The sequence below is a fragment of the Lissotriton vulgaris genome, chromosome 7 (genome assembly GCF_964263255.1).
Source record: "Lissotriton vulgaris chromosome 7, aLisVul1.2, whole genome shotgun sequence".
NCBI lineage: Eukaryota > Metazoa > Chordata > Amphibia > Caudata > Salamandridae > Lissotriton > Lissotriton vulgaris.
In genome coordinates this window covers 1,558,029,118-1,558,101,206 of record NC_141695.1, presented here as the reverse complement: position 1 = coordinate 1,558,101,206, position 72,089 = coordinate 1,558,029,118, and the positions used below count along the sequence as shown (strand labels likewise).

At 44.3% G+C, this 72,089-nt stretch overlaps 1 protein-coding gene across 2 annotated transcripts; it reads right to left on the bottom strand.

The window, feature by feature from the left end:
• Positions 1–42,402: 42,402 nt before the first annotated feature.
• SALL4 (spalt like transcription factor 4) lies at positions 42,403–67,322 on the bottom strand. 2 transcript variants are annotated; one of them, XM_086932450.1, is made up of 4 exons: positions 67,112–67,322; positions 52,896–55,748; positions 51,810–52,126; positions 42,403–44,461 (listed from the first exon to the last, which is right to left on the bottom strand). In XM_086932450.1, exons 2-4 carry the CDS (start codon positions 55,708–55,710, stop codon positions 44,012–44,014), a joined length of 3,582 nt encoding a protein of 1,193 aa, XP_086788576.1. In that variant the 5' UTR covers positions 55,711–55,748; positions 67,112–67,322; the 3' UTR covers positions 42,403–44,011. The 2 variants fall into 2 exon arrangements, with proteins under 2 accessions (XP_086788576.1, XP_086788575.1); XM_086932449.1 differs by lacking the exon at positions 67,112–67,322 and adding an exon at positions 65,993–66,167.
• Positions 67,323–72,089: the final 4,767 nt, after the last annotated feature.

Genomic DNA, 72,089 nt, shown 5'->3' with positions numbered 1-72,089 from the left:
ACATAAAAAATAACTCGGACAATCATAAGAGTGACCCTAAAACCAGAAGACCGACACGGATAAGAAATGCGGATTTACCTCCAGCAGCCTCACAAAATGTCACTGTTTTAACTGGGGTTCCTCCATTACCAACTACAGGAGTGTATGAAAATCACGCCAGTCTTAAAAACAAGGTGATATACTGGCTCAAAAATAACAGGCCTCTTCCACCTCATCTCAATGGAGATATTATTATGGTGAGAAGAACGAACTGGGTGGGTATACGCCCCAAAGATATAGAAGGTGACGTTATCATTATTACATTCAAAGATCCCAGAGTCACGTCACACATCAGGGATTGGTACTCAGACTTCCATAGTGGCCCGATTACACCAAAATCCCTCTCTTATTTCTACCCTGAAGCCCTAATGCGTCCGAAACCACACCAACCCAAGCCCTATTTTGGTAATTTTTCCTTCCAAGAGCATAGAAGATCTACTTATCATAACTATCCATCAAGATATGAAACTAGGGAAAATACTCTGCCACTTCAAAATCCCTACCATAACAGAGATAATCCATGGGATATTAAATATCCCTCGACCCCTAGATATGTTTCTGCGGGATATGGTCAATGCTTTCCACCTCAAACTCCTTCTTGGAATTTCCCCTGTTATAACCATTATGAGCCACTCTATGGTCTGGATGACATAGAATGACTCACCCCTAAGAAAGCGGACTATCAAACCAGAGAGAAAACACCTGCCATTCTACCCAAGGAATCCTTGACAAAGGCCTCTCTGGCTCATGGTTCCCCAGATACACGAATGGATAATATGATAGAAAAAGGGGATACAGCAATAACAACGAGACAGATAGCCCGGAAAAACATTCCAAACATGCGGTCTATTAATGGGGGGAATAGTAAACCTTCTGCTACTTTAGAGATGCTCTGTTGGAATCTGGCAGGTATTAACTCAAAAATTATACAACCTGCCTGGTTGGATGTGGTAAATTTATACTTAGTATTGTGTTTTCAAGAGACCTGGGCGCTTACCCCGACCCATTTACTAGGTTATCAGACTTTCCATTCACCTGCAATCGCAAGTAAGCAGATTAGACATAGTGGGGGTCTGTGTACATATATTAGTGTCACAGTAGGTCATAAGATCGTGAAAAAGGTATTAAGGGCATCCTATCAAATAATTGTCTTGGACGTTGGTTCTTCCATGACATTGTTGATAATTAACTTCTATAATAATATGCCCCCAGAGCTATTGGAAAAAATACTAGAAGAGTTACACCGCGCAGTTGTCACAATTAAAGAAATACGTGGCGGCGAGTGCATGACAGTCTTCATGGGTGACTTCAATTGCTACATATGCCCAAATGCTTTGAAGGGGATGTGTGACATCTCCATAGAAATGGATACTGATATTAATAATGATGTTCCTAATCATCATTTTATACACTCTAAGACAGGGGAATTACTAAATAATTTTCTGGCCTCTTTTAATTTAGAATTTGCAAACAATTTAACCCTCCCTCGTAGACCGTTCAAACCTAGTTTTCACGGTAGAGACATTAATTCGACTATTGACTTTATTCTTTTTTCATAGATGTATGCCCCTCTAATATCTTCTTGGAACACATTAGACCACTTATATGGGGACCATTATCCCCTAGCTTTATCTATCGTGTTGCCCTCTCCAATTTCTATGCACAATAACACCAAAACCAATTATGAGCAACCAATTGTTTTGGGGGCTCACAATGGGTATACTATCAAATGGGATAAAATCAACCCTGCTAGACTGCTGAAGGACTTATTGGCGATGAGGTGGGAGGAGATACATACTTGCCTCTCCTTAAATGAACAGCCCCACTCCATCCGAGAAGCTTTCTTGAAAATACAGATCAGTCTCAGAAAATTACTCACACGACAGTTCAAGACAGGGGCTATCACCTCTAAAGTATGGTTTGATAAAGATTGTTCCATAGCTTTAAAGACATTAAAGAACCTATTGCATATAACTCCAAAGCCAACTACGGAGATCCGACAAGCCAGACATACTTATCGCCTGGCTATTAAAAATAGAAAAAAAGCTTTGAAGGAAGAAGCATGGCAAAAATTGCTGTCAACAAGTGAAAATCGAGATCTCTCGGCCTTCTGGAAATTTATAAATACCCCGCTCCCATGGGTAAAGATGCCGGAGAGGAATATGGACCTTGCGATTGATGGTGAGACGTGGGCTGTTTACTTCCAAAAACTATATAGTAAACCCACATCGACGACATCAGAACCAAAGACTTCATCAAGCATTGACCCTCTTGATGAAACTCATTCCAATATTGTCTTTAGGTGGGAAGAGGTGGAGATGGCGATAAGGGAGAGTCCAGATGGTAAGGCACCAGGCCCAGATGCCATTCCAACAGATGTTTTTAAAGCAGAAATCTCTTTTTGGGCACCAATATTGGCCTCTGCCTTGAACTCTGCGAATATTTTGGGCCACTTCCCATCATGGGATGAGGCCGTAGTGATACCCATCTTCAAAAAGGGAGATAGGCATTCTCCATCTTGCTATAGGTCTATCTCCCTACTTGATTCCTTAATGAAGATTGCGGGCCGCATCATACTGAAACGTCTCGAAGCATGGGCAGTGGAGAAGAACATCCTTTCCACACTCCAGTACGGCTTCAGATCAGGGAGAGGTACAGTGGTACAAACTCTGAACCTACATCTTATTATGTCCAAATATGTTATCTGTATGTTACCTATGTAGACTTAAGCTCTGCTTTTGATTGTGTACATCATGAACAACTTTGGGATATACTGGAACTTTTAGGAGTAGACTCATCGATACTCATCTTCATTAAGGAATTGTATAGAAACGCGGGGGCTAGAGTAAGATATGGCCCAAAAGGAGAGTGCTCGCCAAGATTTTCCATAAATAGAGGGGTTAGGCAGGGGTGCATATTGGCCCCAATGCTCTTCTCCCTCTATATTAATGCAATAGGGGATCATCTAAAACACATTGAATGTGATTATCCAAAAGTGGCAGGGCAATCAATTCCTATCTTGCTCTATGCCGATGACGCGGCAATACTTTCGCAAACTAGAGTGGGGCTACAAAGGGCAGTTACGGCATTCAGAGACTTCATGCACGACAAAGGCCTGAGAGTCAACATTGGGAAAACTTACTCAATGGTCTGTAATAAGAAGATAATTAAAAGATCATGTCCCATTTATATTGAAGAGCAAAGACTAGAGACAGTGGACAACTTCACGTACTTGGGCATTTCTGTGAACCGACACCTTTCTTGGCAGTCGGCAGTCAAAATGAGGAAACTTGCCCTTGTTAGAGCCATTGGTGGGCTCAGAGACTTTGCTGGAAGAATAGGAGGGAGGCCTGTTAAACAGCTAATTGTTCTCTATAAAGCAAAATGCGTTGCAACAGCAATTTACGGGGCCGGCCTTTGGGGTATCGAAAAAAACATTGCCTCTATTCAAATAGAGGAAAATAACTTCCTAGGGTACTTGCTGGCAACACCTAAATCTACTTCCGTATATATGATGCATATTGAGTTAGATTTACTTTTTATTTCAGACGTAATTAAAGTGGTGCCCCACTGTTGTGGCATAAAATCTGGACCACTATTGAAACAAATCTGAATCGAGAAGTAATACTGGATATTCTCAAACAGGAGGGAGCAAGACATACGAAATGGCTGGCTTACATTAAAAACTTTTTTGTGGACATTGGTCACCCAGAGTACTTTTCTGATCCTTTGACCTTGGATTCTATTTCAAGAAAAAATTTGAGAAAAACACTATTGGATCACTTGGAGACTAAAAGATGGAACCATCAAAAACTAAACCCAACACTCCAAGTGTACCAAAGGGTGACGCAGCACAAGGGGCTTCAAGCATACCTGTCCACTGACTTTTCCTGCTATGCCAGAATGCTGCTTGCCAGATTTAGACTGGGGTCATTTTTCCGTCTTATAACTTTCCCAGCAGGAAATGACTGGTCCCGGAATCTGAGTCTTTGTCCGTGTGATGACACTTCTGTGCAATCAAATATCCATACCATTTTATTTTGTACTTACTATGCGATCCTCAGGAAAACATTATTGAAACCCCTATTAAAGAGATGGGGTCTGAGGTCCTGCAAGGACGCCTATGAGCGCTTTCAGATGTTAGAGGATAGAGAAGTCATATGTATCATGGAACAGTATTTAAAATTGTTGATCAAATTTAGGAAATCTCTGCAAGGCCCATTGTAAATATGCTGTTTTTTAGATTCTTTTATAATAATTTTTAACCATGTAATGTTTGGTTCCCCTGATCTTTCTATTTTAATGCATTGATTAAATGTACTGTCGTATATTCTTATTTTTATATGTATGCTTGTATGATATTCTTTGAAATATCGAATAAAGCTTATTTGATTTGATTTGATTTGATTTGGTATCATCTATAGAGAAATGCTGGGTCTCTTCCAGCTTAAAATTAGTGAGGTTTCGGGCTTCAAACTGATGGGGTTCTCTATTAAAGATCTGGAGAGAACACTGCTCACAGGTGTGCTATGTTATCGTCCACCGGGCTCTGTACCCTCCCTATCAGACTTCCTTGACCTGATATATGACCTATCTAACACTCACTCTAAGCTGTTGGTCCTGGGGGACTTCAACTTATGGCAGGGTGGTCCACTGGATGGGGCGTTTACGACACTCTGCCAAGCTTTTGGCGACATTCAGTTGCAGCAACTGGTCCACTCAGCGACTCACAGGGGAGGTCATGTCTTGGATCTGATTTTCGCTGACGCTCAATCAGTAGTGGTCAACGATATCCTATGCCAATGCTGGACCGACCACGCACTGGTGGCTTTCTCCCTTTGTATAGGGGACTATCCCTCTGAAGCAGCCGGTGTAGGACTGTCGAAACTGGGTAGACCTTGGTCCCGACTACTCAGCTCATTTCACTGCCTTCTCTACTACCAGACAACTTCTGTCTAAGTAACTCGGTGGAGGAAAGTTATCTTACTCTGTGCCGGTCCATTACCGACACGCTAGACAAGGTTGTGCCCCTTCGTAAGTCTCGAGGGAGAGTGAACCGGGCTTTTCCCTGGTACACGGAAGAGCTACGACAGTTGAAGTTGAGCTGCAAACGCGCTGAGAGAGCTTGGAGGAAGCAGTATTTAACCTCAGCAAAGGCCTCGTTCAGGCTCGCGCTGCAGGGCTACAAGGCGCAGAATAAGCTGGCCAAGGCGGCTTTTCTGGAATCCACCTTGAACCAGGCGCCTAATAAATCTCAAGCCCTGTTTAAAATTGTCAGGGATTTGTCCCACCCTGTGTGTGTGGCTAACACGGTCCTTGCGTCGCAAGCCCTGTGCGACTCCCTGGCGGGTGCTTTTGAGGAGAAGACTGCAAAGATCTTAGAGGGCTTAAAAAACCCTTTGCCCGCTGCTCTCGGCTTGGGAGCTCCGGTTAGCCCGTTCAGTCGACCCCGGCCAGTTGTTTCTAGCCTTGGCTTGGGAGCTCCGAACGGGTTACCCAGTCGACCCCAGCCGACTGACTCAGCTCTCATACTGGGAGCTCTCGGCTCGGGAGCTCCGGTTGGCCCGCCCAGTCGACCCCAGACGGGTGCCCCTGGCCCTAGTCTGGGAGCTCCGGACGGATCACCCAGTCGACCCCAGCCGAGCGACCCAGTTCTTTGCTTGGGAGCTCCGGACACTTCTTCCAGTCGACCCCAACTAAGACTCTTTCCCTGTCCCTCCTTTGAGGAATTCTGCAGCCTGGCACATACGGTGTCCTCGGGCTCTCCGCTCGACCCACTGCCTCCCAAATTCTGGAAGGTTTTCCACGCTGAACTCTTTCAGCCTTTGTATTCCATCTGTCTCCACTCTTTGGAGTTGGCATCTGTTCCCGAGTGCTGGAAGCTAGCAGTAGTGTCACCTCTGCTCAAGAAACCAACGTTGGACCCTGCCTGTCTTTCCAACTATAGGCCAATCTCCTTGCTCCCTTTTCCTATTAAGATCATGGAAAAATGGGTGACCCGCTCACTCTCAGGCTTCCTGGAGAATATCGGATGGTTTGATGAGGCACAGTTTGGCTTCCGCCCCGGTCACGGGACGGAGTCCGCACTGGTAACCGTATTGGACAATCTTCGTTCGCTTGTCAACAGTGGTCGGGCAGCCTTTTTAGTGCTGCTCGACATGTCGGGCGCGTTTGATACGGTCTGCCATCGGACCCTTATCAGGAGACTAGAGGAGTGTCGGGTCACAGAGGGTGCAAGAGACTGGCTGATATCCTATCTTGGCAGCCGGCAACAGTTGGTTTCGCTCCCTCCATTTCGCTCTGAGCCAAGGAAAGTAGGGCAGGGGGTCCCACAGGGCTCGCCATCAGCCCCATACTTTTTAATCTGTACCTCCGCCCCCTGGTCCAGCTTATAAAATCTTTTGGTGTCTCGGCTTTTAATTACGCCGACGACACCCAGCTGATCTTTTCTCTGGAAGGAAACAATGCGGTCCCGCTGGAGACATTTCAGCGCTGTATGGCAGCCACAGCGGACTAGCTACGGGTCAACTCCTTACAATTTAACAGCTCAAAGACGGAGGTGCTCTACTGTTCCATAGATCGGATCCCGCGGGTACTTCCAGAGAATTTTTGGCCTGCCACCTTTCTCAAGCCAGTGTCGGCGGCGGAATCAGCTCGTAACTTGGGGGTGATCTTCGGCCCAAACTTACAGCTTGACATGCACGTCAATAAAACCATTTCTACGTGCATGATGCTGCTACGCATGTTGTGTAAAGTTCTGCCCCTTCTCCCCGCCCAGGCCAGGCCGGAAGTAGTTCGCGGTACCATACTAAGTCAACTAGACTACAGTAATGCGCTACTTCTGGAGGCCCCAAAAAATCTGTTGGGGAAGTTACAACGGGTGCAGAATATGGCCACCAAGTTGGCTCTTTCCCGCCCTAGGTCTAGCTCTTCTACTCTAGCTTTAAGAGATCTACATTGGCTCCCGGTACACCTGCGAGTGTTGTATAAAGCCGCGTGTCTGGTGTTTAAGGCAGTAAATCAACAGGGCCCAGTACCTCTGCAGAATATGCTTGCCTGGTACTCCGCCTCGCGGCCCCTCCACTCTTCTTCGGCACAACTGCTTGTAGTCCCGAGGTTTCAGAGAGTTAGGATGGGCGGCCGCTCATTTAGTGTTGCAGCGGCCAAACTTTGGAACTCCCTGCCACTCTCTCTGAGAAGCCACAGGGACTACTTTCCGTTCAGGAAAGCTTTAAAAATGCATTTTTTTCCTAAAATTTTTGAGCAGGGAAAAGTGCAACCGCTCGAAGTTCAAAGCGCCAGGATGCCCTTTGGGTGACAGGACTGCGCTCTATAAGTACACAAAATAAATAAATAAATACAGAAATATTCTATGGGAAAGTCGCAGTTGAAGTTTTAGAGTTTAAGAACCCTTCCAGTGGACTTCGAAGAAACCCTGTGGAAGTTAGGAGGTTGGAGAGCCACCCCACCCGTGGATAGTGAGGTACCCGAGTTACCTATCCCAGGGAAGCCTGGTGCATAGGTCTGAAGTGGTGTCAGAAACCGCCGTCAAACCCAAATGGAGGACTTCGAAGAAGAGCTGCTGCTGAAAGGAAGAAAAGTGTCCGTTGGAATACAAAGGTGTATTCTTGTTGAAGAGTACCTGAAAGCAGAGGGGACAGAGTCTGTGTGACTCAGGAGTGACCAGGGGCTCGGTAGACGAATGCCCACTGATGTTGGGCGCTTCAGGTACGTTGAGGGAGTTCTTGACTCTCTAGCTACGGTGGCCAGGAGACATCAAGGAAGACCTGGAGCTGCATACTATCTGTCCTACAAAGATTGTCGAGTACTGTGGGGTCGGTGTCTGGTTGGAGCACCAACAAGCCTTGGCAACGGCAACCCAACGGCAACCCAAGCAGAAGGTCAAGGATGTGTACGGTTCGGACCAGCAAGGTCCAGGAGACTCACCACAGCAAGGGGAGTCAGGGCATGCTTAGACCAACCAGGCGAGCTCAAGAAAAACAAGTTTTACCCTCAAATGGACCCAGAGGCCGGAGGCACAGGAGTCGCGATATGACCTCAAGTAATTTTACCAAACAGCAGCCCACGGAGCACTTGGTGTGAGGAGGCCGGAATTCTTGGTAGGAAATGGTGCCAGAGGTTGGGGCTACTCGGAGCCCAATGCACATGTTTGGGAAATGCCAACAAGTAAATGCAATTGCAAATGCATGCGGTGCACAGGGGTTCGGGTATTGCAGCCCCCACAAGGGATTCTGGCCTCAAACTTGGTGAGAGGGCAGCTCATACCTGGAGGGATGTAGAAACCCACCTCCTGTGTTGCTGCAGCTTTTGGAGTCAGTAGGAGCTCAGGGTCAGTAGACCAGACAGCAGTGTTGCAGTGCTTGCGAACTCAAGGGAGTGACTCCTTCTCTCCAAGGGAGATATCTTCAGCTGTCCTTGATGCTCCACAGGTTCTGTAAGGATTTTGTATGGTGCACATGCACAGACAATACTTCAGACTGAGAGGGAGATGAAGCCGGGCCCAAACGAAGTCCAGCGAAGTCCAGAGTGTCCAGACAGTCGAAGGTCAGTGGTTTCTGGTTCAGAATCTTGTCCACATCGAATCTAGGGTCCTACAGCCAGGTAAGCCCTTAAGAACCCACCGGAGAGGGTTGGACAGATTCAGGGGACCGTCCAGGGGAGGGTCTGGACAGTGGGGAGGTTACTTCCATGTCCTTTGTCCAGTTTCGCACCAGAGCAGGAACCAACAGCTCCCAGGGTTGGTTTGAACTGGACTATGCACAGGGACACCAAATGTGCCCCTCATGCAGACTTTCGGTCGCTGGCAAGCGCACCCACTCAGTCCTAATACACTAAATCCTGTCTGGGAGGTGGTCACACCTCCCTGTGACAGGATTCATATTGTTCTGCCTTCCCCTTCCACTGCTTGAGCTTGGCTCCGCAGCAGGAGGTCCGAAATGTGTCTCTGGTCAGCAGGAACAATTTTGTGCTGTCCAGGACTAGAAAGCTCGTACCGGACCCAATAAAGTTCACTTCTGAGGAGTGGAATCATACCTCCCACACCGATTACCAATGTGGGGGTATGATTCCAACATGTTTGACACCAAACACAATAGGGTTAGTTTGAGCCGTTTTAGAGTTGGTCATTACGCAGTTGCATAATGCCACTCTATATGTCGTAAATGGCTGTCCCACTAACAACCCGAGAGAATGGACTCCATAAGCTGCAGGGGTGTCCTGCTCATGCAGTGGCACCCTCTCACTTAGAACCAAGCACCCTGCCCTCAGGATTGTACAGGCCTGCTAGAGGGGTGACTTATAGGTTTTAAGTGCAGTGACCCTTAGATATAGTAAACCTATATCTTAAGTAAGTGGCGCATGCCCCCCCAACTTTCACAGGCTGCAATGGCAGGTCTGTAGATCCATTTTACATGGCCTCTTGTGGAAGGCATAATACATGTGTCAGTGCATGTGAGTACTCTGAGGTGCCTATGCCCTGGGTACATGGGTAACATATACTAGGGACTGACAAGGGTACCCCAGTATCCAATATGGAGTGGCCTAAGTACATATCATAACAGTTTAGGGAGAAAGCAGATAGACTGGGGTCTTGATTAGCAGGATCCCAGTCAGACTAGTCAAAAACATATATCACATTTATCAAAAAGTGGGGGTAACCATAAGAAGCAGATCGTACTTTCCTACAGTAGTCCAGTATCTGCACCTGCAAGAATGGAGTTTGAGCTGGCCAGAATTCAGAGTTACACTGTGGCTCAGCTCAAGGAGTTCTGAAAAGATGTTGAACTTCCTGTAAAGAGCACCACCAGGACGGTAGAGCTGCAAAACTCATTGAGAGCCTGGTCTGAAGTCCATGCTGTGTTAGATGGAACACAAGAGGAGTGTGAGCCTGTGGAAGAGCTGGATGAGGTGGGTGATTTGGGCCAGGGTAAAAGAGGAGGGCAACTTACTTCCAGGAATTAGGGCACCTTCTAGGGCTGGAAGCAGTGTGCCATCTATAGGTCTGTCTGTCGTCAGATAAGCTGGAGGACAGGCGGGAGGACAGAAAGTTCAAATTGGACTTGGCTTAGCTCAAATTGGTGAGAGAAAAAACCTTTTTTGTAAAATAATATTTATTTTCATTTTCAACACATTTGGCTGTGATACATGATGCTCAGTAGGCGATGAATAGTTAGGACATCCAAGGGTAGAGGGTGTGTATAGAAAGTAATATATAGCACAATACCAGCCTGGTAGGAGAGCTTTGAATTGCCATTGCAATCTGACATTACCACAGCTAAGCACAGTGTCAACCTCTCAGATCCGTCCCACTCATTCTTCCTCATCCTCTTACACACTTCCTTCTGAACTACTATCCTCAACAGAGTCGGTGAAAGAATCCAGAGCTATAACTAAACTACTGAGCTCTCTCCATGTCCCCAGAGAATCAGCCAATTTGTCATCTCTCCTGTTTAGTTTCATGTGGGACTCTTCTGCTAAGGCCCGTTCCAGTTTGTCCCATCTCCAAGAGTCCATTGTGGGGCATCGCTGTTCCAGCCACGTGATATCCACCCTATGTCTAGCTAATACTAAGGCCAGGTTCAATAAGTTATAAGACAATTAATGCATTTTCGGTCTTGCAAAATGACCCAATAAGCAAGTTAGAGGAGTATTGTCAATACGGATGTGTGTAATCCTTTGCAGTTTCGACACCACCTGCGTCCAGTAGTCCTTAACCTCAGGACATCCCTATGGTAGGTGTATAAAGCCAGCACTGTTAGCTCCACGTCATGGGCATTCATCAGGTCTGAGTGGGTGAATGCGGTGTAGTGTATGTAGAGTCACATATGTCCTATGAAGTAAATTACAATGAAACAATTTAAACTGTGCATTACATGAAACTATACGTGTGAGCTCATTTACAGCGGTGTACTCACCATCTGTCAAAGGGATTTCAAGATCCGCATCCCATGCTGCTCGGGCTTTGGGCCAAGGGCTGGTCGAGCCATGGCTCATAGCCCTATAGAAGTGAGTTATCAAGTGGCGACTTGCATTACAAGTCATCCAGTGTATGTGTTGACTGTGGGGCAGCCAAGTATGTGGGCCAAATCATCTTGTCGATGTCAGCCTTCCCCGCATAATGTAAATATTGTCCCTGTCCCAATGCCACACCATTGCAGGCCTGTTCATATATGAGGAAGAACATGTCCGGGTACAAGTCTCCCAAGGTCTCACATCCACCCTCCCGCCATGTGCGAAAGGACATCCGCTCCATCATTTGATGAACAGTAGCCATTATCCAAATGGGGAGTTCCCGATAAAAAAGGGGTCTGCCTCAGGATTTTCTCAAGGTATTTTTGTCATATACAATCTATGTGATGAAAGGTTGGTCTTTACTTAATCCTGATCCCTCCAATAAGGCTACAGGCAGATGCTCCACCGGCACAATTCCCGCCAGTAAGTGTTGTTCTCAATTGTCGCCTTCATCGAACCACTTGGCTGCATGCTGCAGATGTGCGGCATAATAAGACAAGTCAAGCTTGGGCACATCGGGACCCCCCTCTTCTTAACGCAAAGAGAGTGTACGTATCGCCACTCTACTGCGCTGGCAAGCCCATAGCAAAGATGTGAGTGCTGACCGCAGTCATTTGAAATATGCCTTAGGTATTGGACATGGTAAGTTCTTTGACATATATTGGCATCTAGGTAGAGCTACCATCATGGAAAACTGGCATTCTACCTATTAAAGACAGAGACAGGGTGTTCCAAAAGTTAACCGCGTTCCCCAATGTTGTAAGAATGCGATCCATATTTAGAGGTAGCACCTGTGCATCAGTCGAGACACTTGTATGCCCAGGTAACGGAAGCGGGCAAGCTCCCATGGCAACCCAAGACTGGGGAGATTGTCCAGTGATGAGGCAGTCATCCTCGCCAGAGGAAACACCAACGACTTAGCTAGATTGAGTCGGCGGCCCAACAGGACTCTGAATTTATCCAGCAATCCCAACAGCTTGGGTAAAGTATCCCTAGGAGAGAAGACTGAAAAAAGGACGTTGTCCGCATATAAAGAAATCACATGACAAGTGTTCCGCAATCCAGTGCCACTGTCCCCAACTCTCTCCACATCCAGATCGCTAAAGGTTCTACCGGTGAAGTGAACAACAGTGGCGATAGGGGGCAGCTATGCCGTGTCCCTCGCCCCATCTGCGAGGAGTCAGAATGGTTGCGCCCAAACCGTGTCCTGGTGCATGGTTCTGCCTAAAGCAGCTGAACCCCTCTACGTAATCGGGGACTTATCCCTACTTCTTTCAACACTGCTAACAGATAGCCTCAGTCTACCGTATCGAACGCCTTTCCCAGGTCTAACAATACCAACGCTAGTTCTTCATCCCTATGTTTTACTTTGTGCAGAACATGAGTCAGTCATTGCAGATTCATGCCAGTGTGATGGCCGGGAATAAAGCCACACTGATCCTCATGAATCAGGTGGGGCATGTGAGGTGCCAATCGATTGGCCAATAGCTTACACAATATCTTGATATTCAAGTTGCTCATTGTAAGTGGCCTATGAGCAGCAGGGTTTCATTTATTGCCACCTGGTTTTAGTAGCATGCAGATCTCCCCTTCCCTCAATAATGTAGGCAGGACACCTGTCAGCTGAACATCCGTCAGAACCTGTAAGATACTCCACGTCACAGTTGCAGGAAAAGTCTGATAAAACTCTAAGGGAAACCCGTCCCCTACCTGCACCTCTGCCATTGGGAAAGCCCTCAATGACTCCCGTAGCTCCTCCTGGGTCAATCGAACATCCAAAGCAGCAGCGCTCTGCAGGTCCAGTCTCGGAAGGGGCAAGCCCTCCAGGAACGCAGAAATCTACCCAGGACAATGGTGGGATCGGCCATGTACACCCTCTGTAAATGCTGCTGGAAAACATGAAGAACACTGGACCTCGTGGTGACCTTAGTGCCATCTGCAGACATCAAGTATGTGGTCATGGGTATGGAGTATCCTCTCCGGAGTATCCAGGCCAATAACGGGCCTGTTTTGTCCCTTTCTCTATGCAATCATTGTCTATATTCTTTGAGGGTATATTTATCTAGGTGGTCCCAAGTTTTCCCTGTTTGTCTTTGCAGCGCTTGTTCTTGGGGCCATCCTCGGAGCCAAGGGTCCCGTCGCCCGCAGTGCAGCAAATTCCTTCTCCCGGTTAGTGAGTTCCCTCTGGAGCTGCTTATGCACACTGCAGATCAAACCTAGGCAAGATCCCCTCATTACAACCTTCATCGCCTCCTATTCATTCGTCCTGCTAGATGTGGTGCCCCAGTTAATCGTCATATAATCTGAAAGTGCCCGCGACAAAGTCTCCCTCCCCTTGGGGTCCTCTAGGATGTCCACGGGCAACCTCTGGTAATGAGGCAACTCCGCCGGACTTCCCCATTTCACATCACAACTGACCAGGGAATGATGCGACAGAAAGCGTGCCAAATGCATCACCTCTACATCCTCCAGTCTGGGAGTGAGCCATCAGTATTCTATCAAGCCTACTATGGGTACCATGTGTGGGTAAGTAGCACGTGTAGACCTGCTGTGTTGGGTGGCCCAGTTTCCAGGTCATGCATTACCCCCTCTAAAGCTTTTGTCATCTGTGGTTTAGAGCACGCTCTAGGGTGTGACCTGTCAAGGTTAGGGTCTAATATACTATTAAAGTATCCTATCCAGAATGTGGACACCCCTATGTTATGAACAATCAGTTCAAGGGTGTTATGATAGAACAGTGGGTCATCCAGATTCGGTTCATAGGTATTTAGTAGAAGCAAGTCCTGTCCATCAAGTTCCCCCCTAATAAGCACATACTGTCCGACCACGTCGGCCTCAAGATATGTAAGCGTGAATCAGATTCCAGGTGCCACCCATATCAACGTGCACCTGGCATATGTAGAGTAGGAGGAATGGAACACTTGTCTGTGCCATTTCCTACCAAAGTGCTCTGCTCCTGAATCATCCAGATGTGTTTCCTGCAAACATGCTATGGAGACTTTATGTCTCTTTAATTAGGAGAGAGCTCTGTACCTCTTGACATACATTCTGAGACTCCTGACATTCCAAGTCAGCAAGTTAAGGTCCATCCCCATCCTGGTATTATCACATCTCTTGTCCTCCCCGCCCCATCCCTACAGAACATCTCAGCAGCGCACAGCTGGATTTTGATCGAAAACATGTAACTCTTAACTCGATCTTCCCCTCCCCTCTCCGACGGGCAACTATAGTATAACTGTGTAACCATTTATGCCCACCATCTGCTAATGTCAGGACGTACACAGCCACCCTACCGGCCCAACAGGGACGAATAAACGTCTTCAATCAGCTCCCCAGCCAATCACTCTTTCCCATTTGAACTATGCAAGCATTAAACAACTCGTATGACTCATCGTACCTCACTCGTACTGCCACTTACCGTTCATGTCCCCTCGTAGAGGCTCAGGGCACACAAGTAAGGTGCAGACGGCCCCACCACTCACCAGGAACTTAGGCCAAGTCCCCTCAGGACTCACTAAAGCTCACTTGAACATCTTGGATCATCAGTTCTCAATGCCATCTCCAATATGGTGCCGAGTATACAATCAGGAGTGGAGCTGAGCAAAGAAGCGACTGTCCCATCCGTGTTCAGGAACAAAACCTCTCCCTGTTCCTCATTGATTTGCATTGTGCCCTCCACTACAACCGTGACCCTGTGCCCCCCCCCCCCATCTTAGCCGCGCTAGTTTTGCCACCATCCATTCGTGACTGTTGGGGCTGTTTTTTTCCATCCTCCTTTCCAAGGATTGTGTGGTTGTGTGCATCTGTGCCATTTGCTGCTTGAAGGTGGCCACCTCTCCCTGCAGGGTCGCAATATTACCCTCCTCTGTAGTGACTTTGTCCGCCACTTTACATACGTCTGCCCGCAGCAGGCTCAAATCTATAGATACCGTCTGTATCTGTTGCTCCAGCCCGTTCTGATTGCCCTGGATCCATGCCAGTAGCTCTAATTGGGAGGGTGCGACCTGCTCTTGAGCATTTCCATCATCGCTGGGATCCAGTTGTCTTGTGAGCCTCTGAGTGGGATGTCTTGGCGTGGTATATTGGGTAATGGTGTCTGTAGATGTGCCGCGTGCCGCCTTGTCTTTTGCAATAATATGTCACACAGGGGTGGGTGCCAGGAGTGATCGTACCCACGTTGATGCCTCTGGAGGCCCGCCTCTCAGCTTACTGTCCGAGATCAGGTATGTCACTCCACTGTGAGCACCCAGTCCACAATGTGCCAGCTGTCAGCCGCTTCCCATTTATTCATTTCGGGCCACCAGTATCACTCTTTCCTTAGGCGTCAGTGGTCTCTGGTGCACTAGTCCACTTGCCAACTCACACATGGGAGCAAAGCGGCACCCTTGGCCAAGTGCCCCATCCAGTGCCCCAGAATCACAGCTGCAGTCCAGAACAGCTAAGAGGTCCCTTTACCCAGGCTCTATCACAAGAGCCTCATGCCGCAGAACCCCGGTTCTCCCAAGTGTGGTCACCTCACAGCTCCATTTGCCCTAATGCACTGTACAAGCCCACTAATTCCCAGGACCGGCAGTATTATACACCCAGCAGGTAACTCCAGGCCAGACCCGAAGCACAGGCCCTGCAGCTGCTAACAAAAGGGAGCCTTCATATATAGATAGACTGTCTGTAAAAAAGCACCCCTATGCCTCAGCACGCTCACACTTCAATTCGACCGTAGGACACTGCAAGTCATAGGTGCACATCGGAACCGTCACCCAAAGCTCACCAATGGATCCAGTGCGGGATCTCTGTGGCCCCACCATCAGCAGTGATGTCCTTCCTCGTGAAGTACTCGGACCACACTTCAGCATCCAGGTGCAGCTACTGCAGGGATTTCGCACTGGGGTATCGAAAGCCTCCCTGGACATGTGGCTAACGCCAGAGTACTTCCTCCAGTGCTCAGAGCCTGCAGTGTTCAAGTACAGCCAACCTTAAAGTGCTGTGGGGCCTGCACATCCCACCTACGCCGCTCTGAACCGATCAGCTCCAGTTGGTTCCCGTCGCAGTAGAAGGAGATCACAGCAATTAAGATTGGCGGTGAGTCTTCTTCCTGAGGTGCAGTAAATATGCCTGCTTTCCAAGAATTATGTGTCAGGATTACGCAGGATTTGGGAATGGATTGGCTCTGGGGCTCCTGTCCTTCGGCCATGTTCCTAGGCCACGGACCCAGTGGACGAAAAGACCTTAGAGGAAAAAAGCCTAACCATGGAAATGGAGGAGAGTAAAAAGAGATTGGCCATAGAGGAGGAGGAAATGAAATTCAGGTTGGCACTGGAAAAATAAACTAAAGTTGGCTCAGGAGTTGAGACTGACAGATCGGGACATCAAAGCAAGGCAGGTGAGTCCAGCAGTGAGAGTGGCAGCATTTCAACTGTGCCCTCTACCAGGAAGGTCCACATACCCAAGGATCTGAGTTTGTAGTGAGGGACAACGTAGACAGGTGGTTTGAGGCCTTTGAAATTGCACTTCAAATGCACAAGGTCAATGAGGCACATTGAGGGGTCAGTCTTTGGAGACATATCCCTAGTGATGGGAGGGACACTCCACTGGCCCTAGAAGGGAGTGACAGGATGAGGTATCCCCCCATGAAGGATGCACTAATCAGAAAGTGTAGTCTGACCCCAGAGAAATATACACAAAAAGTTAGGGACAGTCAGAAGATTTACCAACAGACCTGGGTGGATTGTGTGATTCTTTTTGCAAGGCACTGGATGGGTGGGTGAAGGGTAGTGAGGTAAAAGATTAACAGGGGCTGTATAATTTGTTTACAACAAAGCATATGTTTTGTCATTGCTTTCCAGATCTGTGCCGGCGCCTTGTAAACTCACTGACCCCAGAAAGCTTGCAAAGGAGGAGAACCACTGGGTCAGCACCAGGGTCCAAAGGAAGATACCTGAGAGTGACCCCTAGGGGAGTGGTTCAGGCTCCCTCAAGCAGAGTGAGAAGGAGGTCAAGGGAGACACAGATAGGTCCCATGGTAAGGGGGGAGGTAAGGGTTCTCATGCCCTTCTGAGAAACGGAGGCAGTTCTGGTTGGCGGTGGCCCACGGCGCACAATTTCCAACCACGCTACTTTGAGTGTTCCTAGCTAGGACACAAGCAGAGGGGTTCTGTCCGTACTAAGAAAACAACCACTGGTGGTAGCTCTACAGGGGTGTCCATTGTGGCCTTAGGAGTAACTAGTCCCCAGGGGCAGGTCGTAAACCAAGCGGTAATCTCCCTTAGTTGGGAGGTGAACTCAGAGGGCAAGTTGGTGATCCTTGAGGGTGGGAGTTGTCACTTCCACAAGGTGGAAGTAAAACGGGTCCCAGTCACTGATCTGTGGATCACCGGGGCTAGCCACACCATGATCGTGGAGAAGCTAGTTTCCCCAGAGCAGTACACCAGCAAGCTTTGTAGGTTGACTCCAGCCCATGGGGGGGAATGTTTCTTCCCTATTGCCCTGGTATCCCTAGAGTGGGGTGGGGAGGTGACTGAAAGGAGTGTCACAGTCAGTACCCAGATGTCCATAGACTGCATTCTGGGGAATGAGTTGCCCCCAGTGTCTGAGGGAGTGGGAGGGGCAGTCGCCCTAAAGTTCAGTTTTATGGGGATCCCACTCCCAAGCAGTGTACAGGACCCTAGAGGGAGGAACAGGGTGAAGGTGAGCTCACCCCTGTCTCCTGGTCAGCTTCAGGGTGCAGACCCTGGGCTGAGGGACCAGTCTCAGGATATCACCCCTGAACTGGTGGAAGGTGAAGTAGAAAAAGGGTGCCAGGCACCTAGAACGCAGAATCTTACTCAGTAGTTTTAATTTTCAAACTATGAAAATAAAATGACATTCTTCAAAGAACTCAATTCATTGATAACATACGTTGAAACAAGAATATGGCCGATCCGAATGCATTTCGGGCGTTACAGTTGCCCTTCGTCAGGGGATCTATAAGCACAAATATCAGCAATCAGTCATATATAAAACAAACATCTGAATGAAAATTACAAATCACCTATCCCCGGTGCTTGAAAGATAAACCACATGCAACAGTGGAAATGTACCGACTCTCATGCGATGAAAGTTCACCAATGCATGCCGTGCTGTGATAACCTGAAACCCAGAATGCCAACCCAGCATAGCTAATACCTTGACGCAACATGACAATGAATAGCCGTCATCCTGATTTCGATACTGTGTTGGTATGCTGCCTTCTGCTTCTTGCCTGGGAGTGAGGGGGACTGGACCTGCTCTCTACATCCTTTAACCCAAATTTCTTCAAGGGCTTGCTGGCTTGCCTACTGTTTTTTGAAGTCTCAGGGACACACAAGACTTCTTGCAACTCTGCTGGTGCTGCTGGACTCTGCCATCTGTGAGCCATACCTTTGCCTGAGGTGGGTTCTGCAGTTGTGTTCTTCAAAATCAATGCAGTGGCCTCTTTGTGCTGATCAGAACCGATGCAGTAGTGATTTGATTACTACGCAGGTTCTGATGGCATGGTTTGACGACGATGCAGCACCAATCCTTCTACACTATCTATGAGGCTCGACTCTGACACATCGACCCGACTGCGTGGAAAAGACCGACACATCATGCTCTCGACGTCGAGGCTTTGCTCCATACATGGTACTTTATCAACAGACCCTGAGTGGATTCTATAGCTGGCCTGCTTTCAATTGTGGTCAGCCTGTACTTTGGATTTGTACTGATCCCTCTTGAGTTCAAGTAACCATTTGACCGCTAGTGACTTTTAAGTACTGTTTTTGTATTTAATCTTTAAAAATGTATATCTTGACATCTACTGATTAGATTTTTGTCATTTTGGTCTTGTTTTACTCAGATACATATTCTCTATTTTTCTAAACGGAGTCTTTTGTGATGTTTTCACTGTGTTTCTGTAACTAAAGTGTTACACATATACTTTACACATTGCCTCTTAAGTTGAGCCTGACTACTACTAAAGGGTGAGCAAATGCTAATTTAGGTTGTGTATCAAACTTACTCTCACTTGGATTGTGGCTCCTATTTGAACAGGGTGTAAACTCTGCCAACCAGAAACCTCCATTTCTAATATCCACACAGTAGAAATCTAAAACAACAGCACCCCAGAACATCTAGTAAAAATGTATAATTTCTTTCATTTTAAACTTTGCACATTAAGACAATGAATCCGTGGTTTGCTGGAGGCTAATTATCCCTGTCAGGAACTTCTCTATGTGAAAAAATAAATACACCACAATTTGGTTATGAAAGATGGGCTTGATGATGCATCTGTAGATGGGTGAGACAAAATTGTATAAAAATTAGTTACTGTCTTATTTTGAGTTGAAGGGAAATTCCCAAAATCGGGATGAAACTGTAAGTAGGATCCAATGACTAAAGTCTACCCCACCCAGCACCATACCCGTGGGAGATAATATTTACCATAGGTTTCAACCCTGAAGAAGGCGCCTCTAGGTTTTTAGTAATTGTGTTAGGCTCAGCAATTCTTCAGGCCTGTGGGCTCTTTAACAGGAACTCAGTGACTGCCTATGTAACTCTGAGTTCCATATATTTGCACTCAAAGTCTCATTTAGAGTTTGCTGGGCAACAGTGTCCGCCAAACTCAAAATGATCAAATAAAAAACATTAATTTGCCAACTTAAAAAAAATCTTAAAACTAAGTAAAACTTGTAAAGAATTTTAAAAATAAATATAAAAAAGATTTTTAATTTTGTAATGCAATAACATTATACAAATACAATTAATTTGTATACAATTTATATTATTACTTTACATTAAAAGACAATATAAACAAATATAATTATTAACTACAAACTTACATTTCTTTGAGTATTATAAGTAATTCTGGAAAATGTAGAACAACATTTAAACATTTTTAAATATTAAACATACATAAAAGTACAAAATTATAATAAAATACAGTAGGAATGCAGCAAAAGAAATAAAATAGATAATAACATATACTTAGATGAAGTAACGTAGTAACGTAACTGCAATCAAAACCATTAGAAAATACACAAAATACAATTCAATACACTATTCTAACTACAATCCCACAAATATTAGGCAAAATATACACATTGTGAGTGTCAGATTTACAACTCTAATTTTAATATAACAAACACTGAGAAAGTACATAGATTTACACAATGCCGGACCAGTGTTCTTCACTCAGAACCTAACCCCCTACTGCCCGTCCAGAACACTGCGCTCCTCCAGTTCATTGGAACTGGTGATCCCCCGAACTAAATCTGTCAATTGGGGTGACAGAAGATTCCTTGTGGCCGCTCCAAAATTATGGAACACATTGCCTCACTCAATCAAGACCAGCACTTCCCTCTGGTCATTCCGCAAAAACCTTAAAACCTGGCTTTTTAATCAGTGAACTCTCAGTCCCCTTGTTGGTTAAACATTGCAGCTATTTAGCGCCGAGATGCCCACGGGCCTTCGTTTCGCGCTTTACAAATGTTTTTATAAATAAATATAAATAAATTTACTATTCTGACAAACGCTAGGTAAAGTACATACATTGTGGGGTCAGACATCGTAATCAGGCCCAATATACTTACCATTTTTTTTTGTAGTCACAATATTTTGACCAAAGTATTATTGTGAGATGATATCTTTGAGTCCATAATTAGGAGCCACACCCACTATACCAGAAGCGGTAGAATGCAGATCTCATACCACCCATCCTAAAAATAGTATGAGATAGGACACGAAAATTAACTTATTCCGAGTGATTTACAGTTGCAAGCTATACTATGACCAGTACTTATTTTTCCAATATGTATATTTCAAGAATAAGAAACCATATAAAAAATAATCATAATTTGCAAACGCCACACAATCAGTACACAATAGACATATATCTATGTACAAGTGCAGCACACTTCTATGCGGTACATTCACCCACATTCGGACACACAACCACACATTATACCCAACAATACACACTTTAAAACAGCTTTCAAATTAAAGGTATAATTCATCTTTTTCAACTAGAGCACACTATGAACACCCCTTTACACCATCATGTTCTCAAGAAGGTGCCAAATATGCGCCAACTCAACAGCACCCCCTGCGCTAAAACAGCATACATCTTTGAACTATTATCTGATCACACCTCATGCACACAGCATCCCGTCATAGATGTGTACCTAGCTAGTGATGCAGTGTCTGGGAAACAATCTTCATATGTCAGGCTATGGACAACCGACCTCCCCACTCGCTAACAAACAGCAATGTCCTTCAGCATACCAATGCAAGTAACACACTACAAATATTTTTAGTAGGATCAAACTCATTTTACTTTTGCATAAACCAGCTCAAAATATTACTAAACTAGACTCTAAGGAATATCTACTAAGCAAATATCGAGTATCCATAAACAACTCAATAATGATGGACAACAGAGAGATGAAAATCACAGAACCGTAGAAAAAAGGATGCTCAGATTAACAAAGCACTGCAGTACCATACGAATGGCTGAAAACAACTGAGACAGGATCCATATGACTCTTAACAAAACATTGTTGAAATCTCCAATGATCACCAATGATGTTTTGGGTCAGTGTATTAGAATCTTTATCAACATTGGTCACCTAACGCCATCTTCATTTCCATCTAGTAATCCTAAATTACTGGGATTAGAGGCTTTGCTTGACCCCATGTTACTCTTCCCCTCCACAACCCATCTCCCTTAATTGTGGGAGGGATTCATGAGGCCATTAAAAGAGCATTATGAAGACTAAGGTTCGCAAAGAGATGGATAAAACCAAGAGGTGAAGGGATAGCAAAAAAGGGGAAAGGAAAAGTGTTAGCCAAGATGGATAGGTAACAAGAAGAGGGACAATGGGCTCGATGAAAAAGAGGGGTAAGGAGGTGCGCATTAGGATATTACAGAGTGGACTCCTAGAACAGTGGCATGTAATACAGAAGGATACACTCTTAACTTCCTCTCTTTTTTTTGGGTATAACAAAACAAAAAGTCCCTGCACCCTCTACCCACTAGGCCAGTTTACCCTATGGCTCACAATGTGTACATATACAATGAAAAAGTGTGGGGAGTAACAATGTAAATTATTGCTCAATTATCCAAACATATTTCTATTTATGTCCATATTCATCAGTTATTTTATTTCATAGTCTTGTTTCTAATTCATACAATATACTCTTCAAAACAGTGTACTCTTCATGAGGCATTATTAATCAGTTTCCGTGGACAAACAGCAAAAAGAACAGCCAACATGCGTTTCAAGGTTACATCACCGGATCTTCAGCGCTGTAAAAACAGTTTACAATATGAGTCATATTGCCTTAACAGCTCCATACGTATTGTATGATATTAGGAAGTATAATATTTCAAAACAGATTGACTTTAGAATAGTGCAATAGAATATTATATCAAGAACAATAATACCTATACGGTAATGTATAGCATATAGGATTTTTCACCTGCTATTCCAAGGCATTTCACACATATATAAGCATAAATTATTATAAATATGACATGCAGGGTCTGTGTAGTTAATAAAGGCATTAATTTCACATTATGTAATTATCTAGTTGAATTCCATTGAGTTAAGAGGGAGTGATGGTCGCAGCATGGATTATAAAAATGTTTCACAGTCTAATTGTTTAAATCTGTAAATTATGCCAGTGAAATCTACATTATGTGTTGATTCTATAATTCTCTTTGTGCATCAAGACATGGAAATAAACAACAAAAGAGAAAGAAAATTAAAAAAGAAAATAGATGAAAAACTCAAATAATACCTCCTTACCTAATAGTAATAGTAAAGCTTTCCATAGGTTCATGAGTCCCTAATATGACGAACATGTAATCACTGATGATAATACAACAAACTCATTCATTGCACATGATGGCACTTGATGGCAACACACCATCTCACAGTCCAGTATCTACAATGCAAGAACAAAACTATTATCTTTTACAGAACTAGTGAAAGTGTCAATTCATCCAAACAATGATTCTGCTAACACCTATGGTGACATAAGTCTGTTACAAGTACTCTGGCAACTACATTTCAAGGTCTGATAATAAATGTGCAAAATAAACATGTAGTCCAAGTTTACATATTTTCATTATGCTGGTTCATATTGGTTATGTGTTAATGGAAAGTCCCCTAATGTAGGGTAAAAGTCATTGGTCAGCCCTTGGAAACACCATGAATTAGCCACGGAGGCAGTGAGGTCTTCACTTCAGGGTATCACAGAAGGTCCTGCCAGACTGCAGCAGCATTCATTCCTATGCTGAGAGCTAGTATAGAGAGAGGCAAGGAGCTGAGCCCAGCCTATGTGTGTGTTTTCCTTCTGTGGGAAACTTTTCTCCTGGCCGGAGACTTATAACCACAGCTTCCTCACTGTGACCAGGCATGTCGGTGCTGAATGGCAAGAAATTCTAAAGGGAAGTTAGCTACTCCAGGCTCTCATAGTGGAGGGCTTCCAATTAGTCTTTAGGATGTTAGGCTGCTAGGAACATTACAACATATGTTAAAAGTGTTCATATTATGCTTGCAGCTAGTAACATGTATTAGTCCTGGTCTAACTATATTCTCTGTGCTTATTACTCATATACTAAGCAGCAGGATGAGTGGTACATTGAACTGAGGGCAGGCACCCATGGGTGGGAAAGCCAAACTTTGTAGAGCCAGGCCTGAGTCCTAGTTTACGCAACATGGCACCCTACCCGGAGCAATCAGATTTGTTTGCTCTTTAAGTAATCGTTGACTATGCACACTCAATAGAACTATCATTACAAGTCCACAGAGGCTTCCATTGTAATCATGGTTACCTCATACAGGAATAACAGAAGCACCTATTTCTGTATGTTTGGTAAGCTTGACTTTTAAAAGGTTTCTCGCCACCTGTGGTTTTCTATGTTTTTCAATCCCATGTTTTATAGATTTAATTAAATTAAAATGATGGCTCCTCCAATTGCAATAGGAGTAAATTACTAGAGGCAGTTACACAACATCCCAATAACAGAGGTATCCCTGATGTGGGTGGGGGGGGGGGGGGGGCAGTTACATTTGTAATATCTGCACATGCAGTGTATGCCTTTGGAAAAAAAATTCATGGGTGGAGTTTGAGGCTATAGATGCTGCCTCAGGACAGTTTCAGGATTATAAACTGGCACCCACGCCTGCACATTATAGCCCATAACAGTAACTTGAAATGGCTTTAACCTACCAAAAACATAAGAATTGGTTGCTTGTGAGTGACTATACACATATGAATGTTAGATTGGGTCCCTTGAGTAATGAGTGGTAACATGGCCAGTAGCAGCTGAATATACAGCCTTTCCATGTCCTGAGATACTACCAATTGCTGAATCTTAAACCGGTCCTAGGATGATTGTTTCCAGTCCATGGAGGACCTGGCCTGGCAGTTCGGGCTGGACTCTTCCCATTGGGTGCAGGGTCAAGACTAATTTGCATACGGATGGGTCCAAACTGGAATGGCATGGTGAGCAAAAAAACAATGGATTTAGCCCCAGATCTCGGTACTGGCATGAATGTATGACATTGTTCTGCATTCTGTCCATCAATTGTTGTTTTTGCATTTGTCACCCTGAGTGGGACGAGTATGCCCAGACATGAGTCCCGTGCTATCCTTGCCACTGGAGTCAAGCTATCCTGGCTGAGGAGGGCTGAAAGTCCGAAACCAGTCCTAGGATGCTTGTTTCCAGTCCATGGAGGACCTGGCCTGGCAGTTCGGGCTGGACTCTTCCCATTGGGTGCAGGGTCAAGACTAATTTGCATACATCTGGGTCCCAACTGGAATGGCATGGTGAGCAAAAAAACGATGGATTTAGGCCCAGATCTCTGTACTGGGGGGAATCAATGACATTGCTCTGCATTCTGTCCATCAATTGTTGTTTTTGCATTTGTCACCTCAAGTGGGACAGGTATGCCCAGACGTGGGACTTGTGTCCTCCATGCTACTGGAGTCAAGCTATCCAGGCTGATGAGGGCTGAAAGCCCAAAACCAGTCCTAGGATGCTTGTTTTCAGTCCAGGGAGGACCTGGCCAGGCAGTTCGGGCTGGACTGTTCCCATTGGACGCAAGGCCAAGAGCTAGGCCCAAACTGGAATGGTATGGTGAGCAAAACAACAATGGATTTAGGCCCAGATCTCTGTACTGGGGTGAATGTATGACATTGTTCTGCATTCTGTCCATCAATTGTTTTTTTCTGCATTTGTCACCCCGAGTGGGACGGGTATGCCCAGATGTGGGTGCCATGCTCTCCATGCCACTGGAGTCAAGCTATACTGGCTGATGAGGGCTGAAAGCCCGAAACCGGTCCTAGGATGCTTGTTTCCAGTCCAGGGAGGACCTGGCCTGGCAGTGCGGGATGGACTGTTCCCATTGGACGCAGGGACAAGACTGATTTGTATATGGCTGGGTCCAAACTGGAATGGCATGGTGAGCAAAAAAAACATGGATTTAGGCCCAGATATCTGTATTGGGGTGAATGTATGACATTGTTCTGCATTCTGTCCATCAATTGTTGTTTTTGCAGTTGTAGGAATCTTAAACTATACAGTCTCTTGATACAGGAAACTAATACACTATGTGCTACGAACCATGAACACTAGACCAGTTCTATCAGGCCCAGCACATCAGGGGCAACATGCCGTACAAGCAGTCAGACCACAAACAATAAACGCTATCATGAAAAAGATGCCCATTGAAGTGTGATGAGATGGCCTTCTGGATTGCTTGCAACACTGACCCGTTGAAAGTGGATCACTGACACAATATTGTGGTTAAAATATAATTGACAAAAATATTGCGACAAAATTATTGTTTACCAAAATATCGTGCTCTTATACTTATAATGGTAAGGACAAAAATTATTGGAAAATATATATATATGTGTTTTAAATACATACACAATAAAATCATAAAAAATATAAACAATTCAATAACAGAAAATATATTAATTAATGTAGACAATAAATACATTATTTTTAAAAATGAACCCCCTGAAACCACCTTTATGGAACATACTATAAACATTTAAATACATAAATAAAAAATTATATAAAATATAAAAAACAAACCCTTAATGCTATAAAATCTTTATAACCAATATTATGGAAACTATTGGAGTCAAAGAATATCAACTATACTATTCCCACTCTAGTTTATGCAACAGTAGGGAAAGTGCTGCCCTTCAGAGGAGTTAGATTTACTATTCCTACTCCAGTCAGTTCAACAGTAATGAAAGAGTTGGACTTTCAAGGGGTAAATTTACAATTCCCACTCCAGTCTAAGCAAAAGTAGGGAAAGCATTTGACTTTGGAGGGCTTAATTCCCGCTCCAGTCTAAACAACAGTGGCAAAAATGTTGTGCGTCAGAAGGGTTAAATGTACTATTCACACTCCAAACTGTGCAACATAGGAAAAGCATTGGTTTTTGAAGGGGTTTAATTTACTATTTGCACTCCAAACAGTGCAACATTACGGGAAATGTTGGACTTTTGAGGGGTTAATTGTACTATTCCTCCTGAAGTCTAAGCAAGAGTAGGGAAAGTACTTCAGTTCAAACACAATACAATACATTTATAAGTAACCCCATGTATGTAGAAAAAAATGAAATTCATTATATTAAACTTCTTAATTAATTAAACATATGTATATGTATCATGTTATATGTATATATACATGTGTGTGTTAAAATAAAGCTAAAAACAATTAATCAATGTATATAATTACTATTCAATAATTGTAAATTAATATATATTTGTTATTCAATTATTACTTGTCTTCCCACCCTATACCCCATACAGACCTAGCAGCCTGCACTTATAATATAACTAAAACAATACATTTTCCTTAATTTACATATTTCATTAATATTTATTACCTAATTGACTTCCCACCCCAGAATCCTTAAAACCTAGTGTTGTGTAGTTTCCACTTTCCAGTAGGAACTCTGCGTTTGTTGGCAACATAAACTTTGAGCTGGTGCCAGACTGATTCTGTCCATCCCCTCGGGATACGTTATCCTATAGACCAGCTAGCTCACAGTGCCACCATAGGCACCCCTAAAACCTAGACAGGTAGCAAATGGATTGGGCAACCACAGAACATGACAACCCTGACTCCTCCCAGGAATCGTTGTAGCAGATCTAGAACTTTTTCTCTCAGTCACTCGTGCTCTCTCTAGGAGAAATATACAAAGAATACACAGAGGGTATTTTCAATATTTATTGACCCATCGTGATTCTTATATAGAATATATGTGTTTCAATGATCAAAATACAGAAGCAGATAAGAGTAATTAGCAGTATAAATGAATGGTTCCACCATTTTGCTAAAACATATATGTAAGCACATCCCACAATTTCATTTTGTAGGTTATATTTTAAAATGTGTGCTGAATCTATGGTGATAATCTCATTGTGTATAAATATTGATTTTAAAAGCTTTCCTCGTGGCAGGTGTAATGATGGGCAGCCAAACATTACTTGGTTAAAATCATGGATTCCCTGTATAGATAGTGGGCATTGTCTTTCCTTTCTAGTGATTATTATTCTACGCCCCTGTCTCATTTCTTAGTGGCAGCATTTGAAGTCTGATGAGCAGAATCAGATGACAATCATGATGCTCTATATTCCCACCCAAATAGGGCTGCATACGTTTTATAGTGGATGAGGAGCAGACCGTTTCACATCAGGCCTGCTGGAAGCAGACAACCATATCTAATGCCAGGGTAAGCATGGGACTTGAGCCCTTGAGGAAAGATTTTAGCCAATTTCTAGCAGAGATTAAATATATCAACCCTATTGAATGCAGTGTAGAAGTCAATGAAAGCTGCATAAACAAACTGCCCTTCTGTCAGTATATATTTTTCCGTAATTGTTTGAATAATAGCAATATTGTGGAGAGCGGCACATTTCGGTCTAAAACCAGCCTGTTCCCTTTGAAGGATAACTTTCTCAAGGACCCATCTTTGTAAATGCTTAAGAATACTTTTTGTGAATAGCTTTGACACAGCTTCAAGCAGTGCTGTTTGGCGATAATTACTGGGGAGAGAACTATTCCCATTTTTGTGGAGTTGAACAATGATACTGTCTCTCCATGAAGGCGCAACCTCCGAATGCTCATAGCCCAGAGCAGGATCTTTCATTAGGACCAATATTGGAAACTTTACACAGTCCCACTGCACGCAAATATCTGGATTTCATGATTTAAGATTTGAGTCAAGTCAAGAGACACTTTATTTCGGCCTCACAAAGCCATAAAATCACAGATAACACATTTAAAAATTCAGTGCAACTTATCAGTATACATTTTTAGTTGTTGTTTAATACACATTAAAATATGAGAACAATAAAATGTTAAAAAGAGTATTAATTATCCTGAGGCGCTAGGTATCTTGAGCATATAGTACAAAATCATGTGATTAAAAACAGATTAGAATACGGAGTCCCGAGTCATATTAAAGGCACAGAGGGGGTGATTTAAACTTGATCTATCTTTAAAAGTGCACGGTGTGCCCACCACATTGAAAGCAGGTAACGGGAAACTGAATATACAATTGGCATACCGGTTTCATATTTTAGGATCCTATAAGCCTGTGAGCAGTGGAACGTTCCAATGTCCCTACAAAGCTGTCGTAACCAACGATTCCTTATTGCCTTGTCGGTGGGACAGAAAAACAACACATGCAGGTCATTCTCCATACAGCTTTCACATGACGAACAATCTTTTGTAGGCTACCACCCCCCCCCCCACCCCCATCACTTATAAGTAACAGCACATAAAGGAAGTACACCATACCTAAACTGCAAGTAGAGTTTTTTAGCAAGAGAAGGCTGTATGTCAACTATGCTAGATTCTACGGTGTATTACAGTTTCACTTCTAAAAAGGATGATGTAAGTGAGCCTGTCCCGGGGCCCCTCAGTAATAAATTGGGAGGGTGATCCTTACATTTTTTTATCAGGGCCTTTCTTGACGTTGACAAAGATCTATCTTCCGGGCTATCCCATAGATCTCCCATTCAAATGGATAAGAAGGAATTCTTGATATAGGTGAGCCAAGGTATTTTGCTTGCTCCACTGAGGTTTACATCCTCCCTCAATTCCTCCTTATAGATAGATAATCCTGGAGTGCTCCATAGGCGGCGCCAGTAAAGGAGGGGCCTAAGCGCAGCATCCAGGGCCATTGGGCTGACTCTCAGATCCATTCGGAGCGGAGTTAATGGAGTACTATTGGGAAGTCCCAACAGATGTCTAAGAAGTTAATTTTCAATCTTGGCAAGTTGTTCAGGTGACCTGTGGCCCCATAGTTCTGTTCCATATAGGGCAGCACCTCTGGCTTGCACCTAATTTATTTCCAGCAGCGGCCCCAGCACCTTGTGTACACACCTCCTCTGCTGTTTCACAAGTCCCTCTGATGTTTGCGCCAGCTTAAGACAAGCCTTCTTAATTTGATCACCCCATTCCATTTTGTCATTGAAGGATAATCCCAAATAATCACATACAGGAACGTTCTCTAAGAATTCCCCAGCTATTTGTGGGTTGGGTCGTTTTGAGTGACCTGCATTGAACACCATGTATTTTGTTTTCTGGGTATTGCTTTCCAGACCCCTGTTCTTACAAAATAAATAAAAGATGTCCAAAATCCTTTGAATGCCCATCGGTGACCTTGACAGCAGGAGGGTATCATCTGCGAACATCAAGGCCGGTACCTTGCAGCCCACTAGCTTTGGGGCATCCATGTCCCCTCCTGCTGTCAAGGCTCCCACTAGGCCATTGATAAAAATACAAAAGAGGGTTGGAGCCAAGATGCACCTCTGTCTTGCACATCTCTCTATGGGTATGCGGTCAGTGAGGTCTCCATTCTTCTCATATCTAATTTGAGCGTAATTATTCACATGTAATCTTTTCAAGATCTCGCATATATACGGGGCACACCCAAATCAAATAAAATAGCCCATAGTTTTTCCCTAGGAACTAAATCAAAGGGCGAGTTTAGGTCCACAAAGATCATGTAGAGATTGCCACTCTCCAAAATCACTGTTTTCCAGTGCAATAATTGCAACCTGAAAACTTGATTTGATTGTGGACATTTTTATTCGGAAACCAGCCTGATAAGGGCTGAGAATGGATATCCAATTCTGTAATCGGTCCAGAAGCACTTGAGCAAAGATTTTTTGTGCAACATCGATAAGGCTAATGGGCCGATAAATCGCAGGATGTATGGGTGAGCCCATCTTAAAGGTAGGGATGATTTCACCCCTAGCCATGTTATGGGGATCTCCATTCCCTGTACAATAGCATTGAATACGCTCCTACAGTACAGAGCCCAAACGCTTGGTTCACTGCGATATAGATCTCCAGGGATCTTATCTAGCCCGGAGCCTTTGCAGGTATTACTCGAGCAATTGCAGCAATTACCTCCTTAAGAGAAATTGCAGGAGTTTCCGGGCAGGCTGGGTGTGGCGGGGGCGATGAATTTCAACTTGCTCAATAGTGCCCTCTACCCTGCAATAAAGTGACTGAAAGTGGGCCCCCCAAGACCTGGGCACCCAAATTAGGTTCAATTGCTTGTTTATCGTCTTTTGAGTCTGTACTTCTTAATTTCCAGAAGGTCCTCAAATCGCTCCTATTAAAAGCATCTCTCGGGCTCTCCCACTTATTTGCTTCCCACTCCTTTTTAGCTTGCTTACTTGCGTGTTTATAAAGTAAGCTATTTTCTTTTATTGCCAGCTTGTCATTGCATTTAATAGCTCAAAGCAAAGTTGTCTTGGCCCTTTGGCATTTGCCATTATACCAGGGATATCTGGGTGCACTGCCTTCCTTTACTTGTACCACATGGGAAAAACTATCCGCCAGGAATGTCACTAGGCCTTGACTCACTCAATAGGTTTGCAACCTCCAGACATGGCATAATTATTTGATAGAGTAAAGATAATCTATCTTGGGATTCACATGGGGTGCCCCATCTTACTCTCCTCTTACAATTAGTTAGGATTGGCCATGTCATTTTCGACGATTGGCCCTTAGGGACATCACCAATATACAGAGAGTCCAATTTTAAAATCAGGGCATTATGATCACGGTCATATCTGGGGACAATCTTAAATTAACCAACGGGAGAGCCATGTTCTAATTCAAAGGTAGTTCTTTGAATAACAGAAAGGTTCACTGAGAAAGGGCCCAGACCCATCTCAGCAAGGAGATGAAGCCAGTATGGGAATCATAAAGAGTGGGGCTGAGGCACTGGGGGAACCTTTAGATTCACAGATCACTGTGGCTGACATTCATGTGCAAACCTGTGGTCATTACTAAGGCCTGTGCTGTGATTATGTCAAATTTGGAGTTGCTCCTGCAGTGACAGATGGCATTCTAGAGGAAAGGCAAAGGGGATTCTTCAAAAGAAAGCGACCCCAACATAAACTTAAAACACTCGGACTCTAAATCACATTTGGTGTCTGGAAATATACTATAAAAAGGGCCATCAAAAATTCAACTGTCAACCAGCCAGTCAGTCAGGCTGTGCGAGAAGCTCTGCAAGACTTGACCCTGTGACTTGGTCTGGGAGGGCCACAGCCTGCCAGTCTCTCAAGGGGGTTAGTGGCCATCACCCAGGGAAACCAAGATCAACTACCCCTTGAGCACAGTGCTTGCCTGCTTAGTCTGGGCTGCCACCAGGTGCCTCAATGTTACCCTCTGTGCCACTCCAGACAACCAACCCTCTCATCCACATCAGGTTAAGTCCTGCTCCGTTAGAAACAGGCCAGCCTGAACTGGAAGGCAGTTACCCTCTAAATGGGGACAATCAACTACAGATGCATTTATACCTGTAGGGTAGTACGCAAAATTCATATAGCACTTTCTACCCATATGTGAGACATTGAAGCACTTATCACATGGATAGCAAGATAAACTGTGTTTAGTTTGGAGGATGTTTTGTTTTTAGCCTATATTGAAAGTATTTCCATGGTGCATACAATGACCATGAGGCGCAGGAATGGCATTGTGGGACCAGTGCCTAGTAGTGTGTTGGTGAGAGATAAATGTGAAAGTTATGTGGGGTAACCAGCTTATCCACAGATGCAGTGGGATGCTGTACATTAAAAAGACGGTGGTAATTGGAGGAGGCCTGGTAAACCATACATATATTAACGTGCACCAGACAGAAACGCTGTTCAGTGATTGAAAGGGCAAGGAATTGGTGACATAATTTCTTAGGAGTATCATGCACCACTGTATGTTCTTTATTTTTACTAAGCTGGGATGCAGTTTGCTGCTGATAAAAAATACATTCTAAGACCGTGTCGAGCAATCAAGGATGAGAACTGGAGCAGAAACTACACACACTTTAAAAAGCCATGGTGAAAGGCAGATGGAAGTCCACATTTTTTGTAGGGGTTTACATCCCAATCCGCTCTCAAGCTCTGAAGCACTGGGTAGGTTGCGATCCTCAGAGGAAAAGCTAATCTGCTTGCCTGGTGTTGCCTTCCTGTCCTCACCCCTCGATTCACGCCTAGTCTTTTTGTTTATTTCAGAGTCACTGGTTTGTCTATCGAGGCATTTGCCCGATCTGCTAGAATATCCTCCCAGAATATCTTTCACATTCATTATTCGGAGCACTTGATGTTTCATGGTTTAAATAAAAATGCCAGTGTGGTGAAAGGAGACTTTTTCATGATTCAGCTAAGCAGCACAGCACTAATCTAGAAGTTCAGTAGTTGTGACGGGTAAGTGCAGTTACCTCATTGTCAAGCTTTGAGTAGCCAGAAAACAGTCTGGAAGGATCAAGCCAGGCCACTGCTCTTATTGGAGTAGGACCAACACTAATTTGCATATAGCTAATAGCAGAGCTGAGGGACATAGCAGTTGAAAATTGATGAGACTGACATGCATTCCTAATCTGTCGCCAACGGCAGAGTACATTTCAAGTATTTCTCCCATAGAATATAATTTATAAAGCACACTTATACCCAATGGTATCAATGCACTGGGCATATGGAGGAGAGGAAGGAGGCACACTTCAGCCATCTATGATGTAAAAAGCCATGTTTTCAGTAGTGTTCTAAAGATCGGGAAATATTCAGAGTTGGAAAAGGAAGAGGGCAGGGAGTTGCAGAGTTTAGCAGCTGCTACCGAAAAGGAGCGACCACCCCATCTGGCCCTGCGATATCTTTGAGATCAGTTTTTTGTTGGGAGGAGGATCTCAGAGTCCTCCCTGGGGTTTACCATTGAACATGGATTTCAGCTGCGGTGAGCTTTTACTGTGCAAGGCCTTATATACCATTAGAAGGACCTTGAAAGATGCGCTTCCTAACGGGGAGCCAGTGCAAGGCACGAATCTCATCCCTGGCTGGTACTTCGGAATTTTACGGATGAGCCTGGCCACCACCTTCTAAACAACCTGAAGCTTGATCAGGGAAGCCGTATTGATGTTGAGATACAGAGCATTGCAGTAATCAAGCCAGGAGTGAACCAGTGCAATGATGGTGGACAGATGCAGTTCGAACAGAAAGTATAGTAGCACCTTTCTAGGGGTTTTTTAGGATATAGAAACAGTTGCTGACAGTACGGATGACCTGAGCACCAAACATCAGGCCCTTGTTGAAAGTGACCCTCCAGATTTTTTGCTTTCCTAAGAAGAAGGGGACCACAGTTTGCCGGCCACCGGGGATTCAACCAGATGGTATTCTGCACACCAAATACCAGTACCTTGGTTTTATCAGCATTAACCTTTAGAGAGCTACCCCTCATACAGCAGATGATGCTTGCCATGCACTAGTTAAATTTCTCTGCGACCAGTTGCAAATCATTCGAGATGTAAACAATGATTTGCATGTCGTCCGCATAGGAAATCAGCTGGAACCCAAATGATTTCACCAGCTCGGCCAGAGGGGTCACATAAATGTTTTTTTTGTTTGTCCTCATTTGCCACCTAGGTTCTAAATAAGCAATCTATAGGTATACAAGCGTTGTGCTGTCACAGTTGTTTCAACTGGTGGGGACAGTAATGGAGCGTGGGCCTCGTCCCTCAGCAACTAAACTTCAACCATAACGATCGCTGGAATAAAACCATACGGAGGTCACTGGAGTACTGCCAAGATGCTGGTGAGAGCATATAGACGCGGCTATGCCCAATAATGGGATCGATGGCTTAATCATTGGACCTGGGGGGGGGGGGGAAACCCAGATACTCAATGGTCCCATTTCAGCAAATGCCAGAAAGATGTTTTTTCTGGGTTCCCTCCTCTGGCCAAGTCCAATTTGGAAACCTGCAAGGCCGAAGCGTACCAATCATTAATAGAGGGAGGAAGAGAGTCTTTCCATTTCCTGCATATCTCCCTCCTAGCGAGCAGAATAGAATAAAAAATTAACTTCCTCTCAGAAGAAGGAACCCCTTCGAAAAGACCAAAAATTACTGAGGCAAGATTCAAGACAATATTAGAGCCGACAGATACTGAAAGGGTCTTACTTATGTCATCCCAAAAACGGGTTACGTGAGGGCACTCATAAAACATATGAATGTCAGAAGCGGCCAACAGCCCACATCTCGCGCAGGCCACCACTTTTCCCTGTGTGAATTTCGAAGGCCTAAGTGGTGAATAATACGCTCGGTGAATTGTAAAAAAATGGTTACTGCGTAACCAGGCAGGTTTCACGATGTCCCACATCATTCTACATGATGCACTCCAAAGATCTTGCAAATTAGAGTTGGGAACAAACGAGGACCAAAGCGTATCCAGCAGTAGGAATTCTCCATCCATTTCTTCCAAGATTAAATTATACCAGACTGAGATCTCCTTTTTGGCGGGAGGTTTGTCAGCTAGAAGGGTTATAAGGTAGATATACACACCCAAGGGGAATTTACCTCCTTGCGGAAGTTGAACAGAGTATGCACGAGACCAGCTGGAAATTTGCAAATATTTAAGCCTAGAAAAATTTGGGCCAATTTTATTACTTAAACAGTCCCAAGGAAGCAAGTCCCCTTCAACAAATAGATCGCCCCAAACCTCCAGCCCCGCCTCTCTTATCGGTACGGCAAGTACGTCCCCCAGCCAGGCAGGGCTGTCTGGAAGGTCCCACAGAGGTGTCCTACTTCCATAGTACCCGATTTTAATAGCCTTTGATATCTGGGCCCAGGTTCTTGCCATACCTCGTAGGATTTTCAGCGTAACTTTTTTTTAAAACTTGGGGTCCCCGAATTTAAAGAGAAAGCCTGACTGGCCCACACCTTCTGCCTTCAACAACATTAAATAAATAGACCCCACTCCATGATAAACTGGATTTTTTAGTAAAATCCTGGCATGAGATAGCTGAAAAGCCCAGGCATAAACCTGAAGATCAGGGGCAGAGAGTACTCCCTTCTCCGTACGCCTCCTGATTTTTTTCCAGGAAATTCTTGGAAGATGTTTATTCCAAATAAAAGTGTTAATATCGGACTGTAGTTTTTTACTAAGGCAGGGGTCAAAATGTAAAGGAATAGTATTAAACAAAAAAGAAATCTTCTGTAAAATGGACATTTTGACAAGGTTAACCCTTCCCAATAGAGAAAGCGGGAGGTGTGCCCATATTTGAAGCAGCTTACGACATTCTTTTGCCACCTTTGAGAAATTGTTGGTTGCGATCTGGTCAATATCACCTACAATATCCAAGCCCAGATACCTCAACCCTTTCCCCGGCCTAATGCTGGAGCTAAAAGTACTCTGGTCGATATTCCAAGTCAACATCTCGGTCTTTAGTGTGTTGACTTTGTAGCCGGACACCTCCCCGAATTCCGAGGTCAACTTAAATATTTCAGGAAGGGCCGTGCATGCATCTGAAGTACAAATGAGAATATCGTCAGCATAGAGTGCCACCTTTCTCTCCCAACCCCTGTATGCGAACGCCTTGACGTTAAAATTGTCCCTCAAACTCTGGGCAAATGGTTCAGCGTATAGATCGAACAGGAGTGGAGAGAGTGGGCAGCCCTGCCGCGTTCCCCTCAAGATGTTAAAAGGATCGGATAATACACCGTTAACCAGAACACAGGCACTAGGGTTCTGGTAAAGAAGACTAATTGCCTGACGATTTTCTCACCCACGTTAAAATTTGCCACGGCCTCCGACAGATACATCCAATTGACCCTGTCGAAGGCCTTGGTGGCATCCAACATAAGGACCGCCAAGGGAAGAGAATGTAGAACAGCTAAGTCTATAGCTCCGATTAAATCAAAAGTTAATTCATACAACTGCCTGCCCTTGACAAACCCTTTCTGGTCACTGTGTAAAATGGTGGGAGCAACTAGGGCCAGTCTCTTTGCCAGAATTGAGGAAAATATCTTGTAGTCCCCGTTTAGGATCGAAATAGGTCTGTACGAACCACAAGCAGTTGACGGCTTCCCTGGTTTTAAAATTACGGTTATGGAAGCATTGTCCCATGACACTGGAGGACGTACCCCGTTCAGCAGAATCTCATTAAACAAAATTACCAGAAAAGGGACCAATTCCTGCTCCAGAGCTCTATAAACTTCAGCAGGAAGGCCGTCCGGCCCTGACGCTTTGCCCTTCTTGGCATTCTGAATAGCTTCCCTCACCTCTTCTTCCGAAATTCTGCTTTCTAGCATAGCACTCTGATCATCAGAAAGGCTTGGGAGGGTAATTTTACTAAGCCAGTCCTTAATAATATCAGGTTCAAGCCTCTTGTCCTCAAGATAGATAGATTGATAGAAATCTCTAAAGGCTGACCTAATATCGACGTCTAGGGACAAAGGGACCTCATTGACTTTAATCAGGTCAATGTTGTTACGGACCTGATCCGTTTTTGCTTTCCATGCCAGTAACTTCCCAGCTCCCTCCCCATACTGGAAGTGGGCAATTTTACTGGCATCCCACCTTTCTTGTATTCGTTGGTTGAGAATAGAAGCTAATTAGCCCTTTAAAGAAAGTAATCTGTCTCGCAGAGGTGTTAAGACGGCATCCACAGAAGCAGAGTTAGCGTCAATGTCAAGCTGAGTCTTAGCTATACTAGCCTCCACTGAAACCACGGCCTCTCTCTACTCCCTCCTTCTATAGACCACTTTACCTGTAATTAGACCTCTCAAAAATGCCTTAAGAGAATCCCACACTATTCCGATGCCAGCTGAGGAATTTACCTCTAGGAAAAAAGCCACCTCATTTTTTAGAAAGCTGGCGTCGTCAGAATGGGAAAGCAAAGTGCGATCAAACGACCAAGACCTAACAGGAGTAGAGAAAGGGGTCGTGAGTTCCAACCCTACTGCTGAATGATCCGATAAATGCAACGGGAGATATTTAATATCCTTAACGGCGTCAACTAACCTCTGGTGGATTAATATAAAAACAATCCTGGACTGATGATGGTACTTGTAGTTCCTAAAAGAGATACCCTGCTGTTGCCCTGCCCTTAATCTCCAGATATCCACATATCCGTACTGCTTCATTACACCCAGCAAGTAGGATCTTGTCTTCGACGGTACCCGGGATCTATTATTGTGTAATTTATCTAGGACAGGGTCTAGGACGATATTAAAATCCCCGGCAAGTATCACAGGTTCGGGGAACGACAAAAGCTGTGAAAAAATGACTTCCAAGGATGATGGATCGTCTTGATTGGGACCATAGTACCCTACAATCGTTAGTTGGGCACACAAAACAGAGAGGCAATAACCCATCTATCAGCAGGGTCCACCTTTGAATCTAAGACCCTAGCCTTAAGTTGTTTCTTGAAGATGAGTGATACTCCCCTGGAGGTCAAAGACTGTGGTTTTGAAATTGTGAAGTCAATCCATTTATTCCCTTTCACTAAAGTGTCGATCTCAGCTTGGATCAAGTGTGTCTCTTGGAGTAAGATGACCTGTGCATCTGAGTCCCGAAGATACTGCATCAAAGTTCTGGCCCTAGATTTAGTCGGAGGCCATTGATGTTCCAAGACAATATCTTTAGTCTAGCCATGACCACTATCCCAAACTCTGCTCAGCCTTAATTTGATACAAAGGCCAGCATTAAGCTGCCCACCCCCTAAGAAAAATGGCATCACAATATGCAAGCACAATTGGCGAACATAAAAAGAAAAGGCAGATGAGGAATTTTATGTAGATTTCCCCCCATAACCCCGTGACCCCACCCCCCTCTCCTCCCCCACCCATGGAGAACCCATGGTGTATCTAACCGGATCAAGTCCAGTAGATGGCACCCCTACCTCAAGCTCCCGCTACCCCTCCTGAACCCAGTGAAAAGGAAAAAGTAGGAGATTCCCTACTATAATGAACAACCAGCCAATAAATAAATAAAAATGTGCACCCTATGAAGAAAAAAAAATTATTCTTATTTTCTTTTTTTTTTCTTTAAATTTTAGGTTTAGAAATGTTATTTTTTTTTTTTAATTCATCTATTCCTTTGCCTACCCATTACCAAACAATGAAAGGTAATTGTCTGCGTCGATAACATAGACTTTTCTTAATTAACCCATGTCAGCAATGGAACCAAAACCTATTTAGCCGAAGACCTCCCGCCCAGATCTAATAGGAGCTCATCTGCTGCTTGGACAGATCTAATATTCGTCATCTTATTATTGTGCATGACCTTTAGTGAAGCTGGGAACACAAGCTGGGCAGTTGCGCCCAGCTTCCTAAAGGCGTCCAATCGCCTCCCGAACTCCCACTGCTTCTCTAGCGTGGTTCTAGATAAATCTGACCTAACGAGGAAGGTAAACCCCTTACCGGATAAAGACTTCTGCTTTAGAGCTAGGTTTAAGATCTGCTCTTTGAGGGCATACGTATGGAAGTGGACAAGAATCTTACGTGGTTTCGACCTCTGAGGGTTTTTTTCTGAATGGGTCCCTGCGGACCCTATGGATGTCAATTGTCAACTCCTCCAAAGTCTGATCCAAACATAATGCTTCCTTTAGTAAATGTACCACATACTTACTAACATCAGCACTTTCTGATCCTTCAGGAACATTAAGAATGCTGATGTTCCCCCTTCTCGCGTTGTTCTCCAGCACTTCCATCCTGTCTAACAGAGCCTGGTCCTCTTTCATGAGTTTACTAATGTCCTCTTCTGCTTTATCTAAATGTAAAGACATCGCAGCGTTTGATTCTTCCAAAACCCCCATTCTTGATGATAACACATCGATTTTACTATCGAGGGACTCGCAATAATTCCGAATCTCAAGCTGGATGGCAGAGGACTTCTCGAAACCCCTTTTTATGTCCAGAGATAGGGTAGAAAACATAACCAGCAGAGAGGCAGCTGAGATGCTACCCCCTGCCTCACTAAGTGGGGCAGTTGGTAAAGCGGAAGTTGAGGCTGAAGTTGAAGCAGTGGCTAGGACAAAAGGTAGTCACATAAATGTTAAAGAGGGCGGGTGTGGTATATTACTTTCTTCTCTACTCTGTCCTTTCTTTGTGTCCCGTACTCTGCTGCTCATCCAGTCTGTGAGGTCATGAAATGTTCCTTTTGTGTATGTTGGAGTCTGTCAGATGCTCTATGTAGGCTGAGCAGCAGTGATGTTGCTCCCGGTGGGGCGAACTATAATGATTCTGCTTATTATGCGGTTTATCCTATATCTACACCTGTAATTTCTTTCAAGAATAAACCTTCAACTTGGATACAGCTACAACTGAGTTCCCTACTTTTGTTGAATTTCAGTTGGGCTCATAGAGAAACACTGGGTAACCCCAACAGAAAGACTGAAGGCCCTGGCTCTAAAACCTCAACAGCGGACAATGTTTGTTCTCACAGACATGAAAGAGTGAAAATGCTTTTTCATTACTCCCACTTCCTGCAGATGGTGAACCATGCATGCCGGGAAGGTGTTGAATGGCGCCGACAGATCAAGCATCATCAGAACCGCTGATCCACATGCATACAGATATATGATTAGTTGCTGCAATAAGGGCAGACTTGGTGCTGTGGCCGGTGCGAACCCATTTTGTGAATGGTCTAAAATCTCCTGTGATTGCATCACGTTGTGTATTATAATTGACTGCCTACGGGATAGCTAGCCATTGGTCCTATGCTCACTGTACAATAGGAAGTATTACGGACAAAACATGATTATCATTAAATCTATAGACTAGGGTGCTACAGTTTCAGATTATCAAGAGCCTTAAAAGTAACGCACATTTTCTAAATTATCTCTTGATTAGTAGATTATCCACTTACCCTAATGTTTAGGGTCCTAACCCATTCCTTTATGTAGTAGAGGAAACGGTAAGAACAAGCCAAATTACAGAGCTACTAATATGACTTGGTATCAAGCAATGTATAAAAGGCTCCCACACACACTAAGCATATTCGTCCACATAGGAATGAGTCTCATAAGATAATTCTCACACAATATTGTGGAGTATGGGGCTGGGTAACTGGCACCAATTTGTTTAATTCTGGAGATGCCAACAATGTTCCCCAAAAAACATATGAGACCATGTAAATATGAAAATGTTCATTACAAATATACAGAAGAACTCCAGCCACCCTCAGGAATGGGAAAAAATTGATAAAGAGTGTAGACTAAAGCATGTAGGCCTCAACTCTGTATGCAGGCACGGTCTGCAGGGGAAATGTATGGCTGAAAAGGACTCGCCTGTGCAGCGTGACTGCCCGGTGAAGCCTTAGGCACCAGGAAGTGATTACCAAAACAGGCGGGGGCGGCGCTGGGTGTTGGTGAGGTTGGTTGACTACCACATCACGTTCAGAGATGTATCCTATTATGTAGGTACAAGGTGGGTATTTATGTATTTTTTTGTTTTTATTTCAAAGTAGGGTGGTAATTCCCAAGTTGATCAGCTATAAAATGTATCTGCCTGATCGTGATCACGCAAGAAAATAAACTGTGAATGGTCTGGATCAGAGTGGGAAGGAGTGTATAGAGTTACTTATCTGACGAGATATCTGGAGTCTCACAGGATATGACTGTAGGCTGTATAGGTCCTTCAGAAGAAAAATTATTTACACTGAGGCAGACAATGTTCACGGAGCTTGGACATAGCCAGTCATGTGCTCTGAAGATCTGCTGTCGACAACAACTCACCCTGAAGAAGGGTGAATAGGCGGTGGGGGAAATTGAGGCAATGTCCATGCGCTCTTGTTACAGGCTCTCATGCAGGCTATTTTTGCACAGGTCCTTTCAAGGCTAGATTACTCAAAATCTTTGAATTTGGCTCTCCAAGTGCTTGATCAGTAGACTTCAACTGGTTCAAAACCAAGCAGCTAGGCTTCTCAACTATCAACACTGGGACTGTCACATCACCTCCTTACTGAGAAATCTGCATTGGTTGCCCACAGAGGGCTCCATTTATAAGGCTGGGTGCCTTATTTTTAAGTCACTCCAGACTGACAGTCCTGCTTTATTTCTGCTCGCAAAAAAAACCAAAAAAAAAAAAAAAACCACACACCACCACACAACTCCATGCACAACATGAGGTCTTTGCACGCTTATTTTCTTACCAGGCCTATCTTCAAAAGGCATTTGGGTCTCCAGGTTTGCCGTATTTGCTCCACGCATCTGGAATGCTCTTCCACCTAAAATCAGGGTCCGTCCCTCCTACACTGCATTTTAGGAAACTACCCAAGAGGTGTTTTTTTTTAGGCTCGCATATGAATAGTGATCCGTTACCTGCTATGTTTTAGTTACCATAGTGTCATGAAACTGCTTGGTGAATGTGCGCTTTAGAAATATTTGTAACATAACAAGCTTAAATATAGTGGCTGCATTAATGTGACCTACTGGAAATCCCCTGGGAATCTTCCCAGTTTTTCTTTTGCCGACCACGTTATGCAAGACAGGAACCGGCCACATGCAAATAAGACTTGATCCTGCTCCAATATGTATAATTCAGCCCTATTGGCCAAGCCAGGACAATTCCCTCTAGAGAGGGACACTGCTGAAACAAGTTGGGGGGAGGTGGGGGATTTCCGCACTCATTCACATAGTATGCGACCTGGAAATTCTGGCTACACTTCCCATTGAGACAGGAACACTAATTTGGTTTGCTTCTTTTACTTCACAGCATACAAAATGCAGAATGATGCATTAGAAACCGTTAATTCACTTATAGGCAAAAAGTAAAATTGCCAGTATCTTCACACAATCAACAAAAAGATTAATTAGTACAATGCCAAAATCCGCTTTCAGAAATTCACCAGCCTCTATTTTGTCGAAATGTTACAAACATTGAAGTGTGCAGTGGCACTCCCTGTGGAAAAACTATTTCTGGTTCAAATTTCAGAAGATAGTTATACTGCACCTGGTGTAGACGTAATCACGTATAGGAACAAAGAAAAAATAAAAAACTTCTACCAGTGTGAAAAAAATTCAAAATTTATTCTCAAACGTCAAGGGGGAAACACATCAATAATACATTCAGTAGGTGCTGAACACTTCATCTTGGAGGATATAAAAAAAAAAAAAAAAAAAAAAAAAAAAAAAAAAAAAAAAAACACACATTCACAATGCCTCCAGGAAAATCTCCAGAATATTGATCTTTGACATGTAAACCCGCCCTCGAGTTAATGGATTAAACAGTTCAGCAGGAAAGGCACAACTTGGCAATTTGATCATACAGCACGAATGAGGTGCAAAAAGATTTGCATTTTTGGTTATTTGCGATTCATTTCCAGCTATCCAAGACATCAACTTGGAAAAGGTCAACACATTCCACCCTTACTCCCCCGTGAAAAAAAAGAGGTTTTCCAAAAAGGCTCATTGTGATGCGAACTCCAGGAAAAAAGCCTAGAAGCCATTTTTACAGGTGTAGAACAAACCCAGGAAATATTGATGAAAGGCTTAATATCTCTTGAGATCTCCTACTAATACAAGGTTTGGTTTCAGTGCATGGAACCTGTGCTGAAATAAAGTCCAACACAGTGGTCATAGTACGAAATAGGCACTAAAGCTACATGAACAAATGAGGTAGATAACTTAAATACATAAAAGAGAAAGAAAATAAAAAAGCTCACAATGCGGTAATACAGATCAACCATCGCTTTAGTCAGCAAGTTGTAGACTTCCACCACAAAGATGTTCTCAAAAACGAACACCTTTTAGTCTACATAGAAGAACTTGCAAGACGTATTTACTTAATGGGTGAGTAACCAAGCAGCTGCCACGTGGACGAAAATCTCTCCGAAAATGCTTGCTTATTTCTTGGATACAATAAATTTTGGATTTTTTTCTTTGTTCAGACAAATGCAATTTTTCAACATCCAATTATTGCTTGTAGAACTCGAGCAAGGCTATCGGATCATCTTCTTAAATGCGTAATTGTCAATTTTTGAAGATATTATAAATAACCTTACTAGGGCTTAATACTATACGTAAAATATCAAGAATGGTTTTTGAGGTGTGAACAGGTGGTTGTGGGGGGGGGGGCTGAATGTCACCATGTGCGAGATAAAACAATTGTTGGCACGCTTTAAGTTAATCTGTCTATAGGGTGAGGAAATGTAAACAATAAAAAGTTGGGAGGGGATAAAAAAAAAAAAGAAATTAAAAAGTTGAACATTTCTAGCTCTAAAAAGGGTGGCAGACATTCAAGAGTGGATACCCGCATAATTAAATAGTTATCCAGGAAATACAGGCTTCGCCCAAAGCCTCTGGTAGTAGTTCCATCAAAAATATAAAGACTCCATACAACGAAGAGGTAAACAGGTTTAACCTTTGGAAATTACAGAACTTCAAGTCATAAGTCACAAGACAGCCTTCGCAAGACCCGCATCTTTGTGATAGAAGCAACTTCTATTCATTTTGCGAGGCAACGTCATGATTGTACTCTGGCCAACTCTACAAATACAACCACAAATGTTTGTACACAGCAATAGAAAATATGTCGGAGCTTAAATTCCTTCAAAATATATACATATTTACACACATGTATATGAATTGGTTAGTTCATTCAAGCCTCCGGCCTCCTTGATCTTAACTAACGGCAATGTTCGTTTCCTCCATAAACCGTGGGAACTGCCGCTTTTGTAAGTTGTCAACTCCAACCTTGTCCATTTCAGATAGTGTGTGGCTCATCCTATTGTGGCTCAAGCTACTGGTATGGCTCATGCCAGACTGAGAGCCATCCATCGCGACAGAGGCACTGCTCATGACTGAACCACCCCCAATGCTGACCGGCAGGGTGGGTATTCCGCCGCCCTGGATAACGGAGATCTCATTTGTCTTCATTGCCAAACCACTGGTCAACACCGCAGCATACTGATTCCACACTGCTGGGTCGATGCTCATGGAAGGAGGTGCCAGGTCCTTGGGAAACATCTCCGGCACTCTGGTTTCATTCCCCAGAACAGGAACAGTGTTGTCGAGGGAAAGCCTTCGACCACGTCTAGCTGAATTATTCCACATGTGGGTTCCAACGTGAACCTTCAAGAGAAGAAACAAAACAACCCATAAATTAAACAATCACAAGAAGGAAATAAAAACATTGGATGCAACAATTACAACATTTCGCCATTTAGCACATGAGATGGACACCACCCACCCAAATCTCTCCACTGAAGTCAACCATGTAACTATAATAAGTTAGGTTACCTGCATCAGAGGAAAGAACCGGATTTGGGAGTATGCTAAGGCATATGGGCATTATGTCAGGATTATATACACCACTAATATAACAGCACTATGTCTTTCAACAGAAGCACTTACCTGCATTAAGTTTGATTGCCACAGTAGGTTTTTCCATCTGCCTATTAGGCACATATATAATCCTAAAAGCCCTTCACAGGCAACACAAACTAGCACACTTTTTCAGTATTGACTGTGCACAAGCCTTAGAACAGAGGAGGTCCAGGATGCCTATGCTGCAAAAGCCACCAAATAATCACTAGAACTTTGTTTCATTGATTTCCGCTCAGCCTTTGATCATGTTGACCGAGCAAAACTATGGCAGAAGCTGAACAAATGGAACATTTCCAACCCTCCTAAGGCAGCCAGTTCCACTGCACACAGACTCCTGGGTAAAAGTAGAGCGGGACGCACCTCTCCAGGCGAATTCCAGCCAAAGGGTTAGAACAGGGGTGCGTGCTCACCCCCACTGTGTTCAATGTCTTCCTGGCTGACCTACTGGACAACTGCAAGTGGCAAGCTCAGAAATTGGGAAACCTACCATTTTCAACGAGTCTATGTGGACGACCTAGTATTAATAAGCTGCATACTAGTTGGATTGCAGCATTCACTGGATGCCACCCAAGACTACTCACAGGAAAATGCCGTAAAAATCTACTTGGAAAAAAAAAAAATGGCAATAAACCATACCAAACTGAGAAAATTACATTAGCACTTGGATGAACACCAAGATGGTGGCAGAATAGAAATATCTAGGAGACAACACAGATAACAAGGGATATTTGAATCCTTAGAAAGAAGCCCAGAAACAATAGGCATCACTGTAGCGCTAGCACGGAGATCCTTGAAGATAGTGGCTGGTCCCATTTGAACCCCTTTACTCCAAGCAAAAAAACCCTAAAAACAACAAATGGGAGGGAGCCACAGTGAGGGAGAGACACAACCACCCTGGACAGCATCATCATCATCATCATCAGGACATACAGAATGATCTTCGGTCTCCCAAAATACACTTCCCCTGCACAAATAAGATTAGAATTTGGTCTAGAGATGAAGACATTTGCCAGAAGGGGGGCGTTTATAAAATGGTGGCTTAAGATCAGAGGAGCTGAGCAGAGCACACTTAACTAGCATCTCTGGGTGGAACTGTCACCCAGAGAAAGATTGTCAGCCAAAGCATATCTTTATGATTCCTTAAAGCAGCTAGGTATACAGGCGTTCTGGGAGATCTCAGCTGCCCACGCCAGGCATAGCTAATAGGTCTCGCCTTTAGGACTTTAAGTATTTAGTTATGCAGCACAATATCCTTGGTGCAACAACATAAAGTGTTGCATGGCTAAACACTTACAAGGTCACAAAGACAAGACCTATTGGCTATACCAATGCTTGTACTTTTCTGTATGTAGACTGGGGGCCATCTTTGAGCTGCGGTGCCAGAATTGGGTAGCCCAACCTCTATTGAAAAGTTCTCATAGACATAGTGGTCTATGGTGCTAAAAACCCTGGCCTGCATTTGAAATATTCGAAGCTAGTTATTGGAAAGGTTTCCCCTCCTGCTGTTGATAAGAGATTAAAAAATGAACACATGGAGAGTTTATTCACAATTGGTGACTTCTCTGAATGGGGAGAGTTGGTGGCCAGCACTTTTACTTGAAATCAGGGGTGTCCAGCGCAGACCTTAAATGGCCGGATCTCGGCTCCACTATCATGACAAGCGCACAAGAGAAGTTCACAGACCGTGACTAAAAGGAACTCCTTTACTAAAGCGGTGTCCATCCTCAGTGTTTCAAATGGAAGTCCAGAAGTGCTGGTACTTACTCCTCAGAGGACCTTCTTGCTCCTAAATATTTGAGCCCTGGTGTGATGTTTTTTAAGCTGTGCTTCAGGTCACTCAGTATGCCCCATAGCAGAGAAAGGGGCGGGGCAGAAGAGCTGACCGAGGGGGGAGGGGATTTAGTCACGTGAAAGAGCCAATGAGAAAGGAACCTTGTGAATGAAATAATCTTAGACAAATCTTATGTGTTGTATCACACAGCAATAGAGCTCTGCTGATGTCAACGTTAGGACTGTTCTGCAAGGAAGACGCAGCAAAGCTTGACAGTGGCTTAACAAATTCATGGGGGCCCAATGGAGGGTTGGGGTCCCACCTGTACCCCAGGGGCCTGTGTTATGCCCCAGGAGCACAGCTCTTTCAGCCGATAACTTCAACACGGGATAACCTGCACTTTGCTGTTTTACTGTGGGTCGCAATTGCTAGTTGATTCCAGGTTTCACAGAGGCATAATAGGATTTCCCACACATTTCACAATTAACCGAGCCGCTGGTAAAGAGGGCAATGGTGTTCATTTTAAGTGGTAGCCCTTAAACCTAGGATGTTCATGTTTCCAAGCACTTTCAGCATTGTCAGAGGGCGAACTGAAGCACACAGACAAAGTGATTTGCCCAAGATCACACCATTAAGTTCAGTTGGTGAGCTGGGACTAGGAGCACAAATCAGTAAACATCAACTTTTTTTTTTTTTTAAAAGAGTCAACCATTCTGGCGCTATATTCGGCCCCAAGCATCTGGGCGCAGCAGCATCTGCCCTCTGGTTACAGGACATTGGGGGGGGGAAGTGTACTGTGGCAGCCTCTCCGGTCCCCGTCACATGGAAGCCATTTTGGTCTTTTGTTTTGCTCTCATGGGTGTTGCGTGCGCAGCCAATCACTAGCTGCTTTTTAGAAGCACAGCAGCTCAGAGCCCTTCAAGCCCCCCTGCTTGTGACATGTGTGCAAACAGGAGGTTAACAAGTTCAAGTGCCAGCGAGATTCACAAGCCATTTTTGTTCCCTCTGGAAGACTTGGCCTGCCCCGCACTGTGGGGGGGGGGGGGGCTCTGGAGGAGGCATGGGCCCCATGGGTGAGCTGAGAAGCCTACACCACAGGCATGCCTAAGATCACACTGTGCAATGGGGTGACTCTGGGATACACCCAATAGAACAAGCCATACACACCCTTCCCTGTGAAGGAGTGGCAAGAATCACAGGTAACTGAATAAATGCGGGCTGTGGAAACAAGATATCCCTGTGTAGCATTGAACACATCCTAAATATTGCCAGTCATATTTTTACCTGCTCTGTTCTGGCACACTGCCCCTATCGGACCCTTTCCGGTGAGGTGCCTCCCACAAACATGAAGAAATGAAGGCACTCAGCCCCGTCCCATTTAAAGAGCTGCCTCCGATGAAAACTCCCTATTGACATATTTTGTAGACATTTTTATTATGCCCAGTCTGCTGGTAGGAGGGGCTTTCAGCGCTGTCATTCACCAGTGGTACCTGGACTAGTGAGTATTTCATATTTAAAACAATTAAGATTGCTTAATTTTTTCATTATATTTCTCATAGCTATAATGAAGAAATATAAAGGAACATTTCAGAATGGCTGAAAACTCATTTTACAGTAAGTTGACAGAACCATGATAACCTTATAAGTGCTGAAAGACAAGCGCGGCTCCGCAAGGTAAAGCGGCACGCACTCTGGAGGGAACAGGGGCGCAGCTTCCAGGCTCAGTCCCTCTACAGCGTTTACCTTACGGAACAAACAGCTGCAAGCGTGATAATTGCAAACAGATGGGGCCACTGTACGCTCCCGCAAGCAAACGCAGTACATGCACGAGGGCTCATTGGAAACAGTGCAGTACATGCACGAGCCTCCCAAAAAGTATGGAGGGATTCCAAAAGTTCACTCTAAAGCAGTGCATGCACGCTCCGTAGGCGGGACCTAAAAACACTAGTCACCAAAGCCATCAAAGTGAGCTCCATAATAGAAGACAAGCAATTACTGGCGAAGAGGGCACACAGCTGGTTTGTACTGAACAATTATGTTGCTGCGAAACCGCAACCCTATCTCAGTGTAGGATTCATCATTCCAGTGAAGAAGACATTTTATTTTGAAGATTTCGTCTGGGCATGCTAACTTTGCTTCTACACTTACCACCTAGGAAGCGGAATAAAAGGTCTATGTGGAATCGGGCGTTTAGACTTTCCACACACAATAGGCAGCTGCACAAGCCTACTGGAGGAGCAACGAACAATGTTCCATCCCTTTTCAATCAAAAAGGCATTTGGACCTGCAAACAGGCGGTGCTGGGCTGCTTCGACCCGGCCTCCGTCCAATTAAATTGTCCTGGATATCATAGAAAGGAGACTGGCGCCACTGCCATTTTGCGATGGAAAAACTGGCGAACAAAAGAAACTGACTAAGCATTAACACTGGAGAAAGTGAATATAAAATCTACCCTACCATGACGGAAATGCTCAAGCCTCCACAGTGCCACAAAGCCTTGCTACCTGCATATACACACTAAAAAGGCAGATGCATCAAAGAAAATACCGGGAGCAAACGGGCAGATACTCAGAATCTGGCCGTTTGCTTCCGGTATTTTTGCATTTGGGATGCATTATCCCAAATGCAGAAATCGCAAATTAAGAAACTCTAAATAGCGATTCCTTAAATTGCTTGTGCATTTAAGAAATCCCAAAATGAGATTCCTTAAATGCAATGCATGAAGCCCAAAAAAAATAGCGATTTCGCTAATAGGGGGAGCAAATTACCATGAAGTTGAACTTCGTGGTAATTTGCTAAAACTTTGAAAGATGCACTTTTGTGCATTTTTCAAAGTTATATGTTGCGCGCACACATGCCCTTAGGGCATGTGTGTGTAACATTTGTGCACAGGTCCATTTCAGGGGTGCAACAGGGTGTCCTTTGGACACCCAGGCACCCTTGAAATAGCGGAACATTAGCGATTCGGTAATAGCTAAACGCTAATAAGGAATGGCTTTCCCATTCATTCCTATGGGCCTTTAGGCCCATAGGAATGAATGGGAAAGCCATTCCTTATTAGCGATTAGCCATTACCGAATCGCAAATAAAGAATCTGTAGGAATCGCTAACATTGAGATTCCTACATGCATCCCGTTTTGCGAGTCTTTAATAGTGATTCCTTAAAATTCGCTATTAAGGACTCGCAAAACATAACGGATGCATCTGCCAGTAAGCACTTTTACTTAGAAAAATGCAAAACCTCATCCAAATTTGGCATGTTTGCACCAGCCATGTCTATGCAGCATCCACTTCTTAGAACCCATGATCTTAAAGGACTAACTGGCAGATGCATCAAAGTTATGTTTTGCGAGTCCTTAATAGTGAATTTTAAGGAATGGCTATTAAGACTCGCAAAACGGGATGCATGTAGGAATCGCAATGTTATTAGCGATTCCTACAGATTCCTTATTTGCGATTCGTTAATAGCTCATCACTAATAAGGAATGGCTTTCCCATTCATAGGCCCATAGGAATGAATGGGAAAGCCATTCCTTATTAGCGATGAGCTATTACCGAATCGCTAATGTTCCGCTAGTTCAAGGGTGCCAGGGTGTTCAAAGGACACCCCTGAAATGGACCTGTGCACAAATGTTACCAGGGCATGTGTGTGCGCGCAACATGTAACTTTGAAAAATGCACAAAAGTGCAGCTTTCAAAGTTTTAGCAAATTACTACGAAGTTCAACTTCATGGTAATTTGCTGCCCCTATTAGCGAAATCGCTATTTTTTTGGGTTTCATGCATTGCATTTAAGGAATCTCATTTTGGGATTCCTTAAATGCAGGAGCAATTAAAGGAATCGCTATTTAGAGTTTCCTTAAATTGCGATTTCTGCATTTGGGATGATGCATCCCAAATGCAAAAATACCGGGAGCAAACGGCCAGATTCTGAGAATCTGCCCGTTTGCTCCCGGTTTTTCTTTGATGCATCTGCCTGTATTTTATTTGACGAATCTGCACCATCCATATTTACATTATTATGCATTGGCACTTTAACTAGTCAACTTCCAGTGTACTTAAGACCAGGACTCTCGATACAAGTTGGAGCGCATGGCAACATCAATTTCCTAATTACTTACCACTTGATAACGTCTCACTCTTGAAGTGAATACCTTTGGTGCATTATATATAATCACTAAAAACACTTAACTGAAAGGCTTTCTATACATGGGTTAAATTCTATGTCCTTGGTTTTATTTGTAATACTTTAACGAACTGTACAATATATTATTACTCAGGGGATCTACCACGCTTTTAAAAATAAATCTCAATCAAGTATACATAAGCAAAATATATAGCTGAAACTTCTTAGGCGTTCTAGGAATTGAAGGAATTTGAAACTATAGACTGAAAATCAAGGTGGCATCTTCAGATGGATTTATGGGAGCAGCGAATATACAGCAACCAGAATACCGTGGACAATGGGTGGCGTCAATTTAATTTAGAAAAGCTCCAACGTGCATATAATTAAATAGTTAATCATTTGTATATTCGTTTGATGAAGGTTTTTCTACAATTGTGTGTATTCCTTGGAGGTTCAAATCTAAGATGTTTAAGCTGGGGTCCCTGGCTTCCAGTATTAACTCAGTGGGAGACCCCCGGATTACAGCAATGATTCGGTAGGGGAAGCACTGTTGAAAGGTTAAGAGCCAGTGCCTTGGAACATGCCTAGAGGCACCACATGCAGCAAAAAACCACCTCCAATCCGCAGCTCCATTCAACCACACCACTTACCAACCATGCGTACTCTGGTCTGTAGTAATCAGTCAAGGGAAAAGTCCAATAACACAGCCATCATTAATGTGTGCTATACACAAACAGTCTACATTATCCCCCCCCCGCCAATCTCTTTACTTTAGGATGAAAGCTTGAAGCCTGTGCACAATTCTAGAGCTTACACCACTCCACCCCCTTGACATGCATTTAGTGTTCACCAAGACCCTAGGTTGTCACACAGAAGGCAACATGGACAACCAATTCTGATTTTGTATTTTAAACTTCCTATGGATATACCTGAATATAAACACCCACACACGTAATGGAATTCCAAGTGCCTCTAACACAATTTCTAACCACCCTAAAAAATAAAAAGTGTGCATAATCATTTAGTGTTGCGTTAGTAGTATGCACAATTTATAACCCAACCGTAAACACACACAAGATCATAACTAGTTTGCCCATACTCCAAAAAATGTTTAAAAAACAATTCTAAATAGAGGTTTTCTAAGATCCAAAAAAATAAGAATTCCTTTGAATCTGACGGAGTGGAATGAGGGGTTACCTTTAGGTTTCCTTTAGTGGTAAAAGCTCTCCCACATATGGTGCAGGCAAATGGCTTCTCACCAGTATGAGTTCTCTCGTGAATCTGAAGAGCACTTGCAGAAGAAAAATTCTTCCCACACGTATTGCAGAGGTGTTGTTTAGCTGATCGACGTGGGGGCACCAGTAGTGGTGACAAGCGAGAAGAATTTGCTGGCTGGCTATTCGAGCTAGAACGATCACCAAACGAACGATCACCAAACAGACGATCAGACGAGGGTTCCATTTTTATGAGTGCTGGTGGAACTTGAGGAAAGAAGCCCGGAGCACTACTCCTCCCTGCAACAAGAAATCTCAGTTACACGTGCGCCCATAGGAGACATAATTCATTTAAATGATGTGAATAACCTCAAAGAAAGTTTAATAGTGTACTTTGCTAGAAAGTCAGTGGTTCAGTATTTAAGTCAATTATGCATCACTATTACCAATGGACATAAGAAATACAGAGTTGTTTCTGACTGACATTGCCTATCCATGCTTCAAAATTAGTTGCCCGTTTAGGAAAGGGAAACTAGTCACCATTACCTGTAAAGTGTTGGACCACTACACAAATCCAGACAATTCGAGAATGGAATGTGGATGCTAAGATATAATATCACTAAGAAGGAACACTGCGTTTGCCAACAAAGAAAAAGATAGGATTACACGTACCCACCCTCTGTTGCTTATCTACTCTAAAAGTAGCCATAGAGTTTCATTCAAAAGGCACTCATCTCTTCAAAAATTGGGAGGTTACAGTGCTAAGAATTCCAAGGATACAACAGTTGGACAAAGAAATGAATTTTAAAATTGGCTTGTTGTCTCAGCCAGCGTACAGGGAGCAACAAAGAAACGAATTTTAAAATTGGCTTGTTGTCTCAGCCAGCGTACAGGGCAACAAGCACCACATTTATTACCATACTATAAACAGTAGTAAGTCTAACAGACAAACAACACTTATAAAGAAATGTTTTAAAAAAATGTTTTAAAAGACATTTAAAACAAAAAACAAAAAAAATTACATCCACATAATACATGTCAAACCTCCAGATATTTTATGGGAACTCACCATAGTCCCCATTTGAGAAATACAATCCCGGTTCTTCTTTTATGACCCTCTTGCTGACATTGGCAGAAGTAAGATCCAATGCGCCTTCGCCATCTGGATACATTGAGTTATCGATTGAATCGTCCATCGAGTTATCCATGTGGTTTTCCATAGAAGAGTCCATGTGGCAATCCACAGGGTGGTCTGAGGGGTGGTCCAGAGAGTTCCCCAGGGGGCGGTCCAGAGAGTTCCCCAGGGGGCGGTCCAGAGAGTTCCCCAGGGGGCGGTCCAGAGAGTTCCCCAGGGGGCGGTCCAGAGAGTTCCCCAGGGGGCGGTCCAGAGAGTTCCCCAGGGGGCGGTCCAGAGAGTTCCCCAGGGGGCGGTCCAGAGAGTTCCCCAGGGGGCGGTCCAGAGAGTTCCCCAGGGGGCGGTCCAGAGAGTTCCCCAGGGGGCGGTCCAGAGAGCGACTTTCAGAACTCAACTGGGCAGGTAAACCAACCTCAAACTTGTGCCCATTGAATACAGCTGTTTTGGAGGTCATGCTTCCATGGTGGTTGCTAGGGGGTGAAGGCACAGGAAATGAGGTAGAATCCAATGCAGTTGGACTTCGGCCATTTTGAAACTCTTGATCTCCCTCAAAAGATAACGAATCATTTGTCATGCCATCACTATCTGGTGACCCAATCCCACTAGATTTGGCACTGTTTTGTCTTAGTAAGTTCAAGGATGAATTCACAATGTTTATTTGTTGCTGTAGCTCTGCTATACTAGACAAAACCCCTGGAGGGGTTTGTGTGCGAGACTCACTATTCGGGCTTGGAGGCTTCAAAGCACGACTTTGAGCATCTGGAAAGTTAGGATCATCTAAATCAAGCTCTTCCATGCGGTCATCAGTGAAACTGTTATTTAGATCTACATTCTTCTCACTAGAGAGAGAACGATCACAGTCTGTATTTTCACTAGCCCCTTCTGGGAGAGGAGTATTGGGAATCTGTCCACCCATGTGCATGCGGATATGCTGTTGTAGAACTACTGCATTTGTGAATTTTTTCTGACAAATTGGGCAAGAATGTTGCATTTTTAAAGGGGTATTTGCACGGTGAACACCATAATGTGTTTTGAGATTTCCTTTGGTTGAAAAAGCCCGACCACAGAGTTTGCACTTAAAGGGCCTTTCTCCGGTGTGAATACGATAATGCATTTTAAGAGAACTTTGACAACTAAGAACTCTGTGGCAGATCACACATTCATTAGGATCTCTCGTTGATCGGTCAATGTTCTCAACAAGTTGCTGCAGCTTTGAGGTCTCAGATGCTTGGTCATTTATATTAAATCCACCAAAAAAGCCATTAGCTTGGGGTGGATTCAAGTTCTGCTGCTCGGTTGAAGAATGATTACTGGCTGCACCAGAGGATGACCCACCTTCACTGCCAGAAGATGGTCTGGACACCACATTGTTCGAGAGAGAACCACCCAAAGAATCCTTCATGCCTGCTATGAGTGGAGCACTCTGGGAAAGATTCAAACCAATGGGCAGAGGAGTTAACATAGGCTTAATATCTGCAATTACATTGGATTCATCCATGGGCACAGACATCCCATAAGGTATGCCATTGGGGGTAGGAACATTATCAAGATGCTCAGGTACTGGGTACGGATTCATTCTTATATAGGGATATTTGTCTCGGTGACGCTGAAAATGAACTTTAAGGTTTCCTTTAGTGGTAAAACGATTGCCGCAAATATTACACTTGAAAGGTCTTTCACCAGTATGCGAACGAAGGTGTATTTGTAAAGCACTATCATTGCCAAAAACTTTACCACAAAACTTGCATTTATGTCTAAAAAATGATTCTTCAGTGTTTGGTTTCTGGTCAGACACACTTATGTTTGGAGGCTTTCCTTTTCGTGAAGAGTCTATAGTGGAGGGAATTGACATAAGTGGATTTTGAGAGAGAACAGAGCTTGGTGACTGAGGTAGCAAAGGGTTTGGAAATCTGGCAACACTACTTTGGATAGTTCTATTAGACTCTTGCTTGAACAAGGATGAAGGAAGTCCAGCAGGCCTTGTACTAAGGGGTGGCACACTGGTGCTCGTAACTGGCACTTTTATCTGTCTTAAGGCTTCCAGTGATAGACTTTGGTTACCAGCTTTCTGTCCCATAAGAGCAACTGCAGCAGACAGCTGCTGAGACAGGTGAGCACCCAATGCTTTCAGTGGGTCAGAAGCAGCTGAAACAGATGGGTGTAAGGCATGAGGGGCCATCATTGCAATTTGGATGCGAATTTGCTCCGTCAGCTGAATCTGTTGAAGTTGTTGCTGCTGCAGGCACACAAGTTGTTCAAGGATCAGAGGAATTGCATTAAGACTCAATGTGGATGCTGAAATTGCATCTGCTGTATGCTGATTTACCGCCACCTTTGTGCCTTTTATAGTCTGCAAAGTAACATTAGTGTTCGGCACCTTTGGTTTTGGTAAGTGGCTGAGAGCAGGTGGAGACTGGTGCAACGGTGGCGACACATTCCGATACGCGCTCCCTTCCGATGAGATCGGAGTGGGGGAAGATTCTTCTTTCACGTTTGCCACAGCCAAATTGGACCGCTCAAGCTGGAGGTCACTTGCACCTGGACTGTTCATACCATTAGGCAAATGACTAGGAGACGATTCTGGGAGATCCTCCGTGCACAGCGCTTCTTCGTGGTAATTCGGGATTTGCACAGGTGGGGTCTTGGTACAACTTTTCTTATGCTGAATGAACTGGGACAGATCAAAGAACTCAGCAAAACACCTCTCGCAGGTGTGATTCTCTTCCATTCTGCACCTCTTTGAGCTCATTGTGCAATCGCCGTCTGGTCTGCTCTCATTTGGCTCACCTGAAAGAAACCAAAGGAGAAGATCAGGAAAAGTACATCAAAATTGGGCCGTCACCAAAGCCTGAACACATTTTCCATTTCAAGCGAGTCTCACTTAAATTACTCATCAGATTGCTAATCCAGAACACCACAGACCAAGGATCTCTGATCTTTTCTGAAATGGTTAGAGCAGGCAGGTAGACCTCGATGCAGAGCTCTGGCCAGGGACCAGGGTTCGATTCCTGCCCCGGCGGGTCTCGGGCTCATTAATTCCCCTGACCGGATATTCTCGCCTCAGTGCCTATTCTGATCATGGGTCCCCCGCTGCAACTCTGGGCAATAGCTTGCTTAGTCTCCACAACGGGAGGGATGCCCAGGAGTGGACACTTCACAGAGAAAGCCAGGAAGGGGTCCCTTGCGGTATTCGTACAAGCGCCGGGAAACCCACTGCGGGTAGCTGTGCGCTATACAAGTACAACATTTTTTTACTTCTAATGAGTTGGAATTGTTTTGAACTACTAGAGGCCCAGTAACTAACTTTAGCATGGTTAGTAGACACCCCCTCACCCATGCTTGTCAACTTTAAACTTAATGTTTAGAGAGCCCAATACTATGGTTTGAACAAAATACTAAAAATAGGGGTATTAAGCTAGGCTGCCATGTGAGTCAGAGAGTGCATTGCCTGTAGGGACAAATGAAGATGTGTGAGCCTGTAGGGACACATGAAGATGTGCGAGAATGAATGGGACGTGTGTATGGGTCGTATGCACTTGTGGCACAGGTCATACCTTTCACCATACGTGGCCCCGTTAAAAGTACAACACAAACATTTTTAAGCGTGAGAAATGTAAAGTGCAGAAAATGCTACAAACATTTTTGCAGAACATTTTACTGCACTTTAAATTTCTCCCGTTTAAAAGAAACATGACTGTATTTTTCAGTTTTAAATAGGTCTGCGTGTTTACCAGCCCCTGGGAGCAAGATTCATGCGGTGTGTAAATGCAAAGCTTTGAAATGGGAGAAAATTCAGCTCAAGATTTAGCTTTGTGTTTATATGCATTACATTAAACTTAAGTTTCTCCCATGTCAAAGTGTTTTACAAACAGCAGGCATATTACTCCCAGTGTCCCATAGATATGGTGCCATCTTTATAAGAGGAAAATACAGTCATGTGTTTAAATGTGAGGAATTGAAAAATATGGTTAATGAAAAATTAGGACTAAATGTAATGTAGAGAAACACATTAAGACAATGTTTCATAGAAACATTTTGCTTCACTTTAAATGTCTCATTTAAAATAAAAAAGGGCTACTTTTCGGTATAGGTATGGGACTGTATCTACCAACCATTGGGAGCAAGATGCCTGCTGCGTATAAATGTGCACTATGAAGAGGAAGACATTTTTAAATGAAGAGTTAACTTAATCATTAAGTAAATTCTTTATTTTAATTCGCCCTCATTTATAAGCATCCTGAAATATGTTGTTTTCCTGCTCCAATATGGAGCAGAGAAAGACTTCTTTAAAAGTTAAATATATCAGTACTTCAGTTCCTGATGCTCTGAGACCCACATAGGTCATACATTTGAGTGGAGCACTGCTCATTGTCACTCTCTGTAGCCTGATAATAATGTAAAATAAACAGCTTTTCCTTAACTTTAAAAGGAAAGCAACACGTATTTATTGCAGTTCCTAGCTAAAAAGGAACTCAAGGCTGGGAGATACTCGAAGGGTTCTGTGAGCTACTGGTAGCTCGTGATCGACTGGCTGGAAACACCTGCTATAGATACCAGGGCAGGACCGGGAATGCAAACCGGCCCTGGCAATTGAGTCGGACCAGCCGCCGATGGGGAGGGGGTGCGCATGCAAAACACGGCAGCTGCTTTCGTTACAGGGGGCTGATAAAACCAGCCCCTGGTAACAAAAACAGCCCCCGCCCCCCTTATGGGGTCCAAAACCGGCCCCACCCTGGTGGCCCAACGGGGAAACGCCCAGTGCCCGCTATGGCCAATCCGAAACACAATAGATACTTTGAACACCCTACTGGTACCAAACGCTATCAAGTCTTACACAGATATTCTTTGCGTCTTCTAATACATCTTTAAACAGCTTCACCAGGACGCAGCTGGTGCAGTCAGCCACTCACATTATATAGTTCATGAGCCCTCTTCTAGACTGCATGGAACACCAACACTGCCCCTACACTCCCAAGAACACCAGTTAAAGTAGCAGACTTTCATTTCTTATGTATAACAAGCCTTTTTGCCAGTGATATGTGAATAGGCGTATGAGACACTAGTTTGCTATAGGGTCTAGGGTAAATAGACTGCACGGACAGATACAGGACAAAATGTAACCTGGTCTGTTTATTCACATAAACAGCCAGACCATATTTTCTCATGTAAACACAATTGACAAGGTTTTTCAATGGCTGGTCCGAACTAATGGTTGGCATCTTGAGTGACTTCTAATAGGTGTTTAGCCGTCACCAACCAAAGAATGAAAGAAAGAAATCTTTTCTGGTCTAGCTCACCACTCACATACCCACCATGGCTTATTCATTGTAATCGTTCAGAAAGTCTTACATGTCATTTCCAGTTACTCACGCACTTCTAGTCATGTTACCCCCAAAAACTTTCAAACCAGACCATTCTCTGATTTGAACGTTTCTGGGTAAAATTATAATTTACCACATTAGATTTTGACTAACACACACACACACACACACACACACACCAGGGACGGCTCTAGGCTCATGGGCCCTGGGCAGGGAGTAGGTAGGGGGCCCTGGAAGAGGGGTCCGGGCGGGCCCCGAAAGAGGAGAGGGTCAGGGTGTTTGGAAGTGGAACAGAGCCGGAGGCTGCCAAATCCCTGCCAGGGGCCGCCACGCAAATATGTATCCATCCTCAGAGGATTATATTTAGAATATATATTGGTGTGGCGGCCCCTGGGGTTCGGTGGCCCTGTGCAGGTGCACAGCTTGCACATGCCTAAGGCTGCCCCTGCACACACACACACACACACACACACACACACACACACACACAGTGCCTGTACACAAATAACGGTTTTTAAAATCAACACCCGGAGAAAGCTAGGACAGTTTAGGATGGTGGTAAAATGAAACTAGTTTAGATGTTGGTGACACAAAATAACTTGCGTGCAGGGGTGTTAAAGACAGGATTTTACTTTCATGATTATGTAAGTATTCTTTGTGGCTCTGGGGCAAGCGCCCGAGCTCGTCACTAGGCCAAGATTCCAGGTGAATCCTCATATGCTACACCATGTAGTATATGTATCTGTAGTATACAACACGGCTGGCTCGTAGTCCCTTTAAACAGTCTGTCTTGCTGTACTAATTTCATATTGGTTATTAAAATCACGTTTCCTTATTGCTCTGGTTTATGCTCGAGTTCTTGTGTCCTGCTGGCTCCCTGGTGTTTGTCCGATAGTTAGTCAAAATGAATCATCACACACAACCACTTACTTTACGTGCAGTGTAGCCTACAATGCTTGTTGCACTTGATGCAAGGCGTTAACCCCTTCTCTGCGGCGGCTATTCCGCTGCAGCGCTAAGGGGGTAGGACGGCCGCGCGGCGGTCACGTGCTTGTGACGGAACCGCTCCGTCACGGCACGTGGGTGAGCTGTGCTTGTGACGGAACGGTTCCGTCACGAACGCGCCCGCTCAATGGAACGCGCCACGCAGGCGCGAAATCAGCGCCGCGCAGGCGCGCCGAGCGGGTCGTGACGGAACTGTTCCGTCACAAGCACAGCTCACCCGTGGCTTGTGACGGAGCGGTTCCGTCACAAGCATACAAGGGGTTAACAATGAAGAAGTTGAGCACACTCAACAGTATCTACAGAATATGTACATTTTTCCCGACCAAAATAAATAAATAAATCTATAGGGATGAAAATGTTTAAGGCAAAAGGTGGGAGTGTGTTTTTAAGGACAGTAGTGTTGCACCAAAATGCACAGCAGTGGCAGGGGCCAGCGTGAAATGGATTTGTTTTTGTTGGGGGGGTGGTGACCAGAAGGTGAACCCCATTGCCAGGCACTGCTCAGCAACCAGCACCTTTACAAGGCAGCAGTTTAACGTCACCATCCGCAATGTTGCGACTTGCAGGACAAGCGTGTCCAGCAAGAACAATTTAGCACCCGAGTGATTCTAAATTTGCAAGCGACCGACATGTCCCAGGTGTGGGCGCACGTTTTGGGGACCCACAAACGGCTAAGTGGTCAAACAACCCTCGTGGGTGAGGGTCAGCAGGCTTGTGGCACCCCCTCCACACACTGAAGTGTATGCACAGTCCAATTCCCCACTCCATCCGCCACGTGCACTGAAAGCTGGTACAGTCCACATGGTGTGGGAGCGAAATTAGTGTTTCACTGGTGCCTCCTGCCAACGACCATATGCAAAAGATGTCCCCCAAAGTTCACTCTCCAATTAACGCAGTGTATTAAAAACACACCCACCCACAAATACTTATTTGGGCATGCGTGTTTGCCCACGTATATGCATTGGTCTTCACTAATTAGTATGGCCTCCACAACTGAAGCTTATAAAGGAAGACAAACTAGACACTCAATGTACACATAGTCCCACCCCCACTGGCGGCCAAGGGAGTAATACAAGGGGCGTTAAGAGAGGTTTAAAAATAAGGAAACAATCGGAAAGGCTCAGGTTCTCAGCAATGATTGATAGACACCCAAAACCTTCTGTTTTCTTCATCTCCACTCAGTTTGTGGAATGTTATCTCCCAGCATCTGATATCCAATAAGTCAGAAGAATGCAGTAAAACTCAGCAGGGCTTTCAGATGCAATCACAACCAAATGGGAAAAGCAGGCAAAAAAAACTCTATAATTGCAAATGAGGTTGGTGTTTACAGTTGGCAAACCAAGCACTGCAGCCAACTTCTCAAAGGAAAAGGGGAGGGGCCAGAGACCATCCCAACGACTTATCTTACAACTTAAAATAGACAGACAAGAGTCCACCATGAGAGAGGTTGCCACCCTTATGTGTAATAAATACTTTTGCAGGCAGTTGCGATGACACAGGCGATCTGATCAATGGTTCGATTAAGTTAAAAAAAAACACAATTAAGTAGTCGGGGGGGGGGGGGGGGGGTTACCGTAATTATTATTTCCTCCTCGTTTCGACAACCCTGGCGTGTAGAAAAGCTATGGCAAAGGCAAATCAAAATTTCCAGTGAGCCATGTTTAAGCAAAGTTGTCTCCAGTATAAAATATAATTAAAAAGTGCCTGAACGTTCTAAAATAACCAGGGAGTAACTATAGGGCAAACAGATATATAAACACATACATACACGATATACACATACATACATACACACACACGAGGTCATACATTCCTCAAGGGAAAAAAAATACATTTCCTTCTCTTCTTTCGAAAGATTTTCCAAATCCCTAGCCGGATTAACCTTTTGCTACAGTTTTTAAAGAGTTTCAAGAAACAAAGTTGCTAAACACCGTGTCAAATCTTTTCAGATTAGGGCTGCAGACACCCGCTGGGCCTCGTGCTGAACGCCAAGGCAACATCTGTCCGAGGCCGCTGCCAAGCGGAGGCAGTTTAACCCGGGCGTCTGGCCAAAGCACCAAGCATGCCCCGACCCTGCCTCGCGACGCTTTGTACTGGGTCAAGAAATGTGGACAGGTCTAAAGGAGGAATACTTTTTTTCCCTCATTATTTATTTATTTACACCTACGGTTGTTTGCTAGACCCTGGCCCAGTTTTAAATTACTTTAAAAACTGGGGTGACGTCAGGTTTGACTGACATACGTACTGCTTCTACATTCCAACTATTTCAACATTTACCCACGTACAACATTAACAAAGATACAACCCCCGTGCGTGATTATTATGCGGAGGGTGTGTGTGTGGAGGGGGGGGGGGGGGGGGGAGATTGTAACAGCGCATGGGAACCAAAACCTAATCTACCAATTCACTCATGCACACTGTTTACCAATATCTACCCATCAATTATGGTTACCGGGGCAATGGCAAAGTGCGACACGCGTCCAAGTATTCAGACCTGTGACGTAACACGCGTAAGTTCAATATTAGTACTTACAGGCGGGAATGACCATATCCCAGAACTCCGTTGCTGCCAATACGTTCCAATATCCGGTAGAACAGGGACATTACCGATACTAGGGTCATGTATAAGGCTATTTCGGAGCGCGCGCTGCCATTTACACGTCAGAGGCATCCACAGAGGCCCACGGAATTACACACAAAAAAAAACGTCAACAGAGGCGTAATAAGCCGAGCAGCACCTGGAGACATGTTCTTCAGCCCAGCCCCTCCACACCGCACTTAACACTAATACGGTGTTTAGGACGAGGCTAAACATCCCAGGCCCCGCTGCCAAGGTCAACTGCGCGAGGACCCCAATTGTGAGATGCCTGACAGCAACTTACCACCCAGGGCAGGCGGAAGGGTGGGAGGTGTGGGGCGGCAGCAACAGTCCTGTCAAAACGCCCCACTGTGCTGCTGGCGAACACGAGAGAGGAGAATACAAGAGGGGTTCGGTTACACGTGCTCGAGACATGGAAACAGGCGACCATTAACGCCCCCACAATATGTAATAGTAGGAAGCCAGTAGCGGCAACTACGCATGCGCAGGCCGCGAGAGGCACCATAACACGACTGCTCCTGGGGGGCAAAATGCAATAGAGATGTTCTATCCATCAACTCTATTCTAGAGACCCCCCCCCCCCACACACACACACATCTCTGCCTTTGTGAAGGGGTCTCAGAGACCACTTGAGGCAATTGGGCAGGTGCGTGGTACCTGTACCTCTGGGTACCACACTTCTCAGAGGAAAACAGGTGTCTTGGGAGAGTGAGGTAGCTACTCTTTAACACTGCGACATCGAGAACTGCTGCCACCTTGGCCGTCATGATAAGTCTCCAATTTTACTCATGTGATGGTCAGAGTTCTATTTTTGAAGGAAGGTTAACACATACAGCTGTTGTACGGACACCACCCGACGTGCGACCCCTTGCTTGCTATGAGCAACAGAATCGCGAATACGGTTCTGCTAATGGGGTGTGCCAAGGTCCGCTTCCAGGTTGTGAAGTGAAGTCGAATATGGCCTCGATGTGGGTTAGACGTCAGCATCCCGGGACTACGAGTCCCAGAATGCACAGAAAAATCCTACACTGGAGCAGCGAGTCATACGTGGGCTTTGGAAACCAGGCCAGCAGCTGTAAATTGAATGGGGGTAGATTTAATGTTACTTTTTTTGGGTGTGGGGGTAAAAGTCCCAGCATGCTTGAATGCGGACTGGAAATACAATAGCGCCGACAGAAGTGGGATCTTTTGATGGCAATATGCGCTACTTCATGTTAGTCACCAGAGGCGGGGCCAATGTTCTGCACGCTTCTGTGACCCGCCCACCCTCCCCCCACCCCATGTGTCCACAGAAGGCACCAGTCTGATCGAAGATCTGCAATGCAGTCTAGACTTTAACAGACACACTATAGCAGCTGTGCTAGGTTGTTGTGATGTGACCCGCTAGTGGAACCAAAGCAGCCCGACGACCACACCAGTCCCCACTAGCCACTGTTCCCACTACAATATTCAGGTTTCAACCCATTGCTCTCGCTCGCTCTTCAAACAAAAAAATCCAAGCACAACTAAAGCATGCAACTGTTCTAACAGTAAAGTACTTGCAACATCGGGATAAAAAAAATATAATCTCAAAGAAAAACAACCAAAAAAAACACGATTTGCTGTATCGCAGGTGTGTGAGATATCTTCCACGAGGATAAGTATTTGGAAACTCAGAGGGCGGATACAACTTTAAAGGGGCGTTTTGGACGTTTGTATCCCATTTACGCACATATAACACTTGCACATAAAGTAGAAGCGTTTGAGCTAGAGGAACTAAGCTATGCAAAATATAAATATCTCATACTATGCCTGTGTTGACGGCACTGTGCCCCTTGGCCAAAACCCTTTCAAACGCCAATCTAACAGCAGTTGACCAGGAAGGGTCACACATTAGGAAACAAACAATACGTATCTAACTGTAAGCAAGCTAGCCGCTAGGTGGCGCCAGAACGCAATGTATTTCCCCAATCTACTATACTAGTCTATCAGATACATCAATTAGTAGAAAACAACGGATAACCTATTAATAAAAGGGAATCGATGAGTTAAAAAAAATATGTATACCAGGTTCGATCCGATAATACGTTTTAATGAGCAGACTGGGAAAGTTTCAGTCCAGACAGTCTTCAAATCGTGTTTTTTGAGAGCGGGTGTTACTTTTAGAGCGCAATTAAAAATAAACTAAGCGCGTTCCCCTCGCGCTCACTTTAAACGTGGAATAAAGTAGTGTATTCAGGCGTGCCTGGCTGGGCGGGTTTGTAATAGCCCGCCATGGGAGGTCCAGTTCCGGACATAAAATAGTTAACCAGTCTTCTTCGACTCCAAGGGTGAATCTCCCACCGCGGGTTGCTATTTACATTTAAGAAACATTACCCTCTCCAACCCCCACCTCAACCAAACCACACGCAGAAAGAGAAGGAAAAAAAAAGTCATGCATTAAACATGCAATTTATTGCCTTCTGGCAGCTTGTTGTTTCACTCAACGCCATTAGCCGGACCTTCAAACATGTAGATTTCTGATGGAAGCTGACCCACTGAGCACAATGGAAATTAAACAAAATAATTGCAACTGTGGGATACTACGCACCCAAGAATATTTCCGATTAATTGCTTTTACTCTCGTTACCATTTTATGTCAAATTACAATTAAACGAAAATGTCCACAAAAAAAGCCAGAGGGAAATAATAGGAAACATTTCCGCTTGACTGAATGAACTCCCGTGACCCTCCCCCCTCACCCCACCCCACCCCACCCCTGTAATCCCGGCCAACCCCATGTTCTTCCATATTTTCTCAATCTCCGGCCATAAAACCGGTCCTAGCCTGAACCAGCAAATTACAACGCTTGGTCTGATGAACACCGGATCGAACTAGCATATGCACAGCTAAACTTTGAAACAATGGCATTTCAAACACACACCCACGCACGTAAGTGGTGCTTGTAGGAATCAGCACTGTAAGTGTGTTAAACAAACAACCGAGAGAATGCAATGGTACATGTACACTTAAAATTTCGCGGATTTACACAAATCCGTACACGAAAGTGCGTCTACTAAATGTTGATATTTATCTATAGCGCCTCCATTCTGAGTTATCGGCGCTCTATAAATCCATTAATACAGCAGCCATAAGCGGCTCACTTAAAAGTACGCACAAATACAGTTAACAGTGAAACTATATGCGAGGTTAGATTTTAGCATACAGTCACATTATAGCTTTTATCTGCAGATAATCAAAAGTCCAGCGTTGAGAGAATGGATGCATGTGTGTTACAATAAAAACTACCAGGTTCATTCAAAACGATCACAACCATATATATATATATATATATATATATATATATATATATACATACATACATACATACATATACACACACACACACACACACGTGGATCGTAGCCACTAAGGGTTACCAGATCTTCTCTCGCTCCCCCAGGTTGGTATGAACTCTGGCGGACGTCGCCCCCTGGCAATAACCACCAGACCCCCGAGGAATCTCGACCCGCAGACCATCCGCTCATGGGGCTATTTTAGGAAGTCGGAAATCAAAGATGGCTGGAGGTCAGGGAAGCAACAGAGGTCCCAGGTCGATGGCGATCTGAGGGTGCCCAGAACCCGAGAAGGGAAACTTGTACATGGTTGGTCTCAGGGTGCTTGCTATGGGGGCGCTTCCGCGCAGTAGCTAAATTTACAAAAGGAGCTATCCGTCCGGGGTCTACCCCTGAAATGTAGGGTGTGTGCACACCCGGATCCCGGGGTCAGCAGCGAGCACTAGCGCACCGTGAGTCCCCATGCTCTGATCGGACAAAAACCTCACCAAACCCCTCTTCACACGTATTTACAATAAAAATGTTTTTTTTTTTTAAAAAGGGGTCACTTTAACTCCCCTCATAACACTGCTATGCGGATTCATTTTCTCAACACTTAATTTGGATTTTTTTTCCAAAAGATCAATAATAGCAGATTTACATTAAATTAAAAATAATATTAAATACGGTCATAGTGCAGGGGTTAGCTGTGAGGTCATGATCCTGGAAACCCTCGAGCTCTGATAAGCTGGATAAAGTAGCCCCATGCCACCTGAGCGCATCCACAGTTCCAGTTGCCCCGCGCGTACTCACCCCCAGCGGCCGGCTCCGGTGCCTCGGAGTGCAGGTGCTGCGGCTTGGCCTGTTTGCGCCTGGACATGATGCTTCCAGCCGCATCGGGAGCTGCCCCCCAGCAGCAGCACTGCCCCGGCTCACAGCCGCAGATTCCACGAGTTGGGAAGTCGCCCCCTTCACCGGGACCGCGCATGTCAGACTAATTATGATTATCAATAATGCATTGCGATTTATCACGGCTCCCTGACAGCTGATTGGCCTGGCTCCAGGAGCTTCCCTTGATTATTCAAAAGAGGTGCCATTCATGGATCCGCCGCAGGGCGCGCTGGGGATTGTAGTTGTTGCTGGGATGAAAGTGACCAGGCGACGTGTGAACTTCGTGCTCCCGAGGTCTGTCCTACAATCAGAGCGCGCGGACAGGACTGAGGGCGGAAATCACCCGGAGTTCCCCCTAGCAGGAAAAGACTTTCTTTATTAAGGGGGCATCACGAACTGAGAGGCTCCTCCCAGCCAACCACCCTTTGCACTCAATTTATTGATTCGATTTCATGCTTGATTGGATTTACTGGTCATAGGTGAGATGAAACTGAATTAACAATAATTTAGACAAATATTATTTCCATTCCTGTACAGCATTAAAACACAGTTTAATGTAATGACTACACCAGTTTTAATTGCGTTTAGTAATTAATTTTACAGTTGACACATGTAAACACACTTTCGTCCGTTTATATTAAAATTATTCAGATAAACACACGATTCTTTATCTTTTCCGAGTGGCGTTCCAAACCAAAACAGTTAGGTAATCAATTTTACAGTTAATTAAAAACGCAGTTTTTAAAATCAGTTGATATAGCAGAGACTAAATTTGATAACACTTTATACGTGTAAGATAATCACGATATTCAATTCCGTCATCAAGGAACTAGAGCTCAAATCCAAGGGAAAAGAAATCCAACTTATTGTACCCCGCGCTCTATTAAGGTACTGCCACCCACCAGGAAGTTCGGCGTTTGTTGGCCCCGCAAGAACTATTATCTCAAAACTGGGCTTTAAATACAAAGTATTTTAGCCCGTTTCGGGTTGCAACAACGAATAGTTTAAGTTTAATGTCAATATGGCTTTAGATCCTCTTACCTGTCGGCTCCTAGGAGACGGGTTCTGGGCTCAGCCTGGAGATGTAGCGTCGCCATTCACTCTGTTATTTATTACAGTGCAGCGCTGAGCTGGAGGGGGGGCATTCTCCCCTCCCCCACTGCCCGGACTCTACAATTACAACCCGATTGTAAACAATGTGCAGAGATCCTAGGCAGCTGAACTCTTTAACCGCAGAGTCCCCACGGAAGATGAACTAAGGAAGTAATACAATGTTGCATCTCTGCTGACGCCACGCCTCCTCCTGCTTGCCAGCACGTGCACGCACAACCAAATATAACGGGTAGTATATATAAATATATATATATTTTTCTTTGCAGCAAAGCCGTGATTTATCGATGAGAATTCACAGAAGCGGCAAACACCACCCAAATGAGGCAGTTTCGGGTGGAGCTATAAAGCACCCATCACCAGGACTTCGCAGCACTCTATGCAACGCTCTCAGTAAAGTCGAACTGGGGAAGCCTTCCTGAACATACAGTTGCTCTGGGGCACGCCTTCCACACACGGACTGGAGGGGAGGGGCACAGACTTTGTTAGAACAATTGTGCAATTTCTCGCATAAATTGGTAAAAAGCGTCGAAGGGCCGGCGGCTGAGGAAGTGACATGCGCTGTTTGTGTGTGTGTGTACAGTGAGCTGATACCGGCGGCAGCCGGATTTTTGCAGCCAACAACAAATGTGAGGGGGCATGACTTCACTGAATAAAAGCGTAAAGATAGGAAGAAAAAAAATACGCCAGTCAAATACTACTTGGACGGCAACTGAAGGAAACACCAGACTAAAAGTGTATTAAAATAATGAAACAATGGCACGTCCCTGAAAGTCACAGGAGGGAGGGAATTAGAGTAACATGAGGTAAATTGCACAACAACAGTTCAATTGACGGGAGAAGTAGAGAAATACATATTTAATATAATAAACGAGGACTAAGATATCCGGAAAAGCACAAGTGTTTTACAGTGTTTAATCAGCTCAAAAAGGTAGAAGACGTAGGTGCCCATGATACGCTTGGTCGCGATGAACGCAGCGCGTCTGCACTTATAAAATAAACAATACACGGAAGACGCACTTAGGAGAGGAAAATACATTTAACCATTCACAAAAAACTGTGCAGTTTTAGTGTAAAATGGAAGAGCTAACAACAAGCACAGTGAGTAATACTTTCTAACATCTTGTGACAGACCCTTATGCGTTTCATGTTTTGAAATGAGTAATTAACCTGAATGGATGCGAACAAGGGAAATGACGCCACGCGACCCTTGCCCTTTGTGAAATCATAGGAAGTGGCATCATATGCACTGAGTCATCGAGGCTATCCCAAATGACATTTTTGGAACCTTCGAAATGAAGAAGAATTGTGAAGGAGGGAAGAGTAGTTCAATATGCCCAGTAATAATCTCATACCCACTCAGCACCCTGCACGGAGTCCAGCAGTTCTAAATAAAACGAGCAGTCTGTCAACAAAATAGATGGGCCCACAATGTTATCAAAATTTACAAATCCGTCATTACTTTATGATCAGATTCTCTTTCAAAGTTGTTATTTTACTTAACACATGTGTTAAAAGTAAATATTTACCTACAAAGTTTAATAAAATCTATGCCCACCACGCCATCCTATGAATGACAGGATTCTACTTCTGGTAAATTTGGTAAATTCTTAGGAACCAGAACTGTACCACTCCTCCCTTGCGTCCCATACTCATGTAATTGCTTCAAGCAAGGGCATGTATTGCGGTGGTAGGCACTTAGATGTGGTCACATGGCATGTATTGCCAAACTAGTGCTTGAAAGCTCTGTATTTTTAATTTTCTAATCAATTTCAAATCTTGTTAATAAACGCTGTACAGTACTCAGTAACGTCAGGTCATGAAAATCGAGTGGCCCTCGCTTTATATAACCATTGATGTGCAGGGGAGGTAGGAAACATTGGGGTGGATAGTGCAAGCTTTGCAATGCACACCCAAGAAAGATGTGGTAGTGGACTCCACTGGTCTTCAGAGAGAACACCAAACACACAAAAGTTGATGGGAGGATGCTTGGAACAAGTCTATCCACAAGCAATCGCCCAGGTAGCATTCCAACCCATCAGTCTTTTGCTCACCATGCCACCTCAGATTAGACCAGCCATAGGTAAACCAGTCTTGGCTCTGCTTCAATGAGAACAGTTCATCCTGAACTGCCAAGCCAGATACTCTCTGAACCAGAACACATGCAACCCAAGACCATTTCTGCACTGATTGGGGCTCTTTAGTCGGGCGTAGCTTGGATCCAATGGATTTGTGAGCAAAGGACCCAAGTCTCTGGATACCATTGGCCACTTAGAGCGTTATATCAAACAAACAAAAGTTGATAGGAGGGTGGTTGCAACAAGCCTATCCATTAGCAATCGCACAAGATAACATTTCAATCCATTGTTCTTATGCCCACCATGCTACCTCCGATTGACCCAGCCTTTTGCCAAGCAGGTCCTCTCTGAACTGGAACACAAACATATTACTAAAACCCTACCATACTCTCAAAGGGCTATTTAAAAAGGGAAATTTACACATCTTGATTTCCTTATGCGTAAATTTATTACAACACCTAGGAGTAACTTTGCTACTTGTAGCTAGTCAATATTCCCAAGTGTAAAGTTACTCTTAGGTGCAGACATACCTCTCTATGCTAAACTACTACTGAGGAAATCAACCTGCCTATGTATAGGATATATATAATGCCCAAATCGGGTAAAACAATATTAGATACCACAGGGCTGACAGTAAGGCATAATCATAATAATTCAAAGGATAACATAATTACAACATTATTTATTATTGTCATTCTTGTAATTCGGTATACAACCGTTTCAATGCAACTTTTACAACGCATAATTTTTCAACGCACACCATTACAAAGCAGGATCCTTTACAAGGAATGCCTTTACAGCGCATGACATTACATAGCAGATGCTATTACAACGCATGCCATTACAACGTAAGTATAGGTAAGTATATCAAGTCAAAGATTTATTGCATAATTAATTAAAATTATTACAAATTCACATGATAAAATAACAAAGCAAATTGCTAACATTTCTTAAATTGCTACTTCTCAAGATTAAAATGACCTTAAAAGTGATACAAATTAAAAAGCAATAGAAGGAGCTTCCTCTGACATTAATCAGTCTATCTCCGGGTCTCTTTTTCTTTTCCCAGTATGGGACCCTGGAGTTAAGGTTTCCCTGATAGGCTTTCGTCACGATGTTCCCCCTGCTCACATTCTCTTAAGCGTTTACTAGCCTCCGCCATAAATTTAACTCCCCGGCAAATCAAAATTGGTAAGTATATCATTTTATTTAAACATGTTTTTAATTCCAATTTTTTTTAAAATTAATTAAAAAATATTAAAAATAAATTAAATAAATTAATTTAAGTAATTTTATATATATAGTTTTGGGTTATGGGGTACAGGGGTATTTTTAGGGTTCAGGGCTGGGTTTGGGTTATGGGGTACAGGGGTATTTTTAGGGTTCAAGGCTAGGTTTGGGTTATGGGGTCCAGGGGTATTTATAGGGTTCAGGGCTAGGTTTGGGTTATGGGGTACAGGGGTATTTTTAGGGTTCAGGGCTGGGTTTAGGTTATGGGGTACCAGGGTATTTTTAGGGATCAGGGCTGGGTTTGGGTTATGGGGTACAGGGGTATTTTTAGGGTTCAGGGCTAGGTTTGGGTTATGTGGTACAGGGGTATTTTTAGGGTTCAGGGCTGGGTTTGGGTTTTACACTAACTGGATTTTGTATATTATTTTTAAACACTTACACTATTTTTAAAAATATATAAATATATTTACAAATATATTAATAAAAAAATAATTTAATAAATAAAATTAAGTAAATATTTATTAATTACATTTGTTAAAAAAATAATATACTTACCTAGACTTACGTTGTAATGGCATGCGTTGTAATAGCATCTGCTATGTAATGTCATGCGTTGTAAAGGCTTTCGTTGTAAAGGATCCTGGGTTGTAAAAATTGTGTTGTAAGGGTGTGCATTGAAAAAGTATGCGTTGTTACGTCATACATCCTTGTAATTCGTTACATTCTGTTAAAGTTCACAGAATAAAACACATAAAACTACATAATAAACAACATATACACATAGGTCCCACACAGAGCATTCAATCAACCAATCAATCAATCAATCAGGAGTTTGTTAAAGCGCGACTACTCACCCGTAAGGGTCTCAAGGCGCTAGGGGTGGGGGTGCAGGTTCCATTCCATCAAGGAGGGGGTCTGTCGAAGAGCCAGGTTTTGAGGTTTCTTGCGAAGATGGGGAGCGATGTTGTCTGTCTGAGGTGGAACGGAAGGGCGATCCATGCTTTGGCCGCGAGGAAGGAGAAGGAGCGGCCTCCCGATCTGGTATTTCTGGTGCGGGGGACCACGGCATAGGAAAGCTGGGCTGATTGTAGGGTCCTTTGGGGTGCGTGGAATTTGAGTCGGCTGTTCAGGTATGCTGGTCCGGTGCCGTGGAGGGCCTTGTGTGCGTGGGTGAGCATCTTAAAGGTGATTCTCGCCTCGACGGGGAGCCAGTGGAGTGTGCGCAGGTGCTGGGAGATGTGGCAGTGTTTTGGCAGGTTGAGGACCAGTCTTGCGGCGGCGTTCTGGATGTTCTGTAGCTTGCGGATGAGGTTTTTGTTTATTCCGGCGTAGAGTGCGTTGCCGTAGTCGAGTCTGCTGGTGACCAGGGTGTGAGTGACTGTCTTTCGGTGTTCGAGGGGGATCCATTTGAAGGTCTTACGAAGGAGGCGGAGGGTGTGGAAGCAGGAAGATGAGACAGAGTTGATCTGGCAGTCCATTTTGAGCTCGGAGTCCAGGATGATTTCCAGGTTGCGTGCGTGGTCTGTGGGGGTTGGCGGGTTTCCGAGGGCGGTTGGCCACCAGGTGTCGCTCCAGGCGTCGGAGTTTGGGTCCATGATGAG

Excerpts from the sequence above, each read along its gene's own strand:
- SALL4 (XM_086932449.1), bottom strand. The coding sequence starts at position 66,167 with ATGCGCGGTCCCGGTGAAGGGGGCGACTTCCCAACTCGTGGAATCTGC. Across the intron at positions 52,127-52,895 it reads TTTCTCAAATGGGGACTATG|GGAGGAGTAGTGCTCCGGGC; the intron begins GTGAGTTCCCAT and ends TTCTTGTTGCAG. Across the intron at positions 44,462-51,809 it reads CCACTAAAGGAAACCTAAAG|GTTCACGTTGGAACCCACAT; the intron begins GTAACCCCTCAT and ends CTTCTCTTGAAG.